Genomic DNA, 72089 nt, shown 5'->3' on the forward strand with positions numbered 1-72089 from the left:
TATATTCTACAATAAAATAGTTTTAATAACTGAAAACACTAATCTTTATTAGAAAGTACAGGTTCTCTACAATAGGCAGAAGCTGAAGTGGGCATTGCATTCTAGACAACATCAACATAAAAGAGCTTCCATATTTTACATTTCTTCTTATTGCTTAAGTGTATAGAAATAAAACAGAGCATAGACCTGCAACACTATCTGTTAAATATGTGTGAATAAGTATTTATTAGCTTCAAGCTAAACTTACCTGTATTTTTGTAAGTACTTTGGTGGACTTAACTAATGATAAGAATTTAATATGCAGATCTTGTTTGTAACTTATTTTGGTTTGATTTTTATTTGAAGTATCAATGAGTTTGCACAACACAACCACAGTTAAATGTCTAGGTCAAAAATAAATATTTCATAGTGATTCTAGATGCTTATTATAATGCATTATTGGCATTCTACTGATCCATCTGTTCCTTCCAAAGACCGCACAAAGTGTTACCACGTGGCTTATTTGTAAGAACTCTTTCTGGGTATCTCTTTGAGAGCTTCTTATTTCCATATGAACCTCTAGAATATCTTTCTTTATTTTATGGTGAATTTAGAAATATGGATATAGAGTTGATTCCACTCAACCATAATTCAGATCTTTAAAATTTTAAACAAAAATATATTTTTTTACTTGTTTGTTTGCAGTTGGTTACTGGACATATTTGAGCTATACTACCACAACTAACTGCCACTGTCTATCTCTAATCTATCTATGGGGAGCTTGTGGAAAGCTAATGGTGGAAAGCCATTTTTCCTGGCCCCTGTATTTAGGTCTGGTGACAACCTAGACACCGGACTATAGAGTGCCCCCCCCAATGTACAGAATGAAGGCACTCAAAAGGTGCTTGTGATGTCAAATCCAGGACCCTCTACCCCCCAGCTACACCACCAGATTTTAGCTGTATGTCTCTGTGGTGGATGGGGTGTTAAATTTTATTGCCCTAGGCATAAGGGGCACAGGGTTATAAAGACAGTCCACTGCTTTTGATCCTACTACAGTGGAAAATCTATTAAAGGCCGTGAGAAAGACATTATGCCTTTTGGAAGAGCTGCCTAAGTCTACGTCAGCAGACAAGTCAGACATCTGTCAGAAAGAGACAAGTGACTTTTGCAGGACATGACTCAATTAAGAAGATTATCCATTCTGAATGGAAGAGAACAGAAAAGAAATTTGTTATTCATGGAAAGTTTGCTAAAAAGTATCCGGTGGAAGAATCTTTTACCAAACTATGGGATAATCCTCCTAGAGTCAATGTTGCAGTAGTAAGGCAAGGAAAATGACACTGCCAGTGGATGATGCTGCAGCTTTTTGTGATCCGATGGAGAAGCGGATTGAAACCAATCTTAAGAAGACCTTTATGTAAGCAGGTGCAATATGTTGGCCCGGTGGTAGCTATGACCTCTACATCCACAGCCATGAAGGTTTGGATGAATAACCTGAAGGAAGCAATTTCTTCAAATGTTAAGAGGTCAGTCCTACAAGAAATGTTGTCTGAATTGAAGCTAGCGGTGGATTTCATGGCAGATACCTCTTTGGATCTGGTGCATCTGTCTTCCAGAACAATGGCATTGTCGGTGTCCTCGAGAAGGGCCTCCAAGGTGAATTTATGTCAGCTGACATTTGAAGGGGATATGGTTTTCGGAGAGAAACTCGACTTTATCATTAAGAAGGCTTCTGGAGGGAAGAGTGTGTTTATGCCGCAGGAGAAAAGGTTCAAGCGCCAAGGGGGTAGGTCTAGTTCCCCCACAAATAGGTCATTTAGAGGTTCAAGGCAACCTACATATGGAAGGACTGCTGGAAGACTGTCAAGTTGAAAGTCCACAATAGTTGAAAGTCGTCCACCCAATAGAAGGAGTACTGCTTTCAGCGTGGCTCATGCGGAGAGAAAGCAATGAGATCAGGCCGTCTGGGTCTTGAATATCAGAGATCAGCGGGTCCTGAAGGTCATTCAGGAGGGATATCGATTGGAATTTCACAAAATGCCATCTCACAATGTTTTCAAGATGTCTTCGGCTCCTCAGATTCCAGGTTCAGATCAAGTATTACAGGAGTATGTGGACCAGCTCTTGACCTCGGGGCAGTAGAATCGGTAACAAAGTCAAAACAGGGCTTAGGATTCTACTCAAAGCTCTTTTTAGTTTCAAGGGAATTTGGACTAGTTGTAGATTTACGTCCACTGAATCAATTCATCAACTACAGGCAATTCAAGATGGAATTCAAGATGGAATCTTTGGCATCCATTCTACAAGCAATTCTGCCACAGTCGTGGCTTTTAATCTGGATCTGAAGGATGCATACTTCCAAGTACTGGTTCACAAAGCTCACAGGAAGTATCTTCATTTTGCCTTTGTTTTGCCAGTGACTTGATAGGCGGGATTAACCCATGTTGGTGAATGCTGCCATGGAAATGACTTGGAATTAGAAATTATGGTGAGTATGAAAAAATGTCTATAATTTGTTTGGCTGCCTGCCAAGGGAAATCCCCCTAAAGAGAGCTGAGATCACAGAAGAGAGAACTATAGCAAGGCTGATCTGTGGCTTATAAGGCCCGTAGCTTTAAAATGAAACATTTAAAATAATAAAGATGATTTGCAAAAATGTTTTTTTCTCACAGGGGCTATTCACATGCAGAATATGATCTAAGGTGAACATCCCCTTTAAGAGAAAAACTTAAATATTGTATAGTACACATCTACAAGATATTTCTAATGATTTTAAAAAAAAAACAAGAGTATTTAATTATTGCAGCTGTGTTAATGTTTGATTGTACTTTTGTGGTTTTCTTAAATGTACTTTTATTACATATTTGAAAAAAAAAAATCATTAAAAGATGCAAGCAACCTTTATCCTAGAGAGAAGAAGCCAAACTTGTAAAACCATTTTTCTCATCTTGTACCATTCAGTTTATTCATTTTGTTGCACATATCTGTACCTTTTTGAAACACAACAATATTATCCATATAGCATATTAATGTTCCAACAAAGATATGCAAAATCATGGTCAAATTGCAATTGCAAAGTTGATTTTGCAATAAAGAAAATTATAATACAATAGAACCCCCTTTTTTTATTTTTTCCCAGGGAACAGAAAAATATTGTATAAAATCCGGTAAAATCTAAAATCGGGGAAATGCAATATGCATTATATATTGGACCACAAATAATGGTGAAAAATGAGGTGAAAACTTAAAATCAGGGTATGTAAAATGAATGTTTCACTGTATTGCCAACTGACTTTTAAAGAAAGGCAAAAAGTACAATATATACATAAATATACAAAATAATTAGAATTACAGTTGCCTTCTTTTTTTTTTCAAAAATATATTTTCCATTTGTAATATTAAACAACTTGATTTTCTTGCTTTAATTTAATAGTCCCCACTATGCTTCCAAGCCTGCCTTGGTTAATGAAAACTTTGAATTTAGTTTGCCTACTTGGCTTCCATTCCAATTAGGGAAAAGTTCTGATGCACAGAATGTTCATGTTTACTGCCAGCAGGACAGCCAACTCATAAGACTCCATATGGAGCCATGCACGCTGCAGGGGAGATCAGACCTAACGGTATATTTCTAAATTCTAAATTTATACATTAAATCATTTAGCATGTAGTTCAGCTCAATGTAAACTTTATTATTAACTTTTTTCTTAAGCATAAATGCTAAACAAGAAGCTCTACACAGAAGGTTTTTTTTTTAGGAAAAGTGAGTCCCTGCCCAGTAGTAGAACTTGTTTAAATTATGTGCCTGAGGCATAAAGATATGTCACTTTCCCAAGATCACAGGGAAGTAACAGAGGAGTTGTCATGGGAATCAAACCCACACTCAAGCTTGTTAAATATAAAAACAAAGTGAATATTTGAATGTATAAACTCAATTTACTATTCGGCCCTGATTATTACGTGCAGCAAAAAAGTGGAGATGTTGTACTATTATGAATATAATTATGTTAATGGATAGTTATTGCATATACAGTAACAATATATACAAATATTCCCATATTCTACAAATAATGAATGATTTCATCATGTGCTTGATTTTGTAGTGTCAGAATGTTCAGGGATAAAAAAAAACTGATAGCAAGAACCAGTTATTTGATTTGTTGAGTTAGTGATTTTTCAGCAAATGCAATGGCTATTGGTTAACAATTCCGATTATTGTATATTAGTTAAGCTGCCAACATCAAAGACTCTCGTTATTTCTTTATGTATTGTTCATGAATATTGGGACCTGTACATTACTGACGCTATCTCAGATGTAATCAAATTCCACCTCTGACAAAGCAATTGGACTTAGCAACAATAGTAACTCATTGACTTGACTCTTTGAGCTTAAATGCATTATTTAGAAACCACTAGCTAATTTTATGGCTAAAATGGCCAAACAATATATATATATTTATAAAATTTTAAAAAATAGTGGTGAGCACAACTTTCCCTTGTTTGTTATTGTTTATACAGGAGCAGTGACCAGCTCCATGTTGTAGCTCCCACCCTTCCCAACTATAGTCAGGTGATCCCACTGGTGTCTAATAAAAGGGCAGCCAAGTATGGGGGTTTTACTTTGAAAGCAGCAAGTAAGTTACATAGTTACATAGTTACATAGATAAATTGAGTTGAAAAAAGACAAAGTCCATAAAGTTCAACCCCTCCAAATGAAAACCCAGCATCCATACACACACCCCTCCCTACTTTTAATTAGAATTCTATATACCCATACCTATACTAACTATAGAGTTTAGTATCACAATAGCCTTTGATATTATGTCTGTCCAAAAAATCATCCAAGCCATTCTTAAAGGCATTTACTGAATCAGCATCACAACATCACCCGGCAGTGCATTCCACAACCTCACTGTCCTGACTGTGAAGAACCCCCTACGTTGCTTCAAATGAAAGTTCTTTTCTTCTAGTCTGAAGGGGTGGCCTCTGGTACGGTGATCCTCTTTATGGGTAAAAAGGTCCCCTGCCATTTGTCTATAATGTCCTCTAATGTACTTGTAAAGTGTAATCATGTCCCCTCGCAAGCGCCTTTTTTCCAGAGAAAACAACCCCAACCTTGACAGTCTACCCTCATAATTTAAGTCTTCCGTCCCTCTAACCAATGTAGTTACACGACTCTGCACTCTCTCCAGCTCATTTATATCCCTCTTAAGGACTGGAGTCCAAAACTGAACTGCATACTCCAGATGAGGCCTTACCAGGGACCTATAAAGAGGCATAATTATGTTTTCATCCCTTGAGTTAATGCCCTTTTTTATGCAAGACAGAACTTTATTTGCTTTAGTAGCCACAGAATGACACTGCCCAGAATTAGACAATGTGTTATCTACAAAGACCCCTAGATCCTTTTCATTTAAGGAAACTCCCAACACATTGCCATTTAGTGTATAACTTGCATTTATATTATTTTTGCCAAAGTGCATAACCTTGCATTTATCAACATTGAACCTCATTTTCCAGTTTGCAGGTAAAACCTAGTCCCTTTGTAAAATGTATAATCAAGCAATAGAATTCTTAATGAATCAGAGAAAATTGAATGTAGGACTGGCCAGATATGGGATGATTTTGACGTAGTTGGCCAGCTTAAATATATTGCAATATATGATCAAACAATCCCTGTTTTGTTTAAAGGGTAAGGCATTTTTCAGTAGCAGTATGCACAAAATGTTGCTGTCTTAAATATATTGATAATGGGTTGAGTGCAGAGGACTCTTGTATTAGTCTATATGTATTTTGTGGTCACATCCTCATTGCACCCCCGCCTAATGGTTTTAAAAAATAGTGGGGAGCACAACTTTCCCATATATATATATAAATATATATATACGAATAAACAAAACATCATTTTTGAAGCAAAGTACATCAAAGTCTATCAAAACTATTCATCCCATTAACTTGGACTGTATTAATTTAGCAATTTAGGGGGTTATTTATGAAAATCCAAATTTTTCTGATTATTTTATTTAAAAAAGTCCAACCAAACTAGAATCCACGATTTGACCTTGTTATTAAAATTGGGGAAGAACTAAATAAAATTGAGCGAAAATCCAAATCATTCAATTTTTTCAGGTTTTTTTTAAAACATTTTCCCAAAAATCCCGAACTTTTTTGGATTGTTTTTCTTTGATTTTTGCCCAAAAAGCCAGATATAGTCAGATTCTCAGGCTAATTCCAGTGCAGACTACAGAAACTTCCAAATAGGATAGGGACCTCTCCCATTGACCTATATACAACCTCGGTAGGTCTGAGATGGTGGATTTTTGAATTTGGACTTTTTGCAGCCTCGGGGTATAATAAAAGCTCCAGTTTTTGGCATTAGGACTTTAATAAATAACCCCCTTAGTGTAGCAATTTAGTGGGGTCTTAGCACTGCAATTGACATCCTTGAGTAAATGGGTACAAAACAGCTCTCCTGTGAGTTCAGATAGCAGTTAAACATTTCCCACCTTAATTAGAATATCTTTTCATCACGCCTCGATAAAACACTGACCTGAACAGCAAATGCTATTGGATTACAAAGCAACATACATGAATGTTACATTCTTGATATCATTAGCCGTTTTGTTAATACAGTATACTTTAGATAGCATTGCATTACAAAGGTTTGTATGACTAGGGACTCTCTTTTAAAATACTATCTAATTATTTTTTATTTATAATATATCTATTACATTCATTGTTTTTGTTAAGTAAAATTAATGCAATAGTAAGATGTGATGGAACATTGACATGGTAGCACACCATAGGAGTGGTGTCAGCTTGTACTATATAAAGCACTATTTAGATTAATTATTTATGTATGCATGTATACAGTAAATTCTAAGCAAATGTCTCCTACAGTGAGATCTTGAAGAAACTTCATACTTCACCAAAATAAAATATGCCATCTATGATAGAAAGGAATATCTCCACAGGATTTTCGTTTGGATTTCTTATTTAGCAAAAGAAAATCTGAGGATAATAAATGTGAATGCTTGTTGAGTATTAAACAATTATTTAATTTATTGTGTTTTAACCTAATTAACCTTAATTAACAGCCCCAATTTTTATAGGATTCTGCAACTGATTTAGCACAATTTCAATTGGGAACCCTGCAGTATTCTAACTAATCAAATTGAATAATGTTGAAATGTATCAATATTTCTGATAAATTCAGATCAATATTGATATTTATCATTGTCCAGGGTTTCCAGACGTATCATCACAAACCATACAATATAATGGGGGTTTGAATGATCCTCACTTAATAAGTAATAATTAATTCTAAATTAATGCTGCTTTAAATGAGATCTATATCTGAAAATCCGACTAATTTCCTCCAGCTCAAGTTAAACATTTTTTAATGCTTCTGGTTGTGCAGTATATTCTGAAATAGGGTGATGTGGTGAGGTGATATGGTGACATGCCTCACTTTCATCCTATGTCTCAGGGGTGTTCAAAAGGTACGTTGCATCTACCAGTAGACCTTAAACTGCTGATCAGTAGATCACAAGACACTTAACAAAAAGGTTCTCTAAATTACCCTCCTGTTTCATGCTTTTCATTTCGATATTTAGTACATTAAGGTTACATAATAAATAAATGTTTAAATATAACGATATACATTTTCTCATATATCTATATTTAAGTAATAATTTTCACTAACTGCTTTTATGGATGTAGATCATAATGGGACAATATCCCATATCCCAAGTAGACCTCACATTAGTAAAGTATGGGCACTCCTTTCCTGCGTGTTTCTGTGAGCAGTGAAGGCAGCACCTACGTCAGCCATAAACCTTCTAAGAACCACAGAAGTCCCCCATCATAGTTACATAGTTACATAGTTAAATAGGGTTGAAAAAAGACAAAGTCCAAACCCCTCCAAATGAAAACCCAGCATCCATACACATACCCCTCCCTACTTTCACATAAATTCTATATACCCATACCTATACTAACTATAGAGATTAGTATCATGTCACTCACGCCTTCCCTGTTCACATCTCTTACCAACATAAATTAGGACAGCAAAGAAATAAGACTGTCCAGTGCCCACTGTCCAGGTTCACTCCGAGAACCTACTGTAACAACTCTAAACTAAGAGAGAGAACAATTAAAAAACATGCTAAAAATCCCTAGCGCTGCAACAACTTACTTCCAGTAAGGCTAAGAGATGCGGAGCATATACATACAGTATACAGCATGTCACCATATTGCCCTATTTTAGAAGACACTTCTCAACAGAAAGTATAATTTTATTTTATCATGGTATTTTTTTTATAAACCATTAAAATATTTCGCTTTTTGCAAACTAGATGTATATAAGAGGGGCTACAAGTGATTTTTTGACTTACCATTTTTTGTTACTATTCCTTTAAAATAGCCCTATTTCTTAGCAAATATCCCTATTTCTTTGCATCATCCCCAAATCAAATGTATGTGCAAAAAATAAACTTTTTATACAGCTTTTTAACCAGATGGATAATATGGGTTCTGCGTCTTTCTCTTCCATCTTTCTTTTCCTTTTTATTTAACCTTTTGGCAGGTTTAACTACCTTTAAATGTTACATTTAAAAAATAATAATATATCAATTATGATTAGCATACGTCATGGGGCAGAGGTCACCTCTGAAATCACATATTACTTCATCTCTTCTTTCATTAGACTCTTTTTACTGAAATTCATCCGATATATGATTTTCAGAATTATAAAACAGAAATCATATGTTTATTTTACATAGTTCTATAAACAGAATCAATCTCATCTTAAATAATAAATCAACTTCAAATGAATGTACCATTTGCAGCTTTGGAAATTATACCACTTTTATAGATTTGCAATCAAAAGTAATAAATGCTTGAACTGCATGTTACTGTCTAAAAGGTATAAAAACAATTTATGCAAGCGGCCAAATGAAAAAAATATAAATAAAAAGGAATCAGTTCAGTGAATGGTTTAGGATGGCAGTGAGCAAAGTCAAGTTGGCTCTGTTTTGTACAGGTATGCGACCTGTTATCCAGAACGCTCGGGACCTGAGGTTTTCCAGAAAGTGCATGTTTCGATAATTTGGATCTTCATTCCTTAAGTCCACTAGAAAATCATTTAAACATTAAATAAACCCAATGGACTGGGTTTGCCTCCAATAAGGATTAATTATATCTTAGCTTGGATCAGGTACAAGGTACTGTTTAATTATTAAAAAAATAAAAAAAAATTATTAAAAATGTACTTTGTAAAATTTGGATTATTTGGATAAACTGAAAATTCGGAACTTTCAAAGCCAAAACTCAAAAGTTTGAATCCGAATTTGAATTTGAGATTTATCAAATTTCTATCGAATTTTTTTAGCAACCCATTTTTTGCCTTTTTTTTAACCTGCCAAGTTCCCTGAGAGACTATGATGATTTGAATATTCAAATTTAAAAAATCTAAATCTAAATTTAGGCTATCTTTCCTTATGGTTCAGAAAATGGTTAAAGGCTGCATGGCATGCTGGGAAACATTGGGTTACCAATAAAACCCCCTCATCTGATGCTATTTTAGAGTGAAAGAGAGTGTTTGGAGTTAAGATGGCTTGGGCAAGAAATTATAATGTCACCTTTGTTTGCCATAGCAACTATTGCTGGGCAGGAAAGGCAGCAAGAGCTAGAGGAGGAGCAGCAGCAGCAATATCAAGAGCAATATGCCCCTTTGAGTCCTGCTAGGGTCAGGCAGCCTAGTCACTTCAGGAGGCAAATACTTTCTCTTGACCAGCTGCCTGATGATGAGGTTGTAAATATGTACAGCCTGAGCCATGCCAACACCCCCCTCACCAATACTGTGCGACCCCTTCTCTGGCCTGTTCTCCTCCTCTTCCCTCCTGCAGGACCCTCTCCCTGGCCTGTCCTCCTCCTCCTCTTCCCTTGTTGCCCTTACCTTTTCCATCTTCTCCCCACAAACACCCCGCCTCTCAATCCCTAACTTCCCTCCAACTCCTTTGCTGTCCCCCTCCTTTGGCCACTGAGATCCCACATACTGTGGGACTCAGTGACCCTTGCCCCCAAGGGGCAACTGGAAACTCTAACACTATCCAAGGGGTGCTGCAAAAGACTTGATTCAAGTTAGAATTTGAAGCAATTAGAATAAAACCTTTTCCGTCGAGTTCATCCAATTCAACCTTATTTATAAATATGATCTTTTTTTTAAAACAAATTTCACGCAGCTCAAAATTCACATGATAATAAATCTCCCCCTAAGTCTACAAAAGAAAATGACAAATGGTGTACTTTGCATACTGAAGTTACTGTAGCATCAATCATCCATCCATTATATTATCTATATGCATTATACATAGTACATATTTTTCTATATATTTTATGTATATATATCTAAATATCTTTAGATATAAAGTTTGGCACAAAACGGGGCTTGCAAAAAATTTGGAAAAAAATTGAAATTTATAAAGTGGTTTATTTATCAAAATTTGAAAAGTTTTCAATATTTTCTGAAAACTACTCTGAACAAATCCGCACAGACTTTTCGCACTATTTATCAATACACTTTTCTGAAAATTTCTCAATAAAATCAGAAAAAAATCCAAATCCACATTTTTTTCATTTGTCTACAAAAACTTTTCAGATTTGACACCCAAAACCTCCGATTTTTTTTGGATTTCATAACTGAAATCACAAAATCTTCAGATTATTGAATGAAACCCAGCGCAGATCAGGATGTCAATTGGACATTTACCATTGAACATGAACTCGGTAGGTTTGAGTTGGAGTACTTTTATATTCTGACTTTTAGCACCATTAGAGTTTAATAAATCATGAAAAAATCTAGTTTCTTTTTCTCTGAAAAATAGTTTTTTACCTTTTGAAGCCAGATAAGAAAAAAAAATCAGACTTTAATAAATAACCGGTTAAGTGAAAAAAAAACCCCACAAAAAACTTTTATATCAAACTTCGTCAAGTAAAAGTGGTTGAGGTTCTTAATAAAGCAATGGGGGCTGTGCTTATCTTATTAGACATCTTCAAATCACTTTGAACTTTAGGGTATATTTCTAAAACTTGACTTTTTCTCACTTTATTTAGAAAAAGTATTCGACCAAACTCCTAAACCCGAATGCCCTTAATTTACCAATAATTATTCTCAATGAAATGTGTGCAAGAAAAAGTCGCAACAAAATCGAATGTCAATTCGAATTGTGCAACTTTTCCAAACTTATCAAGTTGTTGCCTGTAAAACTTCATCATTCTTGAACCAGCAAAAGATAAATGTATAGATTTTTCATATTTGCAATATGAGTTTACTTTCATCAAAGCAAATATAGTTAGGGGCCGATTCACTAAGGGTCGAATATCGAGGGTTAATTAACTAGGAATTCGACTAGGAATTAAAATCCTTCGACTTCAAATTTCGAAGTGGATGGATTTAGCGCAGATAGTTCGATCGAAGGATAATTCCTTCGATCGAACGATAAAATCCTTCGATTCGAAGGATTTTAATCCAACGATCGAAGGAATATCCGTCGATCAAAAAAAGTTAGCCAAGCCTATGGGGACCTTCCCCATAGGCTAACATTGACTTCGGTAGCTTTTAGATGGCGAACTAGGGGGTCGAAGTTTTTTTTAAAGAGACAGTACTTCGACTATCGAATGGTCGAATAGTCGAACGATTTTTACTACGAATCCTTCGATTCGAAGTCGTAGTCGAAGGTCGAAGTAGCCCATTAGATGGTCGAAGTAGCCCAAAAAACCTTCAAAATTCGAAGTTTTTTACCTTCGAATCCTTCACTCGAAGTTAGTGAATCGGCCCCTAAAAGTATAAGTTTTAGACTATGGAGTATTTAATATTTCTATTGCACCACATATTTTCTACAGCCATTTATATATAATACAAATTTATCAATAATCTTGACTTTTACATAGTTAGTTAGTTAGTTAGTTAAATTGGGTTGAAAAAAGACAAAGTCCATCAAGTTCAACCCCTCCAAATGAAAACCCAGCATCCATACACACACCCCTCCCTACTTTTAATTAAAATTCTATATACCCATACCTATATTAACTATAGAGTTTAGTATCACAATAGCCTTTAATATTATGTCTGTCCAAAAAATCATCCAAGCCATTCTTAAAGGCATTAACTGAATCAGCCATCACAACATCACCCGGCAGTGCATTCCACAACCTCACTGTCCTGACTGTGAAGAACCCTCTACGTTGCTTCAAATGAAAGTTCTTTTCTTCTAGTCTAAAGGGGTGGCCTCTGGTACGGTGATCCACTTTATGGGTAAAAAGGTCCCCTGCCATTTGTCTATAATGTCCTCTAATGTACTTGTAAAGTGTAATCATGTCCCCTCGCAAGCGCCTTTTTTCCAGAGAAAACAACCCCAACCTTGACAGTCTACCCTCATAATTTAAGTCTTCCGTCCCTCTAACCAATTTAGTTGCACGTCTCTGCACTCTCTCCAGCTCATTTATATCCCTCTTAAGGACTGGAGTCCAAAACTGAATAGAATACATATATTTGTTTGCTTGCTATATTTATTATAAACATTAAGCAATTTGTACTTACAAGAAGCCCATTCCAACGATTTAAAACAAATGCCAGGCAAGCTACTGTTTCTAGAAAAATAACATGAATTTCAGCATATTTACATTCATCTTGTGCCAGGAAAACCCAGGTGATCTCAGTCACAGATGAGCAAACCAGGCATTTTGAATTGATTTTTGTATCTTGGGTACACAAAATGATTTATGGCAGAACTCCTCTGTTTCTCACTAGCTGATCAAAGGTAACAGGAGAGCTGTCACTCAGAATTCTACATCAGCTGTTCAGGAGCTGCAAGATTAACAAGAGCTCTACCTGTCAGATTTTGTTTACTTGCAGTTCAAACTCACTGTATGCCCAAAATTATTTGTTTCAGAATTCCTCTTTCTCACATTCTGATCAAAACGTAAGAGTAAAAACTGTCAGTCAGAACCAACACATCAAATGTTGCACCCACTGCAAGCCAAAATATTTTCTTGTGTTTATTGTGAGTCTTTCACTGTAAATGCACTACAAATCCAATGTGAGTTCTTTTCTAGGAGAATATAGGATTTGTATTTTTGTTTCTTTTTCTGTATCTTTGTCTAACTGACATCAACCTCTACTCCACCTATGATCATATAAAGAGAAGAGCTTTTAATGTGTCTGTGATCATAAATTCAGTTAAAGTAGGATACTGACTGCTGACTTGCAGCACTCCTCACCCTCCAGCAGTGACAACTCCTGTCCACCAACCGAAGATTGGCTGTCACATCCCACTGTGCAGCTTGTTTTAACTTATAGTATGCTCAAAACAATATGTGTGCTTTAATCCATCTATGTAAGATGTTTATTGCCTGGGAATTCATTAAATATTTTTTAAGCTCAGTTTTGTTATATTTCTATTGATAGATGGCTACTAATTGAAAGAAGTAATATGCAAAAATCATTGTGTCATGTATATTGAGCTTAACTGTCTTTGCTGTCAAAGATGTGTGCCCTGTGGAAAGGCTCAGTCAGGCCCAGACTGGCAATTTGTGGGTTCTGGAAAATGCCAGAGGGGCTGCTATAAGGTCCCATAGAAAGTCAGTATTTAGTGGGCTGGTGGGGGCTATTTGGGCCTCTGTGTGGGCTGATTCGGCCTCTGTGTACCTGAAATGCCAGGGCCTATTTTAATTCTCAGTCCGGACCTGGCTCCGTGTGCCCCAGAGGGGACTAGCAAATAACTATATGGCACTGGAAAAGAGTTGGCCCATTCTGTGATGGACTCAACCATATAGTGGCCTTTCAGTAGTGACATATAGAAATCACAACCCACTTATCATATAAATCCGTATATAGAGGTCAGCGCAACAGATGCACACTGTGAAATCCCTGTGCATTGGTGGATGATGCTGAAGAAGGCACCACACACATCTTATTTGCCTATTGAATTGAATATTAACCCCTGCAACTGTTATCCTGCATGGTAATATTACTCTATACTATTTGGCATACAAATTAGCATATACGGTAAAAATAGAGGTTGCATGACATTTTTTAATCAAGCTGCAAAATATTTACAACCCTTTTGGATCAATTGAAGTAACCTAAACACCAAGGATAATGGTATAAAATAGAAACAGGAGGCAAAGGCAGAAAAAAACTTTTGTTGGCACAGTAAACCCAATAAAATGGAATTAACAGACATGTTCACATTGTTAAGTAGTAATTGTCAATGAGCAGAAAGCCACTATTATTAGAGACAGTGATCATCAAAATTCAGAAGTGACAGGACAGCTTTTGTTATTCTGTTACATTCAGATACTGTAAGAGGCCCATTTACTAACAATCAAATTTAATTTTTTTCCACAAATTGTCTGAAAGGTATTCATATTTTTTGTTTTGGATCATTCAGCACTTTATTAGTACTTTTAATAAATTCAATGACAGTCGTGGTCCTTGAGTTTGTTAATTTAGTCATGGTTTCAAAAACCTCTAAAACCTCTAAAATCTAACCTTTAATAAATAAGCCTCCACGCAGACATGTTTTCACATGCATTTTAAATGGATTAATGGACATACATTGCATTCATAATTATCCCCCTTCCTTTTAAACATTGAATATCTTGTGCTCATAGCATCAGAGTAATAGTATATAGTAACATGGACTTGTTTACAAGGGTCCAATAGGCCATACTAAATTATCCAATGGTTAAATATTAGACTGTAACCCCCATCTGTGGGATATTCATGGAGGTCAAATTTGGCGGATAATTAAAGAAAGGATTTGGGATGAACAAATTTTTGCACTCCTAGATAAAATTTAAACAATGCTGAATGGCTTACGATATTAATGTTTTTTTCTGAAGCCTTATCAGCTAAGGGGATACCTAACCAAATGTTGACCTTCGACAGGAATTTTAAAATGTTCAAAAAACTTTACTCTTGTCTAATACATTAAAAATCACCACCAGATTAATGTATAAAAGTTAATATTACTCTTATCAGTTCATAATAAAAGATGTCCTTTGGCATTGCTAGCGTTTAATTATCTTTATTGATGTAAACACAGTCTAGTCCTCCTACATTAAATTCTAGTATGATTTGTAAAATTGTAAAATATGTAAACTATACACTGTTTAGACGAAAAGGTGTATTTTTCACATCCAATCCACACAGAAATCATCAGTCCATCTGACAAAACAGTAGTAGGCATGCAGAATGGATGCAGTACTATAAACAAAATAAATAATCCTTATAGTACAGGTATGGGACATATTATCCAAAATGCACGGGACCTGGGGCTTTCTGGATAACGGGTCTTTCCATAATTTAGAACTTCATACCTTAAGTCTACTAGAAAATCATGTAAACAATAAATAAACCTAATAGGCTTGTTTTGCTTCCAATAAGGATTAATTATATCTTAGTTTGGATCAAGTACTGTTTTTTTATTACAGAGAAAAAGGAAATTTTTTAAAAAAATTAGGATTATTTGATTATAATGGAGTCTATGGGAGATAGCCTTTCTGTAATTTGGAACTTTCTGGATAACGGGTTTCCGGATAATGGATCCTATACCTGTATTATGAATGTTTGATAAATTTTGTGCAAGTTAAAAACAATAAACTAAACTAATTTTGTCAATTTTTTTGTCAATATTTGTTAAGTATGTGTAAGTAGGGCGATTTTATTTGCCAGGCACAAATTCGGGGCAAATTTCCACGTGTCACAGCCAGTGAATAAATTACCGAATTTGCCATGAAAATTCGCCACTGGCGACAGTTTCGATGCCAAAAGTCCTCTTTCGTGAATTTTTCACCCGTTTCGTGGCGAAGCAAAATGGGACAAATTCACCCATCACTATGTGTAAGCTATTTACTTGTTTCCCATTGTGAAGAACAAGTAATGATTGTTTATAATAGTCCTAAGTGTAATTATTTGCACTCACTATGTCCACATAATTGCTTTTACATCATACTGAGAGCCCACACTGGTAAAAGAGCTCAACAAATGTTTGCTTAAATTGTTTCAAGTAATCTACTGCACAATAACCAATGTGAGAAAATGTATTTGCAGTTCGATGAAAGCTATATATCCAGCGTTGGGAATAAAAAGGTTTCTTCAAAAAAGAAGCCTCAAGATTTCCAACCAAAAAATAAAAAATAAAACCAGTGACACAATACAAGCTGAAGTGAAAATACATGGCAATTGTGGTTTTAGAGAAAACTTCTAAAACCACTAAAATGACAATGTTGATAAATATTCCCCATGGAGGCGTATTTATTAAAGGTTGGATTTCAGTGCTTTTAGAGTTTTTTTTAAAAAACCATGACTCAAAACCATCACAAACACTACTGGGGATATTTACTAAAATGCAACTTTTTCTCAATATAAGTCTTTTTAAAAATTCCCAAACCCGAATCCACTTAATTTACCAATAAATCTCCTCCAAAAAAATCAGTGTAGGAAAAAGGTGCGACAAAATTGTGTGTCAATTCAAATCGTGCACTAAAAATCTCAACTTAAATTTATTGGATCATTGAACAAAAACCAGCATCAAACAGCCCCTGAACTGAACATCCTGAAGATTTAAAACATATGACCATCTGCCATTGACATCTACATGATTTTGACAGGTTTTAGTTGGAACATTTTCAGATTCAGATTTTTAGCAGCATTATAAAGTTCAAACAATTCAAGTTGCTTTTTTCACCTTTAAAAACACATCCAGAAAAATGTAAAGCTTAATAAATAGGCCCTCTAAAACTTCGATTGTCATTGAATTTATTAAAAGTTAATTTTATAAAAAGCACAAACAGAAAAAGAACTGAATGATCCAAAAACAAATATGAATAACTCTAAAACCGCTAAAAAGTTTAGTTTTCTGACAATTGGTAGCTAAAAACATCAGTAAAACCTCTAAAATTCTGATTGGTTTATAAATGGTCCAATACTTTTACAGGACCAAAACACCTCAAGGTGTGGTTTCCCTATATTTCTAAAAAGCTCTATGGAAAACTGAATCTGGTTAGGGCGAGAAGGGCTGAAAAGATCCAAAAAGACCTTCACAAGCAATTACATGCAAAGTGAAGCCTTCTAAAATCAGAAGGTATTTATTTGTCTCATGCCATACACATAGCACTGCCTAGATACCAAGAATAAAAGTTTTAATTCACCCATAAGGCATCATGGGCAGAGACATGCAAATCACTCCTTTATGTCCCTTTGGCCAACTATGCAACCAGAACTGCTGGTTTATAGCTCAGATAGATACAGCCTGGTGGTTCAAAACTATATATGGAGGAAGGAGGCACCTCCCGCACACCCTGCCCTAAACGCAACACCTGGTGCACAGTGACGGAGGGATCGGCACCCTCCAAATGGTAATACAAAGAAAGATTCACTGGCACTCAAAGGCTGGTGCAAGCAGGGACAAGCCCTTGCGGTTTCATTAGCTGAAAGGTGCAACGTTTCAGGGATAAAATCCCTTTGTCAAGCATGACGTAACTTCGCTAACGAAGGAGATGGACTCTCTGGCGAAAGAGCATTACTTTGCAAATTCACTAAGATGCGCATTTTACTGAATATTACCTGTTCTGCCAGACTTGTCTTCGCCAGCTCAGACCAGGCAAAGTACATTGGAATGTATAGGGCTTCTTCAATTTTTAGTTGAAAAAGTTCCAAAAAACACTGGCATCTTTTAGTTTTTTCTTTTTAGTTTGATAGGCTGCAAAAATCTGTAAAAACATTTTTGGGTACCTGGGCCCACCCATACATTTCCTACCATATGGCACATAAATTATACACTGGGCACATGTGTAGGGCATGATAACAACTCTATTTAATTTTATTAAGGTTTCCCTGGGCTTGTGTAGTGTAATGTAATTGCAAATGAGTTAAAAAACTCTAAAAATGTAAGATTTATCAAGTGAAAAAAAAAACACGAAAGCATTCATGACAAACTTCGCTGTCTAGGTGCTGTAGAAGTCAATGGGAAGAGCACTGATCCTATTGGGCCATTTTTAAAACAATCAGAATGTTAGAGGTTTTTAGATTTTTTTTTTGTCTGAAATACTCACATTTTTAGAGCTTTTTGTGGTATTCAGATTCAGCAATTTCTAAAGGCTTTTTTTTTTATCAAAATATGTATTTTAAAGCATTTTTAAGTGACAGCCTTACATAGCTTTACAATTAGTTTTACACAGTAATACCTAGCTTTTAGACAGCTATGAGATGTCAAAACACTTCTTACATGTGATTCCTATTTCTTACATTTGATTCCTATATCGTGGTTTATCTCTTTTTATTGATCATACAGATTACATAATAGTAAGTTATTTTTCAGTTCTACCTATATCAATACAATACTTAAACTACACTGTGTTTAGAACAAATACAACACTCTTTAATAATATCATTCAGCATTGATGCTGCCCAGTTGCAACCAAACCACAATTTTTATTTCACGTTGTGACTTGTATTCATTTGTACACATTGAAACAACATTTTACTGAATTGTTCCTCTCTAAGATGCACATTTATCAAAGGCGGAATTTCGAATTCATGTGAGTTTCAAATATACTCGATTGGGGCTTATGTAATAAAAAAATGAATATCTAAAACTCACACAAATTTTATTGACTCAAAAACTCTGATCAAATTTGACTAAACTCGAATCAAGTTTTTTCCCTGAAAAAAACTTGAATGTCAGGAAGGCTACTAACCCATCTAAATTGGTCCCTGGACCTCTCCCATTGACTTATTCCTGAATTCTGCAGGGTTTAGGTGGCGAAAAGTCAAATTTGAGTTCTTAAAGGGCCAGCATATGATACATCTCGAAATTTGAATTCAAATTAAAACTCAAATTGAGTCTGGATAATTCAGAATTCAAATTTGAGAGTTTTGACCATGAAAAAAAAAAACAAAAATTCAAATTAGAATTTTCGATTAGACCCTTAATAAATCTGCCCCTTAAACTTCTTTTATGATTCTAATACATTTTTTGAAGCTTGAAGATTGTGTTGAAGATGTAAAATTCACAAATTCCTTCTGCTCATACATTTATTTACCCTGAATATGAGTTACCAATTTTTAAAACACAAAATACAATGAATTTTAATAATATATGAATGGATACATTTTAAATTCACATTTGATAGCATGGTGCACAGAAATTTGATTTAATGCAGAACAAAATCAATTTTACCTCTCTATCACCTCCTAATACTTGTCCAAATGCTCTCATGTTTTATTATTCACCTGAATAAAATGTAAAACAGACATGTGCAGAGCTAGACAAATATTCAATTGTCATTTTTCATGTGTCTCAAAAAAAAGCCAAATAGGTTTTATGAATTTGTACATTTTATATTAACTTTTATGGACATTTAAGAGGAATAGTAAAGTGTGTGTCTGTATAAATATATATATATATATATATATATATATATATATATATATATATATATATATTTACTGTATCTGGACAGTTGAGGAATGTACAAAGCAATAAAAGTGGGCTAGTTACAAATAGGGGCAGATTTATCAAGGGTCGAAGTGAATTCAAGTGAATTTTCGAAGTAAAAAACTTTGAAATTTGAAGTAATTTTTTGGATACTCCGACCATCAAATAGGATACTACGACTTCGAATTTACTTTGACTTCGTTTCGAAGAAAAGATCGTTCGAATATTCAACCATTCTAAGTACGTCTCTTTAAAAAAAACTTTGAATTGAATACTTCACCAAATTAAACCTGCCGAAGTGCTATGTTAGCCTATGTGGACCTTCTAGAGCAGTTTTCTAAGTCTTTAGAGGTCGAAGGAAAATCCTTCAATCGATCACTGAAATCGTTGAAATCGAACGATTCGAACAACTTCAGAGATCGTTCTAAGGATTTTACTTTGGGTTTTTTTTAAACAATTTCCCTATTATGTGTAATCATAATATTGTAGATTGTTCTTGATCCCAAACTAAGATATAATTTATTAATCCTTATTAGAGGCAAACAAATACTATTATGTTTAATTAGTGTTTAAATGATTTTTAAGTGGACTTAAGATATGGAGATCTAAATTATGGAAAGACCCCTTATCCAAAAAACCTCAGGTCCTGAGCATTCTGGATATCTCCCATATATATTAATATACATGGGGGTAAAATCTGCAGCTCAGTAAATGTACATTGTGTCTAAGTTTGACTTTTCTGTGCATTAACATTTATTACTTATTATTTTCAATAATATTTATGTTTCCATTGTGTGGAAAAATATCTATGATAGCCAGCAACTCTTTTATGTATGGAACTGTATCTAGCATACATATAGATACAAAAAAAATGTCCACTTTCAGCTAAATAAGGAGCACACGTTTATCAAGCAGTTTTTCATACTGAGCAGACATGATTTGTAAATTGAGCACTTAACGCAAGCATGGCCCATCATTCATTCACTGTATGGAAAAGGTGGTGATTGTGGGGCTGCAGGATACACAAATTACACTAGCCTTATCTCTCTTTTTTAAAATTTACATTTCTCAAATTACTCATTAAATGTCTTTTGCCATTTAGGCCTATACATTATTAACGGGCAGACTGTTATGTATAAATCTGTTAAACTCTGAATCACACATTTGTTATAGAAAAGGAAATATCTGGTGTAAAATGAATAAAAAGGGTCTGCAGCACCCATAACATCGCAAAAAGTTTGATTATTGGCTGTGCCATTATGCTGACGTTAGTAACTGATACTTGAATTGCGCACATAATAAAAATGTACACTAACCAAGACTAAAACATTACAGCAGGGAAATTAATGTGCACAATGGTGTAGAGCTAAGAAAGAAACAAAGATACCGGCACACAAGGCTTGCTTGCAGGGAAACCCTTGCTTTAATTCAAAGTGCGGAAGTGCAACGTTTCGGGGACACGCCCCTTTCTCAAGCATCCATGCTTGAGAAAGGGGCGTGTCCCCGAAACGTTGCACTTCCGCACTTTGAATTAAAGCAAGGGTTTCCCTGCAAGCAAGCCTTGTGTGCCGGTATCTTTGTTTCTTGACTACATTTTGAGGTTGCCGTACCCTCTATTACTGAGCACCAGGCGTTATCTTCAGGAGATTGCCGTGGGTGTGCGTCTGCTCTATCTTGTTCCAGTAGAGCTAAGAAAGACATTTTTGCTAGGTAAAATATAACCAATGTGGAATCAACTCATCTGTTCATACAGTAAATACAGAAAAATCTATTCAAGAACCAAGGTTGAGGTAAAATACATACTTGTCCTTAGCTCAATAAGATTACAATTACAATCAAGCAATACAGTCAAATTGTTTACTACATTTGCCTACAGTTTAACATAAAACTATTTCCACACTCCACCCCTTACTTTCTACAGAGCAGATGTCTATTATCTATGTAATTGTGTTCTCCAATAATCCTGCCCACCCCACATCCAAGCCAGGAACTGAAAAATAAGTACCTGTTGGGTGCAACATCCAATAGGCTGGTGAGCAACATGTTGCTTGTGAGCCACTGGTTGGGGACCACTGATATATACTGAACTTACTACATCATCAGCCTAAAGGTTAAGCATCTATATTACAATAATGATCCAAGGCTTCTAAATTGTGACACAAGCTCTCCATATTGGATTTTGTTAGGAGTGTCAGTGACCCTGCACATGCTAAGTGTACTTTGGGCAGCTAAGCTTAGGGGTCATTGCAAATGATCAAGCAGAAAATTAATTTCTCCTGTTATATGAGCTACAGCTGAATTAAATATTATTAAAATAGTTGACCTAATATCGTGATTTTAATGTTCTATACATACAGTATCTTGTGAGTAAGTCCCTAAGCTCAATAAGTGACAGCAGCACAGAGCATGTGCAGTGAATCAGCAGAAAAGAAGATGGGGAGCTACAGGGGCATCTTTGGAGGCAAATTTTTTTTCACTGCTAAAGGACCATGGTCACCTTGGGCTGGTACAGAAGCCCATTCTGTCCTACTTGTTGGTTAAACTTTATTTATTCTTTAAGAGATTCCTTCTGAAAAAAGGGACACCATATATTTTTCGGAAGAAGGTTATTCCACATTCATGCAAATAATTATGCTGGTGTTCATTTATAATTCAGACATTGTTGATAATGTTGCTACAGTAGCTACATAAAGATACATAACACAAGAATATATATCTATACATTACAAAAACAGATGTACTTTAATAAACTACATCAGATGCATATGCTGAGAGATTAAAATGAAAATATATAAAGATAATATTCATTTAATTTATGATTAAAATGATTTGGAACAATAATTTTAAACACATTTTCTGCCTCTGCATTCAGTACTGCATGCTTTATTTTTTTCAAACAAATGTCACAACAGCAATATCAGATATGACTCTTTTCCCTTTTGTATTTATTGCTTATTATTAAAAAGATTTTCTCCAAAACAAAAGAAAGCTATGAGAAGTTATTATTTTATTTCTTATTTTTATTTCCGTGTATGTGCTCTGTACAATGATCAAAGAAAACCATTGTCATTTAGTTTTATTAAAAACCATACAAAAATAAATCTCTGAAATGAGGCCAATTTAGCTGTCTACTTTGCAGAGAGTGATACCAGCTTCAGAGCTGTAAAAGTCATGCTCCACATTAACTTAAGGAACCTACAGAGATTAAAATGGTATATATGTGGAAGGACAACATAAAACTTTGCAGTGTTGTTTAGTGTTAAAATCAATGTTATAAAACTTTGCAGTGTTGTTTAGTGTTCAAATCAATGTTATATAATTTTAATTTATAGACATTAAAAAAGAAAAAAAAACTATATCCATGTAAAGAATTGTAAACAGCTTGTTCTTAGTAAATATACTTGTAAATAGCAAAATATTTAAACCGTGTATGAATGTAATAACTAGTGGTTTCTGGAAATTATGGTTTTAGTGAACTTTTACAAATGATGGTTTTGTGTTTTAAAGTGTTGCCATGTAATATTATTATGATAATGGGATATTTATTTTGTATAAGCTTTAACCTTTGCACTCTCCTGATTTGCTGGCAAATGGGTGCATGAATACGGATGTTTGAAGAATTCCCAGAACCCATTAATGATAACATTTACCAGTATAGCAAATAAAATCCTATCTTCTGACAACCCTAGCAAGAAATAAGTTATAGTGTACTCACTATAGATATACAGAATTTTATTTGGAAGTCACTAACTAATGTTTTATAACTTATAATAGCTCTCATACTTACTTAAAGGAACACCAAAAACTGAAAGTGTCTTAAAGGAATGACAATATAATGTCCAATGGCTGTGTAGCCAGGATATCCAATGGATAACAGAGCTTATCAGTTATCTGCATCATATCATGTGCCCTTTCTCCTTTTTCAGCTTTGAATGGCTGCCCCCATGCCTACACAGCGGCTTGTTAATATAACCTATAGTAGGGTTTCTGAAGCAAACACACCAGTTTTAACAGTGCATTATATTTGCATTACTTTAGAACAATTTTTGGTGTTACTGTTCCTTTAAAAAATTAGCACTGTTTTTGGTTATAGAAAACTCCTAATAAGAACAGAAACCCAACTTCATAGGTAATACAGTAAATGAAATATGTATGATATGTTCCTTTAGGGAACGTTTACTACTATTAACCTGCATCAATAATATTCCACAGAGAACTATTACTGTTGTATTATCATGATCAAAACATATTTTGCAAAATCCAAGTACTTACGGGCTTTAGTTTTATTGGCATTTGAATTCCCCCCCAACCCCACCTTTGTTCCAGTTATATTCCCTCTAGGTAATGTTACAGCAACACAAATAAAATAACAATAAAATTATAAAATAATAATAATAAAATGGAATAACTATATAAAGTGCTTTACTTTAAAATGCCCAGATGACCAGTAGTCATCAGCAATAAATATATTAAAGACCATTTATATTTTCAAGCACATTATAAAATTCTGATGAACAGGCGCCCACTTACCAATGCTTCTGTTAGAAATGTATCTTTCATAAAGTGTCTTTTCAGCAGAATTTAGTTAATCATTAAGTATGATACAATGAGGGGAAGGGTAGAGAACAATTATCCATTTGTATTGTTAACAAGTACATTAAGGGGCAGATTTATCAAAGGTGAATTTGAAAAAAACTTCGAATATTGAAATTTATCATGTACTGTCTCTTTAAAACTTCTAAAACCTGCCAAAGTGCTGTTTTTAACCTATGGGGGACCTCCTAGAACCTATTTGGAGTCAATTGGAATTCGATTGAATGCACTATTCCTTCGATCAAACGTTTCAAATACGTCTGAATACGGACCTCTTCGACCCAAAAAAACCTTCAACTTCACTTTGGTTGGTCTTTTTGAATTTGAATTTTGAAGTATTTTCAATTCAATATTCGACCCTTGATAAATATGCCCCTAACAGCACAGATGAATCTAATTACAAATATAGGCAAAACAAGTGTTTAATAGCTGCTTGTATGTTCATGTTAAACACATGTACATTGCTTTTTTCAGTCATCATCAACTTTTTCGAACAATATTTATTAGAAAATGTAAATATAATATTGAAAACCACAATAATTGACAAATACATTAGTATTGCTATTGTAGACAAATACTGGAGGATATTATCAATGATCAAGACATTTTTACCAAAAGCAAATGGTTCATAACAATGAGGGTGTAAATATTGTGATAGCAAATGTTTCATACTTAAGTTGTGAGCATCAACAACAGCATTTTTATTGTGGAGTGCACCAGCTGTACCACAACTTTTTAATGCCAATACATTCAATTGTGCTATGCTGTTGAATTAAGATCAGTACAAATCATATTAGGTTATTCCTTGTTGGTTAGTTACTCTTGAGCTTTATGTTCCAATGAGTGAAACCCAAATATATCTCTGAAAGGAAAGTGCTACAAAATCACACTGCGGGTAATGCAATGCATAAAAGCCACACTTGGATGCGGGTTCTCTAGCATGTAAAATCCATCAGAATGTAAACTGGCACCCCATTTTGTAACATACTATATATATATATATATATATATATATATACAGTATATATATGTAAAACAGTCTCTGTGATCCGCACTCCTATCGGCAATCCCTCTTGTATACACCCGGGTGCTGCTCCTGGGAAGTAGTAGATACAAAAGAAAATGGTAGCGCACTCCTGGGATTTCTTCAATAAAAAATTAGTTTATTTCGACATATTTGCAGTAATCAATGTTTCGGCTCGTGTCCAGAGCCTTTATCAAGACAGGAGTGTGCTACAATTTTCTTTTGTATATATATATATATATATAGACAGATGCTTCACCGGCACTCACCCTCAGTAAATCGAATCCCGGGTGCTCCTCAAGGGGAAACAAATAGTTGCAATTAGGAGCACTCACGGTTGTGATAATAAAGGAATATCTTTTATTGGAGTGTTACAAACTACCCCACATCAACGCGTTTCGGTTCTCTCAGAACCGTCGTCAGGATGCACCCAGTGGTCGTCACATGATGTATAAATACAGAAATCCACCAATCAGTGTAAAGTGTCAATTAAATATTCATATCAGTGAACAGACTCGTCATTTAAGTGTTAACAACAGTTACAATCCTCATTAGAAGCATATAAATAAGTGATAAAATCACATGTAAAAAATGTAAAAATGTTAACCATATTCTTAGAACATAAAGTGCAAAATTATAAACCATCAAAGGAGTTATCAACATACGAGCATTTGTGCAAAAAGCTTTTTATATAAATAAAAGGTCTTGATAAGCTGGGTTGTCATGGATGCCATTAAGGTATAGCCCCAAACTAGAATGGGAGTTTGTCCAAAAATCTGACATTGGAGACACCACAATGTCAATAAAAATATTTGATATAAACAATGCTGTGTACAGAACACTGTCAAACTGCTGATGTCCAGGCACCTTAAAATGTGGGTCTATCCACATATACATAGGTGTCGGACTGCTATTCCACTATGCCAAGTATCAAAAGTCTGGGAAAATCACATCCCTCTGTTGGGTTTACATCTCACAAAATATCAGTCATATTGTTTTACTCATATATTGATACTGCATAAAAGATGCCAAAAGGTATTATTCACAAAGGACCGTATAGGTCCATATTTATAATGGTTACTTTGACTGACTTACTCGAATAGGGCGATTCCTGAGGTCATCCCCTAAACCCAGTTTATAGTTAAACATTTTAAGTGTAGTCAACATAAGTGTTAAAACAATTTTCCAAAGATGTGACACTGTGTCACCAATACCATAACACCCAAATCTTGTAAAACCATCTACTATCCCTGACACCTGAAAAAACAGAGAGTCAACGGAGGAGACAGAAATGAAAAGAAAAAATAAACAAATTAAGAGAATTGGAAAAAGTTGAAAACAATTAAAAAAATTGAAACAGTGTGCTGCCAATCCTCGCAAGGGTATACAGCACTGGTTAAATCTGTATAAAGAATGGACAAGCCTATCATCTAAATGAAGCAAGCCAATGAGTACATCTCATTGAGGCCCCTGGGGGCTACTGTGTCTAGAGTCCGGATCCACTTGGCTTCTTTTTGCAGTAGTATTCTCCCCCTGTCACCTCCACGTTTAAGTGGAGGGACATGATCTATTAATACACATTTAATGGAGGGAGTGAGTGTCCAAACCTTACACAATGTCTGGCGAGTGGAGTGTCCGCTCTCCAGAGGTCAGGGCAGTACGTATAGTGGATCTATGATTGTTCATGCGGATCCGAAATGTTGTGGTACATTTCCCAACATAATGTAAGCCACACGGGCAAATAATACAATACACCACAAATTCCGACAAACAGTTTAGCCTGTGCCGGATTTCGTATCTCCTACCGCTGTGTGGATGGGAAAAATGAGAGCCCGTTAGCAAGAACCCGCATGTAATGCATCCACTGCACCTAAAACAACCCAGCTTGTTATATTTCAGCCAGGACTGTGATGGACTGATGTCTCGATCCCTCTGCAGGTCTGTGACCATCAGTATGTCACGCAAGGCCCGACCTCTGCGATAAGCGCACCGCGGTGGTTTCACCTTAGTGAATGGTAAATTGCTATCCATTTGTAATATGGGCCAATTCTTTCTAATAGCGGTACCTACATCATTGCTAATAGGCGAGAAGTTAGAAACAAAAGTTAAGGTCTCATCTTTATCCGGCACTCCTGAGGTCAATTCCGGTGTATCTCTGTTATCTTTTTTAAACGCTTTCTCCAATTCACTATCCAGAAATTCTCTTTGTATCCGCGCTGCAGAAATCTTTTACGCATCTCATCGGCCTGTCGCTTTGCCACCCCACTATCAGAATTGTTTCGGAAAACTCTTAAGAACTGTGTATATGGTATTGATCTCAAAATAGAAGGCGGATGAAAACTATGCGCATGCAACACCGTGTTCCTATCAGTGTCTTTATGATATAGTGTGGTGCCCACCCCATTAGGTGTACGAAAGATTCGTATATCCAAAAAATCTACTGTGTTACGGTCAAAAGTTAATGTGAACTTGACCGGAGTGGATAGGGCATTCAACTCGGCAACAAATGTTTGGAGTCCAACTTGGCTCCCCCGCCAAATCAGAAGTACATCATCGATGTACCTCTTGTATAGGAACAGTTGATTGGCATACCTAGAGAGGATATGCTCCTTCTCGAAACAATCCATGAATAGATTGGCATAGGAGGGGGCCACGTTGGACCCCATTGCCGTACCCGTCAACTGTAAATAAAACTTATTTTCAAAACGAAAATAATTCCGGGTGAGTACCAGTTCTAACAAAGAGCAAAGAAATTCAACCGGTGGAGCACCCTTATGTCCGTTTGTCAAAGCCGTCCTACATGCTGTCACCCCCTGTTCAAGTGGTATGATGGTGTAAAGACTGGACACGTCCAGTGTGGCGAAAATAGTGTCCTCAGGAAGTGGACCCAATGTGGTGAGAATTTGAAGAATGGCCGAGGTGTCAGCTATGTAGGAGGGCATCTCTAAACAGAGTGGCTGTAGAAAAGTATCCAGATAACATGCAATATTAGATAGTAGGGACCCACGTGCAGAAATAATCGGTCGGCCTGGAGGTGAAATAACAGACTTGTGAATTTTGGTAACGTGTATATGATTGGACATCTGGGAAATTCCACAGAAAGATATTGACAACATTTTTCACTAATCCACCCTGTCGCTACAGCTGCATTCAAATGAGAATCAATTTCTTTTTTAAAACTCCCAGTTGGATCCCCTTGTAATTGCGTGTATGTATGTTTCTCAGACAATTGTCCAAGTAATTCGTTTCTATAAAATGAGCGATCCAATAAGACTATAGAGCCGCCTTTGTCGGCCGGCCGAATAATGAGTTCAAGGTCCTTTTTAAGGGTCTGTATGGCATCCCTCTCTATCTTGCTCAAATTAGAGTAAAACTTTTCTTGTTTGGATGTAGTATGTTTAAGGTCTCTCTGTACTATGCCACAATAAGTTTTCACTGAAGTCGGTGTATTGGGGGTTCAAACTTGCTAACAGGGCGAAATCTCTCCACCTCAGTATCAGGTCTATCCTTATAGTAGTCTTTTAATTTCAATTTTCTCTGAAAGCGATACAAATCAATTTCCAAGTTAAATTCATCAGTCAGTTGGACCGGAACAAATGATAGACCCCTACTCAGTAGAGAGACCTCACCCTGTGTCAGCACATGTTTGCTAAGATTAAATATTACATGTTCATCTTTCTCGGTGGTCTCCCTCGGCGGTTTGTACCCCCCCCTCCTGGTATGTTTCCTTTTCCTTTGACCTCCCCTAAAAAATGAGTACGAGTCACAACTCCACTGGGGGTGGTCTCTTGAGAAGCACATACTGCCGGTTCTTTTGGTGTGTCAATGTCTGAAGAGGGTGAATCCCCAGAACTATCAACCGTGGAGAAATTTCTCCTATGTGCTCTCCGTCTAGACCACCTTTCAGTGTCGTGTTTCCCAATTAACCACCCGTAAACACGGCGATCCCTGTAATCAGCGTCTACCTTGATGATCTTGGTTTGTGCTTCTCAAGAGACCACCCCCAGTGGAGTTGTGACTCGTACTCATTTTTTAGGGGAGGTCAAAGGAAAAGGAAACATACCAGGAGGGGGGGTACAAACCGCCGAGGGAGACCACCGAGAAAGATGAACATGTAATATTTAATCTTAGCAAACATGTGCTGACACAGGGTGAGTCTCTCTACTGAGTAGGGTCTATCATTTGTTCCGGTCCAACGGACTGATGAATTTAACTTGGAAATTGATTTGTATCGCTTTCAGAGAAAATTGAAATTAAAAGACTACTATAAGGATAGACCTGATACTGAGGTGGAGAGATTTCGCCCTGTTAGCAAGTTTGAACCCCCCAATACACCGACTTCAGTGAAAACTTATTGTGGCATAGTACAGAGAGACCTTAAACATACTACATCCAAACAAGAAAAGTTTTACTCTAATTTGAGCAAGATAGAGAGGGATGCCATACAGACCCTTAAAAAGGACCTTGAACTCATTATTCGGCCGGCCGACAAAGGCGGCTCTATAGTCTTATTGGATCGCTCATTTTATAGAAACGAATTACTTGGACAATTGTCTGAGAAACATACATACACGCAATTACAAGGGGATCCAACTGGGAGTTTTAAAAAAGAAATTGATTCTCATTTGAATGCAGCTGTAGCGACAGGGTGGATTAGTGAAAAATGTTGTCAATATCTTTCTGTGGAATTTCCCAGATGTCCAATCATATACACGTTACCAAAAATTCACAAGTCTGTTATTTCACCTCCAGGCCGACCGATTATTTCTGCACGTGGGTCCCTACTATCTAATATTGCATGTTATCTGGATACTTTTCTACAGCCACTCTGTTTAGAGATGCCCTCCTACATAGCTGACACCTCGGCCATTCTTCAAATTCTCACCACATTGGGTCCACTTCCTGAGGACACTATTTTCGCCACACTGGACGTGTCCAGTCTTTACACCATCATACCACTTGAACAGGGGGTGACAGCATGTAGGACGGCTTTGACAAATGGACATAAGGGTGCTCCACCGGTTGAATTTCTTTGCTCTTTGTTAGAACTGGTACTCACCCGGAATTATTTTCGTTTTGAAAATAAGTTTTATTTACAGTTGAAGGGGACGGCAATGGGGTCCAACGTGGCCCCCTCCTATGCCAATCTATTCATGGATTGTTTCGAGAAGGAGCATATCCTCTCTAGGTATGCCAATCAACTGTTCCTATACAAGAGGTACATTGATGATGTACTTCTGATTTGGCGGGGGAGCCAAGTTGGACTCCAAACATTTGTTGCCGAGTTGAATGCCCTATCCACTCCGGTCAAGTTCACATTAACTTTTGACCGTAACACAGTAGATTTTTTGGATATACGAATCTTTCGTACACCTAATGGGGTGGGCACCACACTATATCGTAAAGACACTGATAGGAACACGGTGTTGCATGCGCATAGTTTTCATCCGCCTTCTATTTTGAGATCAATACCATATACACAGTTCTTAAGAGTTTTCCGAAACAATTCTGATAGTGGGGTGGCAAAGCGACAGGCCGATGAGATGCGTAAAAGATTTCTGCAGCGCGGATACCAAAGAGAATTTCTGGATAGTGAATTGGAGAAAGCGTTTAAAAAAGATAACAGAGATACACCGGAATTGACCTCAGGAGTGCCGGATAAAGATGAGACCTTAACTTTTGTTTCTAACTTCTCGCCTATTAGCAATGATGTAGGTACCGCTATTAGAAAGAATTGGCCCATATTACAAATGGATAGCAATTTACCATTCACTAAGGTGAAACCACCGCGGTGCGCTTATCGCAGAGGTCGGGCCTTGCGTGACATACTGATGGTCACAGACCTGCAGAGGGATCGAGACATCAGTCCATCACAGTCCTGGCTGAAATATAACAAGCTGGGTTGTTTTAGGTGCAGTGGATGCATTACATGCGGGTTCTTGCTAACGGGCTCTCATTTTTCCCATCCACACAGCGGTAGGAGATACGAAATCCGGCACAGGCTAAACTGTTTGTCGGAATTTGTGGTGTATTGTATTATTTGCCCGTGTGGCTTACATTATGTTGGGAAATGTACCACAACATTTCGGATCCGCATGAACAATCATAGATCCACTATACGTACTGCCCTGACCTCTGGGAGAGCGGACACTCCACTCGCCAGACATTGTGTAAGGTTTGGACACTCACTCCCCTCCATTAAATGTGTATTAATAGATCATGTCCCTCCACTTAAACGTGGAGGTGACAGGGGGAGAATACTACTGCAAAAAGAAGCCAAGTGGATCCGGACTCTAGACACAGTAGCCCCCAGGGGCCTCAATGAGATGTACTCATTGGCTTGCTTCATTTAGATGATAGGCTTGTCCATCCTTTATACAGATTTAACCAGTGCTGTATACCCTTGCGAGGATTGGCAGTACACTGTTTCAATTTTTTTAATTGTTTTCAACTTTTTCCAATTCTCTTAATTTGTTTATTTTTTCTTTTCATTTCTGTCTCCTCCGTTGACTCTCTGTTTTTTCAGGTGTCAGGGATAGTAGATGGTTTTACAAGATTTGGGTGTTATGGTATTGGTGACACAGTGTCACATCTTTGGAAAATTGTTTTAACACTTATGTTGACTACACTTAAAATGTTTAACTATAAACTGGGTTTAGGGGATGACCTCAGGAATCGCCCTATTCGAGTAAGTCAGTCAAAGTAACCATTATAAATATGGACCTATACGGTCCTTTGTGAATATTACCTTTTGGCATCTTTTATGCAGTATCAATATATGAGTAAAACAATATGACTGATATTTTGTGAGATGTAAACCCAACAGAGGGATGTGATTTTCCCAGACTTTTGATACTTGGCATAGTGGAATAGCAGTCCGACACCTATGTATATGTGGATAGACCCACATTTTAAGGTGCCTGGACATCAGCAGTTTGACAGTGTTCTGTACACAGCATTGTTTATATCAAATATTTTTATTGACATTGTGGTGTCTCCAATGTCAGATTTTTTGGACAAACTCCCATTCTAGTTTGGGGCTATACCTTAATGGCATCCATGACAACCCAGCTTATCAAGACCTTTTATTTATATAAAAAGCTTTTTGCACAAATGCTCGTATGTTGATAACTCCTTGATGGTTTACAATTTTGCACTTTATGTTCTAAGAATATGGTTAACATTTTTACATTTTTTACATGTGATTTTATCACTTATTTATATGCTTCTAATGAGGATTGTAACTGTTGTTAACACTTAAATGACGAGTCTGTTCACTGATATGAATATTTAATTGACACTTTACACTGATTGGTGGATTTCTGTATTTATACATCATGTGACGACCACTGGGTGCATCCTGACGACGGTTCTGAGAGAACCGAAACGCGTTGATGTGGGGTAGTTTGTAACACTCCAATAAAAGATATTCCTTTATTATCACAACCGTGAGTGCTCCTAATTGCAACTATATATATATATATATATATATATATATATATATATATATATATAAATAAATAAATATATATATATATAAATAAATATATATATATATATATATATATATATATATATATATATATATATATAAAACTGTCCCAAATAAGGCATGCACTCACAGGTCTTATCCAAGGTGAAAAAATTGTGTTTATTCAGCAAAAACTGCTAACGTTTCAGCTAGCCCTCTAGCCTTTCTCACTTTGAGAAAGGCTAAAAGGCTAGCCGAAACATTAGCAGTTTTTTGCTGAATAAACACCATTGTGTTTGTTTGCATTTTGCACCCAGGCACATTTAACCTTTATACGTGCTGTGTCAGGTTCAAGCAAGTTTTCATGTATATAAATATATAAGTATGTATATGTATATATATATATATATATATATATATATATATATATATATATATATATATATATATATATATATATATATATATATATATATATACACACACACACACATATTAAAAAAAAAAAATATATATATATAGTATGTTACAAAATGGGAGCCAGTTTACATTCTGATGGATTTTACATGCTAGAGAACCCGTATCCAAGTGTGGCTTTTATGTATATACTAGACATTAAGCCCGTTAAATTAACGGGCGCTAGAACATATGTCGCCAGAGACGGTCCGTGGGGCACATGCGCAGTAGCGCAATCCCACAGACACAGGGACTGGAGGCAGAGACACTTCAACTTTATTATATAGGATGTATATATACACATTAGATTGTATCAGTATACACATCCTATTTAGCACACAGACTTAAATGAAGTGCCACAGGAATCTATGGCCAACTCAGGACTGGACACATAGAACAAATGATCAGTATCAGTAAGTAAAAAATGGGTTATAGTTTAGTTAGGTTATAGTTTAGAGTGAGGACACAAAGGCCAGACCTAGCAGAAGTATAGAAGAGACAGAGGAGTAAATTTAATGTATAAGAAAAAGGAAGAAAGTACCGGCACACAGGACTTCAATAAACATGCAGGGTTTATCCACTTGCATGGAGTCCTGTGTTCTGGTAATTTTTTCTTTTCCTGTTGAATTTGGAGGATGCTGATCCCTCATACTGTGCACCAGACCAGCTTTTTTGAGAGGCCAGGGTGTGCTAGTGGGTTACCATTTAAATTTAACTTATACACATGGAATTAGAAAGCTTAGTCTTTTACCTGCTTACATGGGGGGGGGAGTAGAGTAGTTCAGTTCCTGTATTGCCTGTGGGATGCTGGGAGAGTAGTGGAGTGTTGAAGGCTTCAGGAATTAATTATTGCCCTGGCTCTGTCTAAAATATATGCTATGTAGAATAAATAGTGTCTTGTGATTGTCACTACTGTAAATATAGTAGGGGGTAGATTTATCAAAGGTTGAATTTTTAATCTCAAAATTGTGAATCTTTACCAAAAAATCAACTTTGAAAATTCGAATTCAAATTTACCATTCAAACCTTAGTGAATCAGTCCGTAGGTGTATTAATAGCTGCTGTCAAATAAATGTAATTTGTTTAAACAAACTCTTTTATAATGAATAGTGATGGACAAATGTGACCCATTTCACATCGCCGAAAATTAGCAAAATGCAGAATATTCACCAAAATGCATTGAAGTCTATGGGAGACAACTTTTTTTTTTTTTTGACACAAGACAAATTGTGCGACAGTTGGCGTGAAAAATTTTGCTCATCACTAATAATGAATTCTTATAACCAAGAATACTTACTAAGAAAAATATGTATTCACATAAATAGAACCATGAGCAACACTTACCCTATTTCATCAGTGAAAACATCTTCAGTGTGTGAAAATGATATTTCATGGTAAACTGCAGCATTCACTAGAAACACAGCTTAAATAGCAATCCTTTAACTTTGTTTACTAAAAACAAATAGCATAAATAATGTGTTAACTAAAAGTGCAATATTAAACAACTACAAAATCTTCCTATATATTGAATGCCTTCCATACATGATTACTTTTTCCATCTGTAAAACTGTCTGAAGCATAGTGCATACCACCGATGTACTTGAAGATCACCTTTAGCAACTGTATCATCTAATTGTGCTGATGAAAACTGCCAGAAGCAATACAACATTGAAATACATCACTTATCTGCTTCAGAGTTTTAAAAGTGTCTGAGAGCTATAATTTCATCTGCTCCAGCTAAAGTACATTTACAGCCTCATATTCTCATGAGAAGAAAACATTTGACTGTTCCATTCACATTTGTGGTACAAACATTTTAAGCATAAGTCATTTTTCATGAATTCCAGTGAGTCGTTATTTGACCATTCAATAGAGCTGCACCACATGAAATTATACAGGAAGACTGAAAGTAGATATTGTTGCGACATATAACACTGAACGAGCTCAAAACAGAGAAAGCTGTTTTTTTTTTCTGTTCACTAGACATGAAATGAATAAGATGCAATGCTATTGCGGGGCACTGAAATACCTAGGCTGCAGGGTGTTAGAAGGTGTAAACTTACAAGGTCTGATAACTAGGGCCACAAAATGAATGATTGCTTAACATCGTAACACACCTTTTTCAGGGTCATAAGATAAGTGTGCTTGATTAAGAACCATGAGATTTATTTGGATTAGTCTAAGTAAACTATGGGGATCATATTATTCCTCATTCATAATATTAATATAGGAGGACAGGTGTGACCTTGATTCTTTAAAAAAATAAAAAAAAGGCCCCTTAAGTTGGCCAATGGAAGTTTGTCTTCAGTTTTACATGTGGCAATATGTAAAAACACATTTCATGTATAAAGATTTCTTTTACCATGTCCTTCTATGTATTTTTTCAAGTGAATCAAGCGGATATGAGTAGTGATGGGCGAATTCGTGGAGGATTCCCGCGTTTTGCCGCCGGCGTCCAAAAAAAAGGACACCGGTGAAAATGGGCAGCATCCACAAACGAGATGATGGCAGCGTTTCGCAAATTTTTCAGAGTTTTGCGAATTTTGCGTGCAATTCGCAAATTTTTCGCCAAAACGGCCCAAATTTACCCATCACTAGATATGATAGCTAGGAGAACGTATATCTGGTTATTATGTGCTCTTTGAATCAAAGCCCTTCCCACACATGATTTTTATTCTCCGTGTGTTTAACAATAGAGAGGAGTAAAATAATTAACAAAAGTTGCTATGCACATTAAGGGGCACATTTACTAAGGGTCGAATTTCAAAGTTAAAAAACTTCTAAATTCGACCATCGAATTTGATACTTCGATAGTCGAAGTATTTTTTCGATCGAAAATGGCCGTTTTCAATCGAAGTAAAAATTGCTCGATTCAATCATTCGAATCAAACGATTCGAACGATTTACAAAAAAATACTTTGATTACTCAAAACTTAGCCAAACACTCAGAAAGGTTATAGGAGGTCCCCCATAGGCTAAACAGCAATTCGGCAGGTTTAAGGTGGCGAAGTGTCGAATTTGAAGTTTTTTAAAGAGACAGTACTTTGATTTTTCGAATGGTCGAATTTGTGAAGTTTTTTCAATTCAAATTGAATTTTGGCCTATTTGATGGACGAAGTACCCAAAAATTACTTCGAAATTCGAAGTTTTTTAATTAAAAAATTCACTTCGACCCTTAGTAAATTGGCCCCTAACTCTTGCAAATTCATACCTGATTTTAGTTTTGCTTTCACGAGTCTCAGCAAACTCATATGTATTGGTAGTCAGATCATATATATTGTATTGAAATAATTGTGTGCACATGTGAATGTACTGTATGTGCGCCTTTATTTGTGGAACAATACATATTGAGACAGCTGTTTGGATATTAAAATGGTATTTCATTTAGGGGCACATTTACTTAGCTCAAGTGAAGGAATAGAATAAAAAAAACTTCGACCACCTACTTCGCCACCTAAAACCTACCGAACATCAATGTTAGCCTATGGGGAAGGTCTCCATAGGCTCTCTAGCCAATTTTCTGATTGAAGGAAAATTACAATCCTTTATCGTTCGATTCAAAGGATTTAATTGTTTGATCGAACGTTTATTCCTTCGATCGTTCGATCGAACGAATAGCACTAAATCCTTCGACTTCGATATTTGAAGTCAAAGGATTTAACTTTGAAGGTCAAATACCGAGCGTTAATTAACCCTCGATATACGACCCTAAGTAAATGTGCCCCTTAAATTCCTCCCATATTATAAAAACAACTAATTGCCAAAATAAAATGAACTGCATTAGTCTAAAAACAAGATATGAACTTAGTATGGTGGAGTTACATTTCTTAAAATTCTATTATATTTGTTAATAATAATGTTAAAAATAATAATTTTATTTAACCTCTGCCTTCTATTATTAAGGAATTTATACATTTTAATTATCTGGATGTAATCATAATCCACAGAGAAAAGAAGTTAATTGGCTTCCCTTGGCGTGTGCTACATTTCAACAGAATCCTTAGATAAGAGACTAATCAAGTTCCAAACTCAGTTGCTCTGGAAATCAATTAATATTATTATGTCCTATCCTCTTACACTAAATGCACTTACATATTACTCCCATCAAATTCACTTATACTCCTGTGTACTGCTATGAAATACAATTATGATTTCCCTTTCTTTCATCAGACTTTACTTAAATCACATATAGACAGGGAGCTAATTAGATTTACATTTACATCCTACAAACCACATTAGCAGTATTTTCTTTGTCATGAAAGCTGAGCAAACAAAGGAAATATGAGTAAAAAGACAAAAAAAAAATGATATGCAAATATATTTTATAATATACAAATCAATGTACTATTAAATAGGAATTTGAATATGTTGACATTTTTAAAGCATATAACCTAAAAAAACATACATTACACAATGACTGCTTAAAATAGTTACTGTATTTCAAAATTCAGGTGAAAATTAAATATCTCAAGTGTATAAATGTCACCATAGAATCTATGAAACAATGACTTTGACAATGAGAGTGACTTTTATTTTCAGGTATATTTTGTACAATATGCTTGTATGTCCTCTCAGAGATCAATAATGTGTAGGTTGTACTGTTTCATTATTACATATAAATACTTTTTGAAAATCTGATTTGTTTAATTATAAAGGAGACTATGGGAGATGACCTTCCTGAAATTCTGATCTTTCCGGATTTTTGGATAATGAATTCCATACCTGCATAACCTATAATGGCCTGCTTCCCAATGCTAGACATTCAATTCTATTAGAGTTAATGTTTGTTGTATGTACTGTATACTCTCTGAGTTACTTTCCTAATGAGATGGGATAGGCAACAAACATTTTCCCTATGTCATTGCTTCCGGTAGAAAAGATACAGGATAAGTCAAAAAGCCATGTCTGACCCCTTGTGTAGGAGGAGGATGAAGTGGTCTAATTCTAAAATCTTGAATATCCCATTTCATGCAGGGTGTGTGTGTGTCCAGACCCTGCAGTGAAAGGCCCCGGTGAAGCTTATTTGTGTGAAAAAACATTCTGCATAAGGGGAAACAATTGTTAGAGTTACATTACTTTTGTTGAGATATGTGGTAGCATATATTATATTAAACCGTTAGTACCCAAGCAGTCTAAGCTCAACCATGAGTACGAGGGTGACTTTTACCCTGGTAATAATAGCAACTAGCAACCTAGCATTGTAAATTTCAGATAGTCACCATATCTCATTAATGCTTTACAAATGCAATCAAAAAAGCAATAAAGATTGCACTACACCTCTGTCCACAATGTACAAAACCCATCTTGGATTGTATGAAAAAGGTTCAATTTAACTTAATTCTAAAGTATTCAGATATTGTGGTCATGAAAACTTTTCCTGCCTCCGGGCTTTGTGTCTGCATTTAGACATTCTTGTTTTGTTTCTGAGTATTTTCCAAACACTATATCCCATACAGGTTATAGGTTCTGTACAATTTTACTTATGGGTGGTGTTTTATTGCTTGGTTTACTGTAAGAAGCATTTGTTAATACTCTGCACCAAGATACATTGTTCATTCATACCTTGAAATTCATTATAAAATCATATCTACACAGCTGTACAATTCACTCAACATTTTTTTAAGATTACATAACAACCAGTCAGTCACATATTAATAATGGTGAAATATTGGAAGCTGAAAATAAAGTGTCAGAAAAACACTAACAACAAATGGTAGAGGAGAGCGTGAATACAATTTATATTGAAACTTTAAATACCAAGTGCTGTGACAGCACTCTATTCTGTTCTGTTGAGAGAAAGATGCTTTGGCTTTTGATCTACTAAGTGGAAAAATGGATTGAAAACATAATGTTCTAAAGTAATATCTATCTTCATACTGATAACAATAATAACACCTCTCTTGCCCAGCACCAGAGAACAATAGCATGTCTTCCTTCTTCCGATGCCCTCTTTTCTGAGATGCTCCTGTTCTTAGGAAACCCTCCTGGTACAGAAGTGTGGTACTAGACTGAAGGTTGCTGATTAAATAACAGTAGCTAATTACACATATTGGTGCTTAAAGGGGCCATAATTGAACCATTGCTGTTAGTGGTATGGTATGCCTCGGTGGTCTGTCTTTTGTCCTTTACTTTTTAATTTGTTCATAAATGACTTTGAGGTTGTTATTGTAAGTTTTGCCCTTATTATCACTGGTAATATTTAATGGTTTGCATCACTTTGCAGACAAAAAATTGGGCAGCAAATTAGGTTAAATTTTGATGTGTTTGGGTGCATCTTAATTGAAAATGATTTGGGGATTTTGGAGATAACACACTTTGCACCTCTGGCCATTGTCAGTGGCTACTAAAGGAAAAAAAGTACACTCTCGTTTTGGGACTTTATGCATCAAAGCACAATTGTACTTCTTTATAGAACCTCAGGCCTTACTTTGAGTATGCAGTGCAGTTCTTAAGTAACAGATTAATATTCTGGAGAGAGAGTGCAAAAATGTGCAGCTATATTGGTAAATATAGTTATATTATACTTAATTCAACTACGAGGAAAGACTCAGTTGGAGTCAAACAAAGTTGGAGTAGTTTTCTGTTGGAAACTACTCTTGCTAACATTTTCTTCAGAGAATAGGCTTACAAGGGGGCATGATCATTCTTTACAAGAATGTTATGGGACAGATACCATAGGGGATATGTTTTCTCATAAAATGAAAAACAAGAGTGCACTAAACTTATTTAATGTTTAAATAATTTTTAGCAGAAAAATCCCTTATTGAAAAAAAATCATGTGCCAAGCATTTAGGATAATAGATCCTATACCTGTAGCACATACCATTACAACATACATGGGATCTATTCTCCAGGGTCTGAGATATTCCTGTTAAAGGGATGTATAGCCATCCCATAAAGTTTTCAATATGTATGCATTGTTTCTCTTACTGTAGTATAGATAGATGATCCAGTTTCCCTTGCTGCCACAGGCAGCCTCAGCCAGCCCCTGCTTCCATTCAAATGTAATCCAATAGGTCTCCTACGGCACAGTCCTCTATGAAGCAATTATGCTAATTGTTGGATGTGCATTGTCTGTTCCAATGAGTCCAGAAAATGGTTTGTTTATCCTTAAGAAAAAAAAATAAGGCATGTATATAGGAAATGTACTTTTTTAGGAATCCCAACGCTTAGGGGCATATTTATGAAAAATCATGTTGCAAAAACTTGAATAGTCACAAATTCACCAGAAAAAAAATTAAATTAGTATTCTCAAAGCTGTCAATATTGTTTAAATGTCAACAACTTTCTTTATTTATAACAGCAACTTTATTTTTTTAATATTTATATATTAACACATTCAAGATTTTTAACATCATTGAAAATGAATGGAACAATGTACCTTCAGCTGGCATGCAACTTTTTTTTATTGTGTGAAAAACATGCACTTGAATTATTTTAAATTTTTTATCAAATAAGCTAGCTACTGAGAAAAAAGTCATAAAGTCTTCAGTTTTTTTTAATCATTTAATCGCGAAAAAAAATATTTTTAAATTTTTACATTTTAAAATGTATTTAAAAAACATTGTTTTGCCACTAACAAGGCTCTATATGCAGCTTACAAAAATGTAGTTTTATCCAAACGATCTCCACCTGTGTAGCTCACTTTCCTACTCAGGCCACACCAGCCAGGCCAAATTTGTACTCATGCAACAGTTGTAGGATAGGAAGGAGCATAACAATGCGCAGACTTGGCTGCAAAATTTCTTTATTATCACAACATGTTTCGGATCATCATGGATCCTTTTTCAAGTGAAAAATACAATTACAAAAAAAACCAATTTATAACACAACACCCACAATGTTACTCCTCCCTCAGTGACATCATATGTTAATCAATCAATTATTTAAAGTAGCGTGTATTTCCCATCTTAAAGACGTGTAATATCCACCAGAGGAACTGTGCACCTTGCAACACACTGCAACATTAAAAACAATGTAACATTTAAAATATAACCTTAATGCTTAGAAACAACATTAAAATTGATACAAAATTTTAATTCATAAAAGAATTACTTGAAAATTAGGCACTACTCATTTCAGAGTCTGCCTACCATATGTGTCCGAAAACTGTGTCACTATTTTGGAAGATATTTCATTTCTGCTGTCTATTAGACAATAAATTATTCTTAGATTCTTTTTAAATAACTTTCTTTAGGATACTTTTTTGGATACTTTTTTTAAGGTACTTTTTCAAAGTTACTATTTTAATACTTTTTTAAAGAGACAAGCCAGTACATTTAGAAGCGATAAATAAATAGTTCTTACCGTACCTACACAAAAATATATGGGAGTCAGGATCAAAGGAGTCTAGAAAAAGAAAAATCCATAATTCAAATTAATACAATTCATAAGAAGCACTTTACACTCCATGCTTCATTTAGACCTTTGGGGGCCAATGTGTTTAGCCTCATGATCCACATAGCTTCTCTTTGGAGCATTTTTTGTTTGAAGTTGCCCCCTCTATTCAGTGGTTTTACTAATTCTAAAACAGCCCATTTCAGTTGTCCATGTGTATGTTTAGCCAGGTTAAAATGCCGGGCCACTGCTGTATCAGTCTGTGTATTATGTTTAAAATTACGTATATCATTCTTATGTTCCTTTATTCTGGTTTTGATGTTCCTCACTGTTTGGCCTATATATACTAACCCGCATGGGCATTTCACCATATAGATTACCCCTTTAGAATTACAGGTCGCATAGTCATTAAGTTTAATTTTTGTGCCTTGTGTCGGATGATCGATATTGTCACCTTTTATGATCAATGCACAGCAAATGCAGTTAAGGCACGGGAATGTACCTTTCCTGGGTGTCCCTAGAAATCTCTGTTTGTTCTCCTTTATTGGAGCTGCTGGGCATAAAACATCCCGAATACTTTTACCTTTTTTGTAACAAAATAAGATAGGTTCTCGCGAAAAAAAATATTTTTAAATTTTTACATTTTAAAATGTATTTAAAAAACATTGTTTTGCCACTAACAAGGCTCTATATGCAGCTTAGTTACCATGAAGTACAGTATAAGCTTTTTTTTTACAGAAAAAAGCAATTCAGTAAAAATTAAAAATTCTGTTTTTCGGAGATATATAGATAGATCCCCTACTGAAAATAATAATAACAAAAGCAATAGAAATAGGGAGAACCAAAGAAATATTGCACAAAAAATATATTTCATATTATGTAAATGTTATTTATCAAGTGCATCCATATTAAGGCTTGTGTGAAAAGCCTTTTATATACTCTGTGATGGTAAAATCAAAACTACATCTTACAGCAAATAGACCTCTTGAGGGACCTAAATTTAAGAAACTGTTCTTTTTCATACATCCTGGGGACCCCCTCTAAACTAGATTGTTTTATGTAGCACTTGTTGTTCGTCATGTTATTAATACATATTTTTATCCACTTTTCCACAAAAAAAATACCTCCCCTATACATGCAGAATGATATGCAAAAAAGTGAAATATCACTTTCATGGAGAAATTTAATCAGGGCCACCACTCCTGCCATGAGGCTTTGTGCCTCCCCTTGTAACGTTAAGAGCCAAATTTACAGGTTTTTACACAGAAATTCGTCTCCACTAGTGCAGAGAGCGCTATTGCTCTCAATGCACTAGTGATGCCGCCCCCCTTTGACTCGCTCCAATGTTAATGTTTAATCACTGAGTGGGAGAGGGGGGTGGCATCTAGGCTGCTTCCTCAGGCAGCAGCAGCCCCAAATCGCCCCTGCATTTAATATGATTTAATGGATAAAACCTTAGGCAAACCTTATCAAGCAGCAGAACAAGATTGCATGGTATACAGTAGTTTGCACCGAGACATGGGCTTATTTATCAAAAATCTAATTTGTGAGTTTTTAGAGATTTTTTCTACTTCGAATAAACTAACAATTTAAATAAACTTAAATGTTTGCTTATTTTTTTTTAAAATTTGAATATTAAAAATTCCATTGAATATAATAGTGGAAAAAAATTGAAAGTGAGTTTACAATTTCAAAAAACTCACCTTGGGCATAGAGGTGGGGCAGCTAATTACTTTGACTTTCCATTTTGCACTTCCTGGATATCACTGCACTACTCAAATTCTCTCCTCTCTCCTCATTATCTAATTGAGTATCCAGTGCATGGACATGAGAATCAGATGCCCCATTTTCATGCATAAACAGGATTTTGAAATGATGCAAAGTTTGCCTTAATAACAGTGTCCACAAAAAAGTATCTGCCTGCTTGATGTGAATTTCAAAACTTAAAAAAAAAACAATTTAAATAATTAACTGTATGTAGTGAAAGTTAAGTTTATTATGCTTGAGAAACATTGTAAAATAGTATTTGGAATTATTTATTAGGGATGGCACATCTTTGATAAATACCAAACATTCAAGTTTTTCAAAATATAATTTGGATTTCTGATTTCAATTCAAATTCAAACGTTGATAAATCACCTCAATAGTGTATGCCATTACACTTTTAAGCAAAAAGGTATTTTTATGCCCAAGATGAGTGAAAAATTATCAGTTTAATTGTCCAATAGAGAATATTACAATGAACAATGTTGATCTTTGTTCAGATGTCAAGAAGTTGAAAGTCTTAAAAATCTTAGTTATTTTACAGCATGCAAATTACAATTTTCAGATTCCAATGGCCATGTTTCTTTAGCTATAGTTCAGTGTTTTCCAATAATACCAGTGTAATTTAATTTACATGATAAATTGTAGCCACTGCAACTTGAATGTAGTGTACTACCATGGTTACAAATTACCATCCATTCCCATAGGGACACTTGATTGTGTATTACCTTCATTATATATGATATGGTAAAGAAATATACAGATAGTATCAGGACACAACACATATAAGACTTAAAGGAGAACTAAACCCTAGCCCCCCTCCACCCCCTCCACTGCCCAATTCATTGAACCCTTCCAAGCATCGTTCCTTTTAAAAGTCTGCCTGTTTCCTGACCTGCAGAGTTGAGCAGCAAAGTTCAAAGGCTCCATCTTCTGTTTGTCTCTGATCCACTTCTGTTAGAGAAGTGATTTAGATCTTAGTGGAGTATGCAGAGTAAAATCTATGTCCTGAATAAGCTTCTACTGTGCATGTTCTGGCAAGATCTGTATTGGAAAGTTACAGAAGAGTATCAGAAGACAAACAGAAGATGGCCCTTAGAAAGCACATCTCTGTAGATTTATTGCAGGTCAATACACATCCTATATGAAATACAACTGCTACCAATTGACAAAGGGTAACTGTAAATACAGTTCCCAACTCTATTTCACACCACCACATCTATGTGCAAGTGCCTTAAACAATTAAACTCTTCCCTTAAACACGTCAACACTTACTCACAAGCTGATATAGAATAAATGTATATATTAATTGTCTATTTCCTTAATAAATCCTCATTACCATATATACATATATAGAAATGAATACAGGTGTATAAATATACATATTTAAATAAATATAACCTTCGGTGTGTTTTGGTAAACCACAAAGATATTTCAGGGCACACTATTATCCCTGTGTTTGTTTTGGAATGGTGTCACTTCCAACAGCAGGTGGTAATAATAGGATGAGAAGCTGATTCACTTGGCGCAAATCAGTAGCAGCTTTGTTACCCTGGAGTTACATTCATTGTCGAGGCTGATGTTAAGTCCAGGGTTCCCTTGTGCCAGTCTTTTCACTTGCTCGTAATTGATAAGAGAAGGTTGAAAGAGTGCTTTGGTGCTCACTGCCAGTTTATAGAAGTACTGTATATATGGGCTGAAGCACCATACTTTTCTGAATAGCATCGATGCTTTCTCAATTTGTCACCTATATGTGTGCTTGCATTCGGAAGGTGTCATTTTGTTTTTTAAATAATGAGCAAAAATTATCCTGTAATATATAAAAATGAGTACAGATGGCTGGTTGTTAGCAATAATAGCATCAGTTTTATCATCTGAGCAATTCAGATATTGCTGAACATAAAAAATGGTGATTAGTCTGGTATTCATCAAAACATTTAATCACTTTCACCAGATTCACCAGATTTATACAGTAAAAACAAATACCAGACATTTTCCAAAATTATTAAAAAAAATATTATGCATTTGTTGAAGCTGTACTGCTCTTATGGTTCTTGCCCCAGCCGCCGACAGCAGAACAAGTCACGGTCTATCTCTGCTGGACACACTTCACAGAAATGCAATAAAATGGCCACGAGAAGTTCTAAAATCACAGTTACTTGGATTATTACTAGAACTGAGCATCTTCACAAACTCCTCAAGAGGTTTCACATATGATACAGGTTTTTTCAAATAAAATGATGTTGTTCTTAAGATGCTACAGACAGTTATAACTACTGGAAGTGAACAATCCCAGAGTAGAAGGATCACATAAAGCTGCTACTTTGTTGGGACCTCTCTATCCTTGTCCCTATCCCCCTTTCATGCCCTACACTGGAGGGTGATGTTTAAGGTACTAAACAAATAAACACCTTGAAGCTAAATTAATAGACTATTTAGATGGGGAGGAGTTAATTAAATTGAAATGTGCTATTTTTAATTGAAAAGTATGGTTACATTACTACTAAATTATGCTTTGCAAAATGAATTTTTTAATATTGAAACAAGTTGAAATGTAGATATTTTTGTTCATGCAGGAGGCAAGAGTCAGATGTACAATATGCTAGTGGTGTCTTTATGCTGAGCTGCTTTTCCACATTTTTGACAGTGTTTATTGCCCTGTTGGATCAAATACTTTAAATATCAAAACTGCTATTAAATGTCACTTGAAAACTGTTAAAACCTTTGAGCGCATAGCCATTTAGTCTTTTGTTTCTTTCACAAAAGAAAATCCATGCCAAAATGACTATGCTTAACCTTCTATGTACTTTTTTGCCATTCTACATAGTGAAAGGATTTGTCCTTAATACAGTTTACCTTATGATAGGGTTTGAATCATTTGGCAAAAAATAAAAAAAGGCGTCTGTATTTCCTCTGATCTCTACTTGCACTCAAAACATTAAAAATAATAATGGTATTTAAAGAAATAAAAATGTATTTTTTAAAAATGTATAATTTTTGTTGTGCAGTTGTTAGACCAGTTTTGGTTTCTGCTGTGCATGCACATTGGAGCCCATCACTAAGTGCCTACTGAGCACAAATAGCATAGGGCCAAGGGAGATGCTTAAATTGTGATCTTACTGTATTTCAATAAAAACTATTTTTAGATTTTTATCGGGCGAATGTAATAAAAGTCGGTAACGGAAAAACTATTTGCACTGCGAAAAGTTATGCCTTTGCGTGAACAAATTCTGCTTTGCGCGGATTTAATTTAGCTTTTGCAAACCCAGAAACCGACCATTTCCGACAGTGGAAGACCATTGCAAATTTTATAGTTTGCACCAATGCACAGTAAATGTAATGAAACTTCGTATTGAAAAAGTCATTATGTTTGCTCCAAAAGATTACGACACCTTCAAGCATTTCTTAAGAGTGCGCAATTAAAATTTGCAATGCAATAACAGTTTAAGGAACAATATTACATTGCACTATATGGATTTTTATACTTATTGGTGCGAATTGTTTTGCTCTTTGTGACTTTTATTGCATTCCCCCATATAATTTTTATATCTGTGGTCCTGTGGATTTTCTAGAGATCCTGGAGGCACCATTTTGTTTACATAGCTGACGGTTTTCTGCTCCCAGAGCTGAGGGTCTGAGGGTTTTTCACCTGATAAGTTTATCTACATAGGTTATAGAACCTTTTCCTCTTTTTTGCTGAAAATCATTAAATTTCCGAAGCACTTGATATAGTGGCAATAATTGCTGTCTGTTCCTTTTTTCTTGTACCAGCTCTAACGATTTTGGCAGAAAGGGTGTTGTGATTACAAGAAGAAATTGGTGTAATTTAGTTGGGTCATGCTGAAGCCATGGTGGATAGATTAAAAAGAAAAGAATATGTTAGCAGGTATTGGTGCACAGTTATTAAACACTAATGAAACTCCAAAAAAAAATTGGAAAACAATGAAAAATGTGCAAAATGCCTTGAAGTCAATGGGCGTCATTGGCAATTTTTACATGCACGACTTTTTTGTCCATTATGTCAATGGGCGTCAATAATTTTGGCGCACGTCAATTTTTATGCACACAACAATTTTTACACATGCAACTCTTCTTGTTTATGTAATTGTTTAAGGAGGTTATAAAACATTGTTAAAATGAGTGCCTTTGGTTTCAATAACATTAACAAAAGAAATATCTTACATAGAAAAAAAATCACACTGTGCCATACTTCTGCTGATGTAGCTGCAGGAAATCCTTGCATTATTGCTGCATGGTGAGAGAATGCAGAATCAACCAATTCATTTAATTTCAAAACAACATTTCATAAATTACTTTTATGTTTCTGGCTACAGTGCTAACCTTTGACATTGTTGTAAAGCTGCTAAAAGGGTTATGAAGTCTGCATGGGGGCATTTTCTTGGAATTTTGGCTCCCTAAGCAAAATATAAATATATCACCTTTACAAAAAACAAGGACAAAACAGAATTCCGAGAATAATCAATCATTGTAGTGACTGAGTACATAACCCAATTATATACAACAAAATATGCATATGAATGTTTGTGCCAAGGCACTTTTTCCCCAAGCACCAATAAAGGATAATTCAGTGTCCATTAAAGATGTAGATGAAGCACTAATATTACATAGTAGAAAGTTTGTTATCTTAGCTCAGATAAAGATAAATAGAATGAAAACTAGAAATAGCTTATTATGGCTTTAGGCAAAGCATTTAATCCTTGTCAATTTGACAAGAAACCTTACATTACTAATTCATCCATATTAATTTAGTAAGATAATGGTAAGAACATTCAATGGCATACACATTCAAGAGAAAATAACCTAATCCCAGGGCCCTATAAGAAATCATGGGCCCCTACTACTAATTGGCAGATGTGGGTCCTACAACCCAAATACAATGTAGAACCAATTAAAAAAATCTAAAGAGGCATCGCCTTCAATTTCAACCAAGCCTGTTACAATTTTTTTTTTCCAAAACCCCACCCCTAATCTTGAATCCTCACATTCGAACACCAAAAAATAAAATAAAAATAATTTGTGGCGTCCACTGGGTATACAAATTTCACGGTACAAAAAGGAATTAATTAACATGAAAAAACAACATTTCTTCCCCATCAGAAGTTAGGAGCACATTTATTTTTTATAAATTGTGTAGTACATCAATGAAATTTCATTGAAACAATTGCATTTACAATTGTAACCAACCTTATTATAAAAATTACACACACACACACACATATATATACAGTACATATATATATATATATATATATATATATATATATATATATATATATATATATATATATATATATATATTGTTGCAGAGAGTACCCACACTCTTTAGTAGTTTGGTGGTGGGTGCTTGGTCAAGAGTTTGACATACAAAGTTCAGATTGGACCAGCACTCCACTTGTGTTTAAAATGATTTTATTGAATCATCACTCATATTTAAAATACGAGTGATGATTCAATAAAATCATTTTAAACACAAGTGGAGTGCTGAGTGCTGGTCCAATCTGAACTATATATATATATATATACAGTTCAAAATGGACCAACACTCCAGCAGTTTTGTCAAACAAATTTATTGACACATCACTCGTGTATTCCAACGTTTCAGCCCTCGCTGGGGGCTTTATCAAGATCCTTGATAAAGGTGCCAACGAGGGCCGAAACGTTGGAATACACGAGTGATGTGTCAATAAATTTGTTTGACAAAACTGCTGGAGTGCTGGTCCATTTTGAACAGTGGATATTATACTTTGACCGTGCACCCACCATTGACCAGTGTATGAGTGCAGGTACTTTCAGAAATCTTTATATATATATATATATATATATATATATATATATATATATATATATATATATATATATATATCCAACGTAAGTAACAGTATACAGTGATTTAAAAACAGATTGATACATTAGGTAACAAGGACCCCACAAATAATTCATATGGAGATAATTGATTCATAAGGTTTTTAAGATAAATGGTTAGTGGGTTTACCATGATCGAGTTTGATCACAAAAATTTTCACCAATCATTTGCCAATTATTTGAGGATTCAAGTAACTGCAGCTTTTGACAGAAAGAAAACATGCTAAAATTTTGAATATTCACTTCTTGATTTTTATGACCTCAAAGATCATGAGATTAAATTTAGAATCATTTCAAGTTTGTTGTATTATAATCTCAACTACTATACCTACTTATCATGGATTGTCATAAGTAATAATTTCACTATCATCTCCAGAATCTGATTTCCTGGAGATAACATCTTTGCTTTCAGTACACAACATTTTGGTGGTGCAAATTTAAGGGGGTTGGGCACTTTCAAACAGCTAGTTATTTTCAGATAGTTCACCAGAAATAAAGAATTTTTCCAATCACTTTCCATTTTCTATGTTTGACCGTTTTTCTAATATTGAAGTACAAAGTGTCATTTTTCACCTTCTAAAGTAGCTCTGGGAGGGGGGGTCGCCTACCCTGTAAACGGTTTGAAATGTATACATTTGGTTGTTACATTTCTTATCTTTGTCCCTGCTAGGGATGTCGCGGACTGTTTGCCCGCGAACTAATTCGCGCGAACATCGGCCGTTCGCGTCCGCCGAATGTTCGCGAACGTCGCGCGACGTTCGCCAATTTGGGTTCGCCTTAGCTGGCGCTTATTTTTGACCTCTCACCCCAGACCAGCAGATACATGGCAGCCAATCAGGAAGCTCTCCCTCCTGGACCACCCCCACACCCCCTGGACCACTCCCCTTCCATATATAAACTGAAGCCCTACAGCGTTTTTTCATTCTGCCTGTGTGTGCTTGGAAGAGCTAGTGTAGGGAGAGAGCTGTTTAGTGATTTGAGGGACAGTTGATTGTAACTTTGCTGGCTAGTAATCTACTTGATACTGCTCTGTATTGTAGGGACAGAACTCTGCAGGGATTTGAGGGACAGTGAGTTTAGGTTAGTTAGCTTTGCTGACTAGTAATCTACCTTCTACTGCAGTGCTCTGTATGTAGCTGCTGTGGGCACTGCTTCTGATCTCATCTGCTGACTGCTGTAATAACCCAATAGTCCTTGTAAGGACTGCTTTTATTTTCTTTTTTGTTTTTTTACTTTGCTACTATAAGAGCCCAGTGCTATTAGTCTAGCTGTGTTGGGGAGTGGGACTGGTGTGCTGCTCCTCCTAGTAGTTCACCACTACCAGCACCAACCAGAGTCAAAATTGTTACAAAGTATCTTATTTGCACCTGTTAGCTGTTCTGAGCTCTCTGCCAAAAGCTAATTAAGTTAGAAACTGTTTTTTTTCTGGCTGTTCAGTGCAGAGAAAAGAGGGACTGGTGTGCTGCTCCTCCTAGTAGTTCACCACCACCAGCACCAACCAGAGTCAAAATTGTTACAAAGTATCTTATTTGCACCTGTTAGCTGTTCTGAGCTCTCTGCCAAAAGCTAATTAAGTTAGAAACTGTTTTTTTTCTGGCTGTTCAGTTCAGAGAAAAGAGGGACTGGTGTGCTGCTCCTCCTAGTAGTTCACCACCACCAGCACCAACCAGAGTCAAAATTGTTACAAAGTATCTTATTTGCACCTGTTAGCTGTTCTGAGCTCTCTGCCAAAAGCTAATTAAGTTAGAAACTGTTTTTTTTCTGGCTGTTCAGTTCAGAGAAAAGAGGGACTGGTGTGCTGCTCCTCCTAGTAGTTCACCACCACCAGCACAAACCAGAGTCAAAATTGTTACAAAGTATCTTATTTGCACCTGTTAGCTGTTCTGAGCTCTCTGCCAAAAGCTAATTAAGTTAGAAACTGGTTTTTTTCTGGCTGTTCAGTGCAGAGAAAAGAGGGACTGGTGTGCTGCTCCTCCTAGTAGTTCACCACTACCTGCACCAACCAGAGTCAAAATTGTTACAAAGTATCTTATTTGCACCTGTTAGCTGTTCTGAGCTCTCTGCCAAAAGCCAATTAAGTTAGAAACTGTTTTTTTTCTGGCTGTTCAGTGCAGAGAAAAGAGGGACTTTCCAGTACAAAAGAGGGACAGGGGGTTGAGTGTCAAAAGAGGGACAGTTGGGAGGTATGCAAGTGCCACCTAGCTGTGTGAGCTTTTTCACATTCTGTCTAAATAAAAATAATAATTGCGTGTCCGTAAACATCACCTGAGTGATGTTTTTACAGCAGCAATAATATATTCCGTATCCACTACTGTATACGTTGCCCTTGCAGGCATTGTTTGCCCAGTCTTTAACCAAGTGCCACCTAGCTGTGTGAGCTTTTTCACATTCCGTGTCCAGAAACATCACCTGAGTGACGTAGTGTGATTTCTGCCCTTTACAGCACAAAACGCAGCGCTGTGTCAACAATGTATTTTTCAGATACATTTTTGCCCTTGATCCCCCTCTGGCATGCCACTGTCCAGGTCGTTGCACCCTTTAAACAACTTTAAAATCATTTTTCTGGCCAGAAATGTCTTTTCTAGCTTTTAAAATTCGCCTTCCCATTGAAGTCTATGGGGTTCGCGACGTTCGCGAACCGTTCACATTTTTGGACGCAAGTTCGCGAATATGTTCGCGAACATTTTTTCCGCCGTTCGCTACATCCCTAGTCCCTGCTGAGCAGAATCCCCTGAGTTCCATTAAAGGCAGATGTTAGAATTGAAACAATGGTTACTAATACTCCAGATGTGCTACTGAGAAATCTATCAACTAAATGTTGCAAAACTGAACAGTTTAGAGTCTGCGCCTGAATTTCTGAACTGTCAGACTGAAACAACAGAGACAGTGTCATTCAACTTTAAACTCAGATTTTGAAAAAACTGTAAACTATAAATATGGAAAGTAATTGCAAAAAGTATTTATTTCTGGTGAACAATCTGAAAACAACGGAACGGAAAAAAAAAGTGTTTGGGTCCATTCCCATCTTTAGCCTCAGTGAAAATCATATTGCTACCTGCTTGAAATAGGAGAATGGAAATAGCAACCCAATTTCATTCATGTCTATGGGAGACAGGACTTCGCATTTTACAAAACTTTCCCAGGAATTGAAATAATGGTAAACCCATGGATCATGATATGTTTTCAAAGATCAGCTAATTTCTTGAGTGAGCAGAAGAGAAGAAAATGGTAGTCAAGGTAGAGAAACTCAAAAAGTCATAAAGGCTTGAGAGACTTATGTTTTTATGACAGTAAATTTAACTGAATCACATTAAACTAATCTCATTTAAAGGAGCAGTAACACCAAAAAAGTGTGTTACTGGTAAAACGGGGGTGTTTGCTTCAGAAATAGTATAGTTTATAAAACAAGCTGCTGTGTAGTCATGGGGCAGTCAGTCAAGCACAGGTTACTCAGTAGATAACAGATAAGTTCTCAAGAATCCAATTACAACGCTTATATGTTATCTGCTGTGTATCCTGTGTCTTTTTTCCTTTTTCATCTTTGAATGGCTGCCCCCATGGCTACACAGCAGTTTGTTTATATAGTAGCATATCTGAAGCAAACACAACAGTTTTACCAGTACACAACAACAGTATATTATATTTTCATTAGTTTAAGCACTTTAATTTTTTTGGTGTTACTGTTCCCTTAAAGGTCAAATTTTTGAGACTTTTGAAATAACAATGGAACTCCTTTTCTCTAAAATCACAAATGCCATGAAAATGATCAAAGATCAGAATATAAAAAGAACTAATGGAAAAAAAAGTTGAACAAAAATTTACAAGCACCTCTAAAACTTTGAATTTTTCATAAAATTATCTGAAAACCTGTAAAAGTCCGCATTGATTAAAGGAACAGTAACATAAAAAAATGCAAGTGGTTTTAATTAATAAAAATATAATTGATTGATTCCTTGCACTGGTAAAATGGCTGTGTTTGCTTCAGAAATACTGCTATTGTTTATATAAATAAGTTTCTGTGTAGCAATGGAGGCAGTCCTTCATAGGAGAAAAGACTCAGGTTACATGGCAGATAGCAGATCAGCTCCATAGAACATAATGGTGTTATTTGTTATCCACTATTTAACCTGTGCCATATAGACTTTTTTATATTTCCACCATTGCTAATCAACAGCCTATTTGTATTAACTATAGAGGGTTTCTGAAGCAAACATACCGATTTACAAGTGCAGTGAAAAAGTACATTATAGTTTCAAACCTTTTATTTTTTGGTTCTCAGGATGAGCTCAGCTCCCATTGACTTGTATGGGAGCTCAACAGCTTTTACTTGGCATAGTTTTGTATTAAAATGTTTTAACTTAATAAATCAAAAATGTTGGAGTTTTAAATAAATACAGAAAAATAGTGATTTGTGGAAGGAAAATAATTTGATTGTTAGTAAATATGCCACTAGCCAGAGAGCCTGAGGCAGCAACTTTCCCCTGTTACTCATTAATGTGAAATAATTAAATTTACAAAATAAGAGAAAATATTGTGATTTAAACACAAATTGTGAGTATTGGAAAAACATTTTCTTTACTGCATACTTATCAATTGCTTAAAGGGGTTGTTTAACATTAAATGAACTTTTCGTATGATGCAGAGAGTGATATTCTGAGGCAATTTGCAGCTGGATTTAATTCATTATTATTTATGATTTTTGAGTTATTTAGCTTTTTATTCAGCATCTCTCAACAATTATTTCACGCTTACTGTGATTTTCCTTTGCACAATTTAGTATGAAAGGAGCTCACCACATGCTTAGATCAGACCTGTCCACGGGTATCCTGTGTCCGATAACCCAAATCAATATGTAGAACTGTAGTGTAGATGTGGAACAGATCCAAAGCGGCAGTCAAACTGCAAAAAATCCGTTTATTGGGGAGTGTACAACATGTTTCGGGACGAGCCCTTTATCAAGTGTATAAAGGGCTCGTCCCGAAACATGTTGTACACTCCCCAATAAACGGATTTTTTGCAGTTTGACTGCCGCTTTGGATCTGTTCCACATCTACACTACAGTTCTACATTGTGATTTTCCTTTCCCTGGTCCTCTCCATGTCCTACTCTGCGGGGATAGCCCCTCCTTCTCTTCCATGAAGAACCCACCCCCTAACTAATAAATGAGGAGGAAATCCTCCCCTGGGTGTCTTGTACCAAGTTCTGATCACTCTAGTACAAAACAAGGGAGGGAAACCTGACATGGAGAGGACCAGGGAAAGGAAAATCACGGTAAGCATGAAATAATTTTCCATTTTCCCTGGCCCTCTCCATGTCCTACTCTGTGAGATTTAGCAAGCTGTACATCCCTGGGTAGGTAATGATTATACACAATGGTACTGCAAAAATTCTTTATTTGGCCCCACTGGTCGATTTCAAAATACTAGATCCAAACAAAGAATATTCAGCAGATCTGACAACTTGTAATCTAAAATGAATGTTTTTGGTGAAGACCAAGAGGCTGCTCTACAGATGATATCCAAGGATGCTGCCCACGAGGTAGCTTGACCCATGGGTGAGTGTGCTTTGATCTTGCTAGGCTCCTCTAGATTCGCTTGGGAATAAGCCTTTTTGATCACTAGGCATATCCATTTTGAGATTGTGGGACTAGCTGCCGCTTGCCCTTTTCTTGCCCCTCCAGGAATAACAAAGAGCTATCTGATTTTCTTATTGCTGCTGTAGCTTCACAATATCTTTTGACATAATCCGCCACGTCCAATTCCTTTAATTCAGTATCTGTATCTTTAGGTGGAATAGGGAGACAATTTTTGGTTTAAATGAAGGACAAAATTTCAGCACTAATCTGTCAGAGAAGAAGGTTGGACTTTCTTCTGTAAATTTTTTAAGCCTGCAGCTCCTCCACTCTTTTAGCCGACATGATAGCCAATAAGAATACCACCTTGAGCATCAGGAACCAAAGAGATATAACTTTACTGATCGAAAATGGGCCTGAAGAAACCATCCTTAAAACCACTAGTAGATCCCAGCTTGGACATGTTGGTCGTTTTACTGGAAGAAGTCTCATCGCTACTTTAAAGAATCGAATAATTAAAGGATGGAGAGTCCATCTAATTCCAGATATAGCTGAAATCGCGGATACCTATGTTCTTAAAGTACTAGCACTTAATCCTTTTTCCATGCCTGCTTGAAGAAATTCTAAGATGTTAGATGCCGATATAAATTCACTGGATTTCGGTTTAGTGTAGATCCAAAACAAGTCCCATATCTTGGCATATCGGTTGCTTGTTGAAGATTTTCTGGATTGTTTGTATCACTCTAGAAGAGAGTCCCTGAGCTTCTAGATTTTGCCTCTCAGTCTCCAAGCCATCAGGGCCAATGATCCTGGATCCGGATGAACGAATGGACCCTGGAACAGCAAGTGGTCTGAAGTCGGAAGCCTACATGGTCGGTCTACTGACAGATGAATGAGGTGCGTAAACCACGGCCTTCGAGGCCATGCAGGGGCAATGCAGATCACTTCTGCTTGATCCTCCCTGATTTTCTGTATCACCTTCGGAATCAGAGGCAGAGGAGGAAAGATATAGCCTAAATGGAACTTCCAAGTCTGTGTCGGAGCATCCACTGCCTGTGCCTTTGGATCCTAAGAACTGTTGACACTATGTGTTAACAGGTGAGGCCATCAAGTCTATTGAGGGCTGACCCCACCTCTGGACTAGCTCACTGAAATCCTTCTTGCTCAAGGACCATTCGTGTCTTTCTGCAAAGCTTTTGCTGAGCAGATCTGCCACTTTGTTTAGTGGACCTGGGACATAGACTGCTGTAATGTCTACCAAGACCGCTTCTGCCCATTGGAATTTAGGTATAACTTCCTCCAGGAGCCTTGGACTTCTTGTGCCTTCCTGCCTTCTTATGAAAGCAACCGCTGTGACATTGTATGATTTCTGCCCCCCAACCTTGACCTGAAGCGTCTGTTGACATAATGATCCACTTTTTTGGAAAAATGCTTACTCCTTTGTTTAGGTTGGTTCGTTCTTCCCACCATAAGAGGGAAGATCGCAGCTGTGCTGACAGTCTTATCCTCTGCGATAGAGATTCCCCATCCCATTGTTGTAGGAATAACATCGGAAGAGGCATCATCCTCCAATGAGCCCATGGCATTAGGCCTATCGTAGATGACATCATGCCCAAGACCTTCTGTAATAGACTCGCTCATGCCTCTGGACTTATACTTATCCTCTTTGTAGTTGATTTTAGCAATGCCTGTCGTTCCTCTGACAACGTAATTCAGCCTATCGCTGAGTCTATGGAAGCTCCCAGATATGTAAGCTTCTGCGACGGGATTAGATGACTCTTGTTGTGATTTATGAGCCACACATGAGATGACAATATCTTCATGCATAAGTCTCTGTGCCCTCCTTTTGACATTGTCTTCCGGTATCTTGGATACCATAAAAGCCGAGGAGGAGGGCTGTTCTCGAACTCTAGTTTGCACCCGTCTCTCACAATCCCCCGAACCCACCTGTCTTCTATGGATTGTTCACAGGCAACCTGAAATAGATGAAGTCTTCTTCCCACCGTAGGTTCCTGGGTCGCACCACCTTCATAACTGTTTACGCCTTTTTTCTCCTGCTTTCCCTTTGGACATGCGAAAGAAACCTGACTGGCCAGCCTTCCAGCTGTCCCATTTTGATGTTTCTTTTCCACCACGAAATGGCCTGTGATCATAAGGCACAAACTTGGGTCTTTGAGAAACCTTTCCTCTGAATGCTTGTCTCCCAGTCATCTGTCTCTTCTTCTGTTTTAGCAACTGTCTTTTGCTCCCATAAGCCTTAGAGATGAGATCTTCTAACTTTTTATCAAAATAAGACTTGGCCCTGAAAAGGTAGAGAGCATAAGGCCATCTTTGAAGCTGAGTCTGCCTGGCTCTGAGCCATAATGCTCTTCTGGCTGATACTGACAAAAATAAAGATCTAGAAGCCAATCTAATCTGGCCCACCAAAGAGTTGACTAAAAAAGCTGAGCCTGCTTTAATTCCTTTAGAACTTCAAGAATTTCCGATCTCTCCCTACCTTCTCTTAAGGCTGAATCCACATTAGCCAACCATGCTTCCAAGACTTTGGCTACAGAAAGATTTGCTATTGCTGGTTTGAGACATTCCCCAGCTGTCGTGAACATTCTTTTTAAGTTTAATTCTAGGCGCTTATCCATTGGGTCTTTCATGGTCGCATGATCTTCAATTGGTAATAAAATATTTTTTGATATATTCGAAACTGGAACATCCACCTTAGGTATGTTGAAGAAATCTTTAATCTCATCCTCCTTGAAAGGATACAACTTATTAACCCTTGCTAGCATATTACTCTGCTTTCATGGAGTGTCCCATTCTGTCTTGATTAGATCCATCACTTCTTGATGTAATGGAAACGTATGCCCTTAAGGTTTTAAACATGGCAGAAAAGATGAAGAAATTGAGGCTAGACTCTCCTCTTCCAAGACTAAGGAAGCCGTATTGCTTTGATAAGAGGTTGTATAAGGGCAAAATCAAAAGATGACTGTATTTCCTCTCCTTCGTCTCAACCCAGATCTTCTGATGCCCTGGTCACAAACATGTCCTCTGGATCTGGCTCTAAATCTATTTGTGGGATTTTAGAGGTAGAGGTTGTGGTCAAACTTATTTCCTTTGCCATTGCTTCCTTTATCCAGGCCATAATACTTGTACTTGGACCAGCCTCTATACCTGAGGCGGCTATCAGGCATCACTGACAAAGCTTCTTGTCAGGTAATGGTGGCTCACTGCATCCCATGCAAGTGGTAGCTGAAGCTTGTTAAGCATCCTCTCTTTGTTCAGAGATCTCCTTTGATCTCTCTCTCTCTGGGGTCCGTTTACTAAAGTGCGTTAAAAATATTCGCACAATATATAGACAGAATTTTCGCCAAATATGTTATCGCCAGTTTACTAACCTGCGGTAAATATAAATTTGCGAATTTTCTTGCGCAAGAATAATTGTTCGCCAGTTATCGCATTTGCTGAAAATAACGCTACGTACACATTAACGCATGGTTTACTAAACAGCGAAATGTGCTAAAGACAAAATTAACGCCAGAATATTCGCAAACTTTTACCGCCACATATGAAGTGGCGTAAAAGTATTTTTTCTGCCAGAAAATTCTCAAGGGGCAGGAAATATCCCATAATAATGTTTTTTTTTTACCCATCATTCTTTGCTGACAGGAGACAGATCTGTAGCTATTGCTGACAGAATGTTTGGCTTCTGTTTCTATCTGGTGCAACAGCAGCAGTTTCAGCTCAGAGTCGTATTATTGGCAGCGGCATCACAGTCCAACGATTCGTCAGCCTCTACGCTTTTTGGTTTCATTGGGATTGGCTACATTAAACTGTGCATTTCTATGAAGCAAAGAGATTGACTGGTATCATTTCCTATGATTCTATTGGCAGAAGGGTTTATATGATGCAGACATGTTTGATTGGTGTTACTCTGGAGATGTTGTTGGATGGTATAATCATCAGTCAATAAAGTTTATAAGTTTTGAAGATGCATTTCTGGCCATAAATGTCACAGTAAAAATTGCCATAATAACCGCCATAAAACAAGACTATTTTATAGCATAAATATTCGCAAAACTTAATTTTTCGCCAGAAAATTCGCAACTCGCTAAAATTACCGCTAACGTAAGCTGGTTCCTTAACGTAGTTACCGCAAGTGATCGCAATGACTTCTGAGCGCATCACTGTTTAGTAAACTTAGTCGCTGCGAATATTCTGGCGTAAAAATATTCTCAGCGATAACATGCGGAAACTTAAAGTCAGATTTACCGCACTTTAGTAAACGGACCCCTCTATCTGGATTGCCTCATGACACTAAAATCAGATAAGAGAAGTAAAATCAATAAGTGTTAAAAACAACTTTTTTTTTTAAAATACCTCAACCAAGGGAAGAAGACTTGTGTGGGGTGGCAGCTAGGAAAAGAACAGAGGGCGAAAGCAGCCTGCAAAAAAATCAAACACAAATCAGAAATCTCCAGGTTCCTGTAGCAGGACTCCCATTATTCATATTCTCTAACCTACCTAACCAGTGCACTGGATCAGATCCCAGGTCAGATAAGCAGCCACGAGGCAAACAGAGCAATCTGCCTTAAGTAGATTTCCTGCTCCTGAAAAACCTTGGTGTGACTAAGCTCCGCCTCCTCCGATTGCGCTGCTATGTGGAGTGAGCAGGACTGGTACTACAAGCTAAGCCACAGTCCCTCCAATAATGAGGTGCTGCAGACACCACAGAGAAGCACGCTTGTCAGTACTGTGTGCGCCTGCTAGCGCACCCGGATGTACTGAACGTTCGGTACTGTCAGTCTAGCCTGCCCTGCTGCTGGAGGAGCTGACGTCATCTCCTATCATAGCGGCTCCGCAGTGGACCCGGAAGCGTCAGTCTAACCCGCACCAGACCAGAAACCACTTGTACCACTGCCACCACCCCTCCTGTGCCTGAAAAATTCATGAGGGGCTGGAGAGGATACAGCCCAGACCGTCGGACGCCCTTGGTAAGGCAGGCTGGATAGGTGCAGGCACAGGGAGAAACAGCCAACTGAATCACGTCCATGGACCATTTTATGAGGTAAGCTGTTGAGGGAAAACCCTTAGGCAAAACCCTCTCTCTCAGAGATGCTAACAGCAGCCCCTGCTTCTTCCCTTGAAATGAAAAATTAGGCTCCTGAATGCAGGAGCCAGAAGAAAGAGAAGAACCCAAAAAAAGACACCCAGGGGAGGATTTCCTCCTAGTTTATTAGTTAGGGGGTGGGTTCTTCATGGAAGAGAAGGAGGGGCTAACCCCACAGAGTAGGACATGGAGAGGGCCAGGGAAAGAAAGATGAATAATAAAAAAAGTAACAATAAGTAATAACAATACATTTGTAGCTGTATGGAGCATTTGTTTTTTAGATGGGGTCAGTGACCCTCATTTGAAAGCATGAAACAATCAGAATAAAAAGTAAAATAATTCAAAAACACTATTAAAAAATAAAAACGAAGATCAATTGAAAAATTTCTTAGAACCGGCCATTCTAAAAGTACTCAATGTTAACTGAAAGGTAAACCACCTCTTTAATTCAGTTTTATGTACAGAATAAAAACACACACAATTAGATGATAGAGGCTTTAGTTGAATCGGTTTAGCTTTCAGTTCGTTTTGGCTTATTTTTGAAGTTTTATGCAATACACTTGTTATGTTTCCTTAAGGAGCACATACTCAGAAACCTTTCAACTAATCATAGAATCACAACATGCTTCTGTACATCGCTGCCTTCCCCTTGAGATGAGTTCTAGTTATCTATTAACTATGGATGTTAATAGATAACATCAACACATTATGTTCTCTTTTCATACCAAAATTGATTAAATGCATCCACATGTCCTAACTGGCGTAAATGTTTTCCTAAATGCCTAGCTAGCTTATCTGTGCTTAAATAATACTTTAATGCTTGTCCTTCAGATACTGCGCACATAGTGCTAACGACTTAATTCAATTAGACTTTCTTTAACCTCTCTTCTTTAGAAAATATATTACAATTGAAGTATTTGTTTTGGTGTGAAAAATAAAAACAATAATCAATATGTCATTCTGGCTTTATTTTTACACTATATTTGATGTTATTTTATAATGTATCATTTCAGGCCTAACACTTTTCTTCCATTGTCTCCTTACACTTAACACCTCTTAGGGTTTGACTGGTATACCATTTTATGTTTCTCTTTCAATATGTCTTACAGTTTTCCCCAGTGCTTTTATATTCATCCATATTTATATAATTTGGCAAATCTCAATAAGTTTTATTCTGACCTACTATTCACTTCAAATGTTGCTTTAACAGATACCAAGGCTGAATTCAAGAGGGAACATCTACTTATATAAACTAACTTCACACAAATGGTCCTAAATTCCATTCTCATTTTTCAGTATCTCCCCGGGGCTTTATTTTGCTTTAAGCAGTTTTAGGATTTTTGAGTGTCACATCCTGGGACATATCACAGGTATCTGTTACAGGAATTTCTTTGCATACATTTTCATTTTTTTATTCTCTTAGCTAGTAAATGCTTGGACATTGGATATTTGACATTTCCACAATTCTAAGGAGCTAATTCACCAAAGGGCGAATTTTCACCTGTGAAGGCTTCACCACACTTTGCCAGCCGCAAATTCGCTACTACTACATTAATTCACTAAAATGCGAAGTTGCATCTCTACAGCAGAACACTGGCGAAGTTTCACTAGCATTAATTCATCAGCATGAGCATTTCATACTTTCGCTAACGTTCGTTTCTCCCTAGTGAAGCTTTGTTAGTACACTTACGCTTAGGTCAATTTGAATAGGGCGGGTTCATATTGGTTGTATCTATGACTTTATTAGAGATGTTGGTGCAAATGCTTGAAGTGGCCACTTGTTATTAAAAATGTCAAAGGGAGCCCTAGACATAAGCCTACCCTAAAACAAATGTGGAATGACCGTCCAATGGTAAAAAAAAAATGAAAATACAAATTTTTAATAGTTACAACTTTTAAAGACAATCCCGCTTCAAAATATGAAAAAACGTCAGCTTTTTAAAAAAAAATTATAACTTTTATATATACAGGATATGATGTCACTGACATAAGATTGAGGAGGATGTGGCTTCATCTTATCAGTTCACCAGGTCTGAGCTGGCAATGGAAACTCTAGTGAAAGAGGTAGACGTTCTGTAATATTTGCACTTAAGTTGCAGAGCAATGATCGTTTGCCGCAGCAAAAATGTGCTTGGCAAAAAGGCGCAAAAATGCACTAGTGACGGTCACTTTCAATAGTGAATTGTCCTCTATAACTCTTAGGAGCACATTTACTAAGGGTCGAATTTCGAAGTGCTAAAACTTCGAAATTCGACCATCGAATTGAAAAATTCGATAGTCAAAGTTTTTTTTTTGTTTGAATTAAGCTGTTTTTGATCGAATTAAAATCGTTCGATTGATCGCAGAAATGTAATCGATCGACCAAACGATTTTCAAAGAAAAAATGTTGACTTCTAAAAACTATATGTTCTAGGAGGTCCCCATAGGCTAACATAGCAATTCGTCAGGTTTAAGGTGGCGACGTGTCGAATTCGAAGTTTTTTTAAAGAGACAGTACTTCAATTTTCGAATGGTCGAATATTCGAAGTTTTTTCAATTCAAATCAAATTTTGGCCTATTCGATAGTCGAAGTACCCACAAATTTCTTCTAAATTCGAAGTTTTTGAATTCGAAAATTCACTTCAAATTCACTTTGACCCTTAGTAAATGTGCCCCTTAGTAAATTGGGGATTTCTGGCAAATTGTAGCTAGCGACTGCCAATTTGCCTTTTAGTAAATCTACCCCTAAGACTCTACAATTTGTGAACAAAAAACTAATTATCATAGACACTTTTAAAACGACTTGTACATTATAAAATGCAACAACAGACATACATTTAATATTACTGATTTGACTTTATGTTCAGTTCACCTTTCCCTACTTCACTGTTAGGCTGTCCAGTAAGTGCGCCAGCTATTCCCCAACAGCATTTGATGACAAAGGTACTTTATGATTTACTGAAAAGGATATTTTGAAGGAAATGATATGGCTACGTAGCAGTTTGATCTTCCTTGGATTACTTGCCGACAAAATCAGCAGCATGTTCTGTTCTCCTGGCACATAAAAAACAGTCATGCTGTAACACTTAAAGTACCAAATGCATTGCAGGAATTCCATCTCTCGCTTAGATGTCAATAGGAACACAGCGAGACAAGAAAATCTGCTATATCTACTGCATCTTATGGAAAAAAAATAGAAAGCAAATAAAAATACAATATCGATTAAGATGCATTGTCAAAAAAAAGATTAAGCACTTAAATCTTTCAGTCTCAGAACCTCCAGGCTACTAAAATAGCTTCTCCAGTGAATAACATTATTCGCTTCAATCACATCCGTAGACGTCCATTAATTGTTCTAGAAAATCACAATATTGTATCCATCTTTGTTAAAGCTTCAGTGTAAATGATGCTGCATGAGAGACTGAAACTGAGTGAAACATGAAAGCTTGTTTTGTTAGGACCCCTGCTGCCTGCAAAGAGATCAAAGCTCAGGAGGAGGCTGGAAAACAGCCGAATGCACTGCACAAAAACATGGCCTGTGGCAGCTGCTCTGGGCACACTCTCATAACACATGTGCACCTCTCTGACGCAACCCTTCCAGCTGAATCATGGGAGCAGGTTACCTCTCTCTTCCCTTCATTATTTCAACCGCAGTCGCTGAGGAGATATGGGTTCCATCCATCACAATGCACAAATTCACAGTGCACAGATTCAGCATAGACCCAATTAAAGCTTTTCCTTTCATTTGTGGAGATAATTAGACTTTCATCTCACCAGGAAGCAACTGAAAGATCTATTTCTTTCTTCAATAAAAGCTACATCAAACAAAGCAGATTTTAATCGCCTTTTCTTTGGGGCATGAGTCAATAATGAAAGATGTTATGGCTAACAAAAATATGTATGCACAGAAAAATGTAAGCAGTGTTAACATCATGTTTGCAAACACAAAATTCTCTCATTAAAACAACATTTTTTTTATCTATAAATGATCATTCATAAAGCAATCGATTCGAGGAGCTCATCTGTATTGCAGTTACACCAGCACCTGCTTGTCTCTTAAGTAAATTCAGATGGTAAAATAGCATGTGGAGACAATACAAATGCAACTGGGGATTTGCAAAGGATTTGTTAGCATTGACTGCACAGAAAGGACCACCTTTTACTAAACAAAATGCTCGGATATCATTATAGATAGATAGATAGATAGATAGATAGATAGATAGATAGATAGATAGATAGATAGATAGAGAAAGGCCTCTGATGGGGCCGAAACATTATTCGTAAGTTGTTTTATCAATAAATATTTTATTTGCGTTATATCATTGACTATAACTATATACTCCACCCTACATCTCTGAACTCATCTCTATATACTCACCCACTCGCTTACTTCGCTCCTCTACTGACCTGCTACTCAACTCTTCTCTCATTACCTCCTCACATGCTCGCATTCAAGACTTTGGAAGGGCTGCACCCCTCCTCTGGAACGCTCTCCCACGATCTGTCCGACTTTCTCCCAACCTTTCTGCTTTCAAAAAATCTCTGAAAACGCACTTCTTTCGAGAAGCGTACCCTCACTCTGCTTAACTACCAAACGCAACACCACATACAACACCACATTTCTCACCCACTTACTTCGATCTTGCCCACTCCCACACCTTGTGTATTACTCCCTTCCCTTTAGACCAGTGGTCCCCAACCAGTAGCTCGTGAGCAACATGTTGCTCTCCAACCCCTTTGATGTTGCTCCCAGTGGCCTCACAGCAGATGCTTATATTTTAATTCCAGGCTTGGAGGCAAGTTTTGGTTTCATAAAAACCAGGTGTACTGCCAAACAGAGTCTCAATGTAGGTTGACAAGCCACATAGGGGCTGCCAAATGACCAATCACAGCCCTTATTTGGCACCCCGAGAACATTATTCATGCTTGTGTTGCTCCCCAACTCCTTTTACTTCTGAATGTTGCTCACGGCTTCAAAAGGTTGGGGATCCCTGCTTTAGACTGTATGCCTATGCATAGGGCCTTCCTCACCTCTTTGTACCTGTATTGATTGTGATGTTTGTTACTCCATATATTCTATGTATGTAATTCATGTGATGTAGTTGTATAATCACAGTTACTTTACAGTGCTACGCAATATGTTGGCGCTATATAAATACATGTTAATAATAAATAATAATAATAATATGTTATACTACAGTGCTTAAATTATGACTTTTTCTAGATTTTGTTGTACTTTGTGTTTAGAAAAGTGAGCCCAGTAAGTGTAATACAGGGGTGTCCAAACTTTTTGCAACAAGGGCCAGATTTGGTGAGGTGAAAATGTCTGGGGGCCGAACATTTAGCCTGATATTCTTTGAACCATTAACACCATTTAACTCATTTAAACAAGAAATCACGTAACCATAGCAGTAATATTTGGGCACATTAGTGAAATGATCTGCCACTTGGTCTATACTGCTGCCTGTATGCTGAAGGTGTTGGCAATAGAGACGTAACGGCACGTAGCAACACACCGCTCTCGCATGCTTCTTTACGGCTGAAGGTGCAATAGACGTACTGATGTGCCAGTACAGTAAACTAAAGACGTATGCGAGAGCGGCACGTCACTACATGCCAGTACGTGTCTATTGTTAATACCTTCAGCACACAGGCAGCAGTATAGACCAAGTGGCAGATCATTTCACTAATGTTCCCAAATATTACTGCTACATCTATGTGATTCCTAATCGCATTATTATTAATTTCATGATGGAGGCTGAGGGCAAGTGTAAATTTATTAAAGGGCCGCAATTGGCACTTTGGACATACCTGGGGTAATATCTTCATTAAATTTCACTGAAATCAAATTTCACTGCAAAAACTATTAGTTTGTGTTTAAGCAAGTATAACAAAAAGATTAAGTAGTGATATGAAGGCTGAAATAAAGATTATTGCATGTTGCTTGGTAACTTTTCTCTAATACTGAATATTTTTTTAATATTGTATTTCATGTGCAAAGCTTAAGGGAACATTAAATAAAAGTTGCAAATAATGAACGATCACAACAGTCATTTTGAATTTCTGCAATTCTCCCCTTATTTAAGAAAAATATTAAATGGAATTATCACAAACGATTGCTGAGATCAATTGTGGTAATTCCCCACTATTCCATGCATTTGTAAGCCATTTGACAGGTAGAAGACATTTAAATTTTCAAGCTGTTGAGAAAGAACCCTCTTCCACAATTATTTCCTTCCCATTGATTCCTATGGTATCTCCACAGATCAGAGATTATCATATTGCCTTTGTTGTATCATAAATCATGTACATTGTGAAATTATAAATGCAAAAGCTTGAATTCTATTTATATATTGACCAACAAAGCTTTAAAAAATAAAATGTAACCACAATTACTTTGCATTTAGCTGTAGAATAAAGAAATGTCCCCCTTAGAGTCTTAAGAACCAGGTATAGGTACATGAACTACTAATAGTTTGTCAAGTTGAGTGCAGATATTATTTTTCATGTATAGACTTAAAGAAATCTGCATTTTCCCAATTACCATTCTGTGAGTATGCTTACAAAGGCAAGGGGCTCATTTATCGACACTGGGCAAATTTGACCATGGGCAGTTACCTATAGCAACCAATCAGTGATTAGCTGTTTGAAGCCTGCTGCCAGTAGAACAATGAATGCAGCAATTTGATTATTTGCCATGGGTTACTGCCCATGGGCAAATTTGCCCAGTGTTGATAAATGACCCCCATGTGTCTCTATGAGACTGAAATGATGTTTTACTCTACACAATTTAGCAGAATCACTCTGGCCTGTATAATGCGATGTGCATATACAAGTTCAAAAGTGGGTGAAATTATTTACAGAATATAGAAAATAACAGATACAAATGTAAAAAAAAAAATCCATAAAGTCAGCATCTTTCGGATCTGTAAAATTGATTATTGCAGCACTTTCAACTAGCACATGAGATAAGCTGCATCTTACTTATTGAGATCCAGGTAATACTTTTCTGAAAATTGTTTCTTTTCCTGGAAGATCTCTTTCATTATGGTTAGGATCAACCTATGCTTTGAATGAAAACATGAGACAGAATATTGTTCAGTTGATAGGATTTGGGGGTATATCACATGCTGAAGAGAGAAAGCACAGTAGAACACAGTACCTCTTGCTCCATACCTTCTGTTTCATACATAGTCTAGACTGCTACTTACTGTACTACAATGTTAAAAGTACTATCATTGCCTTTTACTGGTTCTGAACTCTGTAAAAGTAAACAATTAATATAAGGGAAGAGGTCAGATTCAGAGGTTCATTTATTTAGCAATTTTGATTAGGATAGTGGTACCTGTCTGATTTTGGAAAGTCATTTTGGATATAAACTTTAGCAAGATATACGTGAAAAAAGTGTGGATATACTATAAATTATAGTACCAGTAGATATGTTATACAACAAATGTGAAAATAAGATGAACTGATGTTGTATAAAGACCAGCCTGTATACCGAGGTTGCCTCTATTATTTATTCTATTCAAAACCATATATCATGTATTTAAAATGGCAATGCTCATTTGGCGATAACTTTAAACACCAGTGGAAGATGCGTTACTATTAAGTACAGGATCGCCTTTCTTCTAACCTACATCTCCTTTATAACAGATCATTTATCCTGTGCACAGCAAGATGAATAAAATGAACTGATGTTGTATAAAGACCAGCCTGTATACCGAGGTTGCCGCCATTATTGATTCTATTCAAAACCATATATCATGTATTTAAAATGGCAATGCTCATTTGCAGAAAAATTTAAACCCTAGTGGAAGATGCACTACTATTAAGCACAGGATCGCCTTTTCTCTAAATAAAAATAAAGAATCTCTCCTTTCCAGCTCTCTGTTTCTATAAGCATCATCATGCCATTGAGATATGTGACCTCAAGCCATCAGATTTGTCTGCAAAATAATAAACATAGCTGCACAATATTATATGCGCTAGGTGTGGATTTCCTTCTTATTAATGTAATAAATATACTGGGTAAACTAAAAAAAAGTTTGCACCAGTTCTTGTTCCCATGTTAGCTAAGCCTGTAATTCCAGAAAGCCACATTCAATTTCGTTCTGCTTTAAGGATGTACTAAGTAAAACATGGATTCAATTAAACATAATGTAGCCCACTATGTTTTTTCATGCTTTCAGAATATCCAACCAATTTGGCAAATTCATAGATTAGATGGGGAGCCAGCAATTTTAGAAATGGACACCAAAGGGTACACATGATTTTCTTTAGAAGACTTCCTTTGTGGTTCAAACTTTGTGATATTTAAACATATGTGTAGATATTTGGCTTTCTTTATATGGGTCATTAAAAATAAATAGAGAATGAGAAGCTCCTCCTTCTTCACACACAATATTAAAGTAAATTTAAATGATCGAATTCAGATTTTTTTTACATTTGCAGTTTGCTGGTTTCTGACCTTAATATGTTTTTCAAATTTATGGACAACTATTTGACTCTCCATTCCCAAAAGTCTAGTTCTAAAATGATCATACTCATCTGGTTCTCATGTAGCTGGGCTTTCTAAGTGAAGACTTGCAGATAAATTACTGCTCTCCCTTATAAATGCATACCCAGCTTTCTGACCCTATAAAGAGGCCCAGTCCTCATCTCTTTAGATAAAGCTGAAAATACTGTATATGCTTTCCTCCTATAACTCTAAATTTACTCCTCTACCAGTCAGGAAACTCCACTTGAGGACTTACAACAGGCATTAACATACATGTAGGAGTTTATGCTAGTATAACCCATGATGAGTTCTACCACATGATGCACTCAGTCCTGCCATTAGTATGGAGGTGACTTGCAAAGTATTACAAACAAATGGTATGCCATGATAAACAAACAAAAGGGGTGTACTCCCATTGTGTAAAATTGTCAACACCTTTATTCCGCTAAAACTATATTGCTTTTACAATGTAGCAGAGAATAATCGCTCATCAGAAAAGTCCATTTAATGTTGACTGTGCCAGACTTTCTCAAGAGTATGGCTATGCCATTATAAGCCTTAATGCCATTTTTCTTTAGCAAATATTTTTTCAAGTTATTTTTTTTTATTATATTATATTTTTTATTTCAAGTACTGTATGTGCACTGTCGTTTTTTGGAATGCACGGCAAACCTATAATTACAATACTTGCTGGAAAATAATTTAATCATTTGGGAAAATACAAGGAAACAAGTGTTAGCGCATATGTGTTACACACCCCTAAATAAGTGAAACATTAATCTGTTAGTGAATTCATATTAGATTTATTATTGCGTTATTTGTCTTTGTACATTATGCATCACTATATAGTATGCACACTTCTTCCCATTTATTTGCCAGTTAATTTAAATAGGTTAAGTAATTTAAATAGGCTAAGGGTTCAAAGTTCTCATACTGATGAAAGGATAGCTTATCTTAATAAATCTTCTTTTGTAGTTTTTGCATAACAAGTCATTATTCCCTAGTGGTCTACACTGAATACAATTTTAAAGAAGACATGTTATTCTTATGTTTATGCCACATATTTAAATTGCCTATTGTTTTATTTCTGTTGGATCTGGCTTTGAACACAAGCCAATTCAAGCTAAAGATGAGATATATGAGAATGAATAATAACAATATTCACATATCATAACTACATCCTACAGGACAGAGAGTGGTACTGTTGTTGTTATTAGTCCACACACAAATGCTTCATATCAGTCCCATCACTCAAATTCACACACTTGAATTAGTTTTAAATTTTTGTGTGTGTGTGTATTTATTATTTTTGTGTTTGTCCAACTAAGTCCACTCAATGTTGTGCTGGAATCATTTCAGTGTTAAAAAATAAAAAATGACACTAAATGGGTTGGAAGCATTTTTCCAGTATGTAACTATCATTACTGCTCAATAAAGTTTTCCAGAAAATGTTAATCTGTCCCTTTTCTCCCTAAATGCAATACACACCTATGTACAGTAAAAGGCAACACACACATGATAGTGCTCTGCCAATCAAGGCTCGGCATTATCTCTCCATAGGTAAGAATTGAATTTGACTGCTAAAAGCACATGTCATTTTTGATGAAAACAGAAAAAGTTCCTTGACAGTAAGGAAAGTTTTCAGAAATTAAGAAGATATTGAACTGCTGGGAATCCTTAGAATCAGTTTTATATTTTTCAGTGCCAACCTTCAAAGCACCACCACCAAGCAATAAAGCAACAGACAAACCACATCAACTATACTGGAAAACTATACAAAATGTGGGAAATGTTGGAGTTCCCGATGGCTGTGCAAATATTTGTATAAAAAAAAGTTTTTATTTTGTTTTTTCAAGGTAAAATCTTCATATACTGTATATAATATGAATAAACAAAAATATGGAAAGAAATAAGACTTACAGTAAAAATACCCTATGCTAATATATTATACTTTTTATTATACATTTTAATACAGGTATAGAACCTGTTATCCACACTGCTTGGGACTTGGGGTTTTCCAGATAAGGGGGCTTTCCGTAATTTGGATCTGTGTACATTAAGGGGGTTATTTACTAAACTCTGGTCTAGCTTTTTGGGGCAAATATCAAATTTTTCAGGATTTATTAAATCCCGATGCTGCAAAAAGTCAAAATCCTAAAATCCACCATCTCAGATCTGCCAAGACTGTACATACTGTAAGTCAATTGGAGAGGTCCCTATCCTATTTGGACATTTCTGTGGTCTACGCTGGAATTAGCCCAAAACTTAGACTATCAAGCAATTCTGGAAAAATCAATGAACAAATCGTACGATTCGGGATTTCAGATTTTATCGAGTTTTCCCCGATCCGATTAAATCAAGCTTTTTTTATTAATAAATTAGGTCAAATTGTTGATTCTAGTTTGTTCTGACTTTTTTATATAAAAAAATCCAAAACATTTGGATTTTGATAAATAACCTCCCAAATCTACTAAAAAAAAATATAAACAATAATTAAGCCTAACAGGATTGTTTTGCCTCCATTAAAGATGAATTATATCTCAGTCGGGATCAAGTACAAGGTAATGTTTTATTATTACAGTGAAAAAGGAAATCATCTTTAAAAATAATAATTATTTGCTTATAATAAAGTCTATGGGGATGACCTTTCTGTTGTTTAAAACTTTTTGGATAATGGGTTTCTGGATAACAGATCCCATACATTTATAAATTGAAAGCAAAAACTATCTACTCATAAAGGTGTATATATTTCTTTTTTTTTTGTAACTTAAAATTTTTATTAAGAATAAAATTCTCCAGAAAAGAAAAGAAAAATAAAGCATTCCAAGCTTGCAATATCACATGTATACATTACAGAAGTAGGTGCCAGACAACACATTAGAATTAGACATTGCAGCAAGTCTGTATTACAAGCAGAGATCGTTCTGGACATTCTCATACATGCTAAAACATTAACATATAAACAGAAAACAAAAGAAAAAATAAAAACAAAAAATAAAGTTCTACCTTGCATGAAATATTCTCCATATTAATTAACAAAAAATTGTACAGTACATTGCATAGTAACTCAGATACCAAAGTAAATGCCACATCGTAAGCGAACATCGTGGGTTAACGAAAAATCAAGAATCTATACGACTTACAGCTCAACACTTGCCAACCAGGCAAACGTAAAAATAGTTAAGGATTTTGTGGCTTTGCCAACATCTCGTAAGGAGCCCAAATAGCTAGAAACTTATGTGTCCTGTTCTGAGTATATGCAATCATGTTTTCAAAAGCCATATTCGAAATGAGTCTTCTATGGACCTCCTGAACAGATGGGGATTCAACCGATTTCCATTTAGCCGCTAGCGTAATACGAGCCACTGTTAATATATGGTTAACCAGAACCTGCGACGAACTAGAAATCTCCTCAATAGGTTTGCCTAATAGGAAGGTTATAGGGTCTTTCACCACATCTGTGCAAGTGACCTTCGAAATTATACTATGGATTTCGGTCCAATAAGCAGTAATAACTGGGCATGACCAGAACAGGTGATACAGGGTACCTGGGTCTTGGCATCCCCTCCAACATTGATTCGTGATCAGTGGAAAGATCTTATTAAGCCTCATTGGTGTCATGTACCATTGCATCATTACTTTATACACGTTCTCCTTCTGTCTGACACATGTGACTCCCTTCTTAGCATTAAGCCAAATAGCGTCCCAATCCTCTAGTGGCAAAGTGACATTAAGTTCTTGTTCCCAGAGAGTCATATAATTATGTTTTACGAAATCTAGAGGTGGCAACGTTGAGAGAAGTGCATAGATTCTTGACAGCAAAGCTTTTTGAGGCCTGCCTGCCTTGATTATTTTCTCAAAAGGCGAGAGAGCCAAATTACACTGAGCATGGAGAAATGGTTGTACAAAATGTCTGACTTGAAGA

Source organism: Xenopus laevis, chromosome 1S (genome assembly GCF_017654675.1).
Source record: "Xenopus laevis strain J_2021 chromosome 1S, Xenopus_laevis_v10.1, whole genome shotgun sequence".
Taxonomy (NCBI): domain Eukaryota; kingdom Metazoa; phylum Chordata; class Amphibia; order Anura; family Pipidae; genus Xenopus; species Xenopus laevis.